This window comes from Strix uralensis, chromosome 1 (genome assembly GCF_047716275.1).
Source record: "Strix uralensis isolate ZFMK-TIS-50842 chromosome 1, bStrUra1, whole genome shotgun sequence".
NCBI classification, from domain to species: Eukaryota; Metazoa; Chordata; class Aves; order Strigiformes; family Strigidae; genus Strix; species Strix uralensis.
In genome coordinates, this window is record NC_133972.1 from 100467997 (window position 1) to 100540085 (window position 72089).

The following is a 72089-nucleotide window of genomic DNA, read 5'->3' on the forward strand; positions in this document are numbered from 1 at the left end:
ACCCTTCCTCCAAAAAATTCAGGCCTCAGTCTCTTCACTCCTTTAGTTACATTTATTACTTTCAGTAAATATCAGTAGTACTTTCAGTACTATCAGTAATATTAGGTTATGCCAAGGCCACTTCTCTCTGCAGCTCTTAGCACTAGAATAGGTTTGGGGTTTTTTGAAATGTGATCTTTGTTAATGAGGAAGCTGTGAAGAAAACCAACTGATTTTACATATCTACTGCATGTGATGCCACACGGAATATAATAAACACAGATGAACTTCTAATGCTTTTGTAAAATGTAAAGTTGTAAGTATTTACGAATAAAACTGATTTTGAATGTGCATGTTTACATAGCATTAAAAAGGAAACATTTTCATAGAAAAATTAACGTCTATTTAGCTATTTGAAAGTCTTTTTCTATATTGTTTATTACCTTCCATGTGTAATGACATATACATATATATAAGGCATTTTATTTACTAATATATAGAGCACTCACAACATTATCTGCATTATAATCAAATAAAGGCTAATATTTGGGCACTTTTGCATCATGCAAGAGATAACAGTGCAGAAACTTCAAAGAAAGCTGAGGCCCTGCCTGCTCCAGAAACAGAAGCACTATAGCTATTTCAGCACAGCTTTACACCTCAGCAGACAACTTACACTGAAACAGAGATCCAGACAGACACACTGCTATAGGGACTAAAATACTACTCTCTGCACTGTTGCATGGACTTGCTAGCTCCAGTGGTTATTTGCTGAGTTATTTCTACATAGTCTTCCATTTTGCAGTATAAGCAGGTCTGAGAATGCCCCTGGTGAGCCACAGAGCAGTGGAGCACCCCAACCTCTTCATCAGTACAAAGTGTAGCCTCTCCGCTATCAACAGGAGGTAGAAGTTTTCACAGGTGCTGTTCTCAGCAAAATGCGGAGCTGAACTACATAGTAAATCACCTTGTACAGAATTGTCTTGATGTATGTTTTGGAGAGCAGTAAAGAAGCCTAAAAATCACACAACCCCATTTCTATCTAGCAGTGAATCAAATGTCTCACTGAAGCATATTTGAGTGCTGAGCTGTAAGGAAATAGCTCAGACTGCATACAGCTCAAATCCAGTGTGATTAATTTACCTGCTTTTTCTTTTTCAATATGGTAAACAGAGTGACATATCTAGATAATATATGCAGCCACAAGCTGGGTTATAGCCAGAAAACATTAAACAAGAATATATTTTGTGTTTTGTTTTCATAAAAAATTGCCCTAGTGTCTTGCTGGAGATATGACATTTTATACAGAACAAATAGCTATGATTAAGGAACAAATGGTTTCTGCTTAATTTAGTTTTAAGGCTGATCACTCTTCTGCTCTTATTACATGAATTTTCCTCAGATGAAATTTGCAAGAATAATCAATGGGCAGTGTACAAAGCAGGTATTTTTATTTCTGTGGTGTTATATTATTATTTAGAATTATGCATATAAAAGAAGAGCAAGATTTTAGCATCAGAAATATCAGAGAAACTCCATATCCCTCCTTTCTTAGAAGGCTGCCTGCTCTCTGCACAGTTCATATATGGTAATATGAAATATAGGCAAAAGTGCCAAAACATCCTTTCATCCCAAAGGAAAATCTGTATATTTATTCAGCATGATTTGAACTAAGAATGGGCCTTGAGTTTAAGCACTGCAACCCAGACCCTGAGCAGAACTTCCCACCATTTCAGTTCCACTTAGACTGAAGTCTTGACTTGGACCTTGAGTTGGATAGACATCAGCTTCAGACACCAAGTCTGTGGTGTCTTCCCAATAGTGAAGATGCTTAGTTGTAACATTTTTTTGAGTGTGTGTTCTCCCCATCTTCTTCACCCCCCTCCTTACCCATTATCACAGTATCTTGCTGTATGTTTTTTTGCACCAGACAGTAGATTGAAGTCAAGTGACATTCCTAGAAATATTATGTCAATTACTATCAGTTCCTAGCTGCTTCAACAGGTTATATTTATTTTTAGTGGCTTCCAGGCTAAGAAGCAAACCATGCTAGTATGACAAAGCTGCTTTTATAGTTAAGATGGAAAGCCTTTTTAATTTCTGATACTACCTGGAAATTTATAGAGATGAACATTCAAGACAGAATCATGTGATACTGATATGTAATTCAGTGACCTTTACTTATGTAAACTACTTAAACTTTTAGTCATGTAGAGTGGAAGAAAACAGAAGCTCATGATTTTCTTCTCTTGTTTCGCAAGTTCTTTTAAAAGGACCAGTAATGAATACAGTTGGAATCCAAAGTTTAGTACAGTTAATAGCTTTGATTAAGTAATTTTTGCTTGTTTATAAGTGATTATTCTAGAAAAATCATTACAATACTATAAACTCTCCTGATGAAGAGCAACAATGTAAATGATTAAGTCTTAAGACTACTACAGCAACCAATTGGAAGGAGCAAGCTACATTAGCCAGGCATAAAACAACTATAGTGAAGTTATGAATTTCATTTGCTCTCCGATTGAGAGAACGAATTGCCAGAAAAGCACGTTGGGAAAAAAAGTTTCTATAAAAAGTAAACTTACATCTAGGAAGTAGGACTCATGTTAAAAAAAAAAAAACAAAAACAAACCAAAATCAAACAAACCACCCTATTTTTTCCTATTTATCAATCTCATTTACTCATTATAATTCACAGTAAATGACTATGAAAAATCATTCTAAGTCCGTTCCACAGAGATTTGCTAATGCTTCAGAACAAAATCTAGCTAAATGCTTACCTCTTTTGTGATATTACTGCTCATTTTCTTTGCATTGTCTGATCAGAAATATCAGGTCTTTATGAGGGTAATTTCCACATAGGAGACTTCAAGTGTGTTGCTGAAACACATACAGTAAGCTCTTTAAGAGAATTATCTGTTATTAGAGATGTAAGAAAACCTTAGTTCAAAATAAATTCAAAGTGATAGGTCCTTCTGCTTTAAAGTGTCCCTGTAACATTCTACAATGCTCTGCTAGTTCTCTCTTCTTCTAGGAAGAAGAGTCTAATCATCAGCCCCGTAAATCAGCATAGTGCTAATGGAGACAATGGAACTCTGCTGATTTATACTGAGGCAGGGTCAGGCCCAAAGCTTCTCTCATATTCTGTTCTGGATCGATAGCCAGAAAAATGTAAAGGAGCAGGAAGGAATTTAAAATACCAAGCTCCCATCTAGCCCATAATTCACAAACCTGAGTCACAGATGTATTTTTTGTTAGTCATAGTACATAAGTCTAAGACATTCGAGTTACTTAAGTTATGTGTTAGTGTTACAGGACTAGGCTGAATTTCTATCCCAGCTATACCCTCTCATCATCGGTTTCCATCACTCACCCATCATCAAAACTGCTGTCAGAACTGACACTGCAGTCTGCAGCAACAGAGGTAAGAGTCTGAGACAGAGCTATCTGTAGTGTAAAGGTCTCCCTATTCACCTTTAAAAATGTCAAAACTGGCATACTCTTAGTATTTAGCTTTGCTTGACAGTTCCTGCAGCATCAGAGAGGGTTTGAACAATTCTGTAAAAGACTGATCATTGACACCCATACTTTGCACTAAAAATTGAGTCATGTTTGATTGTGTATCTACAAATGTCTTAACTGAAATGCATATTCCTTCATTTTCTATAATCTGTTATCATCTGAGTTATCTTCTACTAGGGAAGATGCTCAGAAGACTCCCATTTTGGACTGACAGTTCTGTTTCCAAATTTTGTCACCTGAATTCCTCATATGAGGAAAGAGAAGAAACAAAAGGATAACCTATCTTCTTGAGAACTCATTTTAAGGAACTCTGTTCTCAAATCTTTCTCATTGCATGCTTATAAATCAAAAGCACTCTAAATTCACTAATGTCAGTGGAACTATGCTAGCAAAGAAAGGTGAGGGAAGAACAAGCCTCTCTGGATAACTATTTTTTTACCTGGTTATTAGTACATATGGACAGTCCAGTACAGAAGAACCAGACAGCGTTATGTGCAAACAATTCATCCCTCAACATAAATTGAAAAGCAGTTAGTGATATATAGTACTAATTATGGAAAGAAGGCTAACTGACATTGGGATACATATGCTAAATAACTTCCCAAATGTGTTAAATTTGTTAAATTGTGACCTAGTCAATACATATCCTTTCTGTCTTGTCTGGGATGCTATTGTTCCCATCACAGAAGAGGGAAAACAGCATTTCTTTGATGGACCAAATGCTGATCTCATTTACATCAGCATAAATCCAGATAAATTCATTGACACCAGAACACTTTCAAACTGGAATCTGGCTTGTTTTCCATTCTTTCATAACTCAGGATGGGAACAGCTTGTTCAGAGTCCTCGCTTGTCATCTTCTCTCACTTTTAGAAGATTCTCTTTTTTTCTTTTTCTCACAATGGTTCTTCCTGCTAGGAATAGTTCCTTCTTTCTGTACAAGTGCAATCATCTTTCATTTTCTGATATTGCCTCACTCGCTAGTTTCCCACCACCAGCTTCATGTATTATTTTTGCTAGCAAAATTTTTCATTAGCTGTTGGTGAACTCTTATTTTCGAGGCAGAATGTTCAGGCTGTACTAAAGCTTCTTTATTGGCAACTCTCTCTTTTAAAGAATCACAGTTCAGGGGCTCAATATCCTTAGAAATTTTTTAAAATTTTGACTATTGCTATTTTGAAAGACTACTATTTTGAAAGTCTATTCCTGCCATCTATTTCTATCTCCAGGTCTCTTTGAAAATAACAGAACTGAGGCTTTACCATTATTTATTATCAGAATTTTTTTTTTCATGTAAAGCCAAGATGTTAGTAGTCCATACTATTTAGAAGAGTATCCTTCTGTTCATTAATAATAACTGTTTAATTTTATCTATTAACTTGTAGATAACAGTATGGTATGTGTATATTCATCCTGAGAGGAAAGTAAGTGAAGTATCTGCATTATGTTATTACTGAGTTTTCAGCAAAATGTAGCTATAACACTGTCAGTCTAACATATCACTGTAATGTAATATAGTTTACACTAGTCAGCCTCCTTTTGACGACTCTTTATTCATGTGAACATTTTCAAACACATGAACAAAGCTAGTGCTATAGTGGAACTGCTTATGTTCACAGTGTATTTAAAATGGGAACTTCTGCCTGGTTTTAGCACTAGATAGACTTATATGTTTAAGATATAACTTTTTTCTGAATATATGCATCTCTTATGCTGAATTAATCACTTGAATGGTTATTATTTTAAATGACTAAATAGTAAAAGCCTTATCCTTTAGCGCACCTCAAATTCCCCTTCATGTCTCCCCTACAACTAGACTAAGGATCAGAAGTATATTCTGCATGTTTCCTGTGATTAATTGAAATATTCAATTACTCCAGCTTGGCTGCCTAATTTGTGTCATTTAATTACTTGATATGTTTTCGTCTTTCCTTTTATGTTATTAAATGCTGTGACAGATCTGTCTGTGTGTCAAGGCAAAGATCTTTACCACTCCTGAGGTATTCATATAGTTATAGTGAAAAATATCATTAGATGGTGTCAGCAAAAAGAATTAGATAGGACAAAATATCTCTTTCATCTCTGTATAACTCCATCACACTAAATATTAGCAACTGATAATTATAGGAGTCATTTTTTTCAAAAATTATACTTTCTTAAAATTACACTTCTAATTCCTTGGTAAGGACTGCAATCATGTGTCCTCATTTTCAAGAAATCTCTCCTTTTCATAACAATGAGAGCAGTTTGGAGTTTTAGTTCGGCTGAAAATTCCCATTTCCAGCACCAATTATTGTTTCTTAGCAGCATAAGAAGGAAGAGTTTCTCCCTTTAGGTCCTGCACTGGTTTATTCAAAAATATGTATTACTGGAAGTTTGTTGGCTGTCCTGTAGAGAGAGCAAATCAAGCCTCACTGGTAGGACAAAAGAACTTACTTCCTTCTTTTTTAATTTTGGGGGATCTGAATAGGGCAGGTTTATAAAAAGGAATCCCTTTTTGTGCATATCATGCACTTCAGCTTTTTAGATAATAATGTGGTGTCCTGACCACATTCCTTCCTTTCTCTCTGTCCTCTACCTCACCTTCAAGGAAAAATTGTTGAAGAAAGAACAAAAGGATATTCAAATGTTATTTTTATTTAAATAGGTATCATTATTTAGAATTAAATATATTTCATTAAATGTAATATTTATTTTAATTGTAATCATCATATTAATAATAATATTTCTTTTGCAGACAATTAAAATAATTTCAAATATCATTTTCACCCCAAATAAGATATATTTTCTATTGCTTTTCTTAAGAACAACCTAAGTGACCAGTGATCAGGAGAGTATCTTGTACTCTCCTGCCAGATTTGAGTTCTTTCTGGGTCTGGTATTTGGTTCATATATTTTGGCATAATCTTATTTCAACTGGCATCCAGGGTTTTTATGGTATTCATGTTGCTGAAGTTATTCTAGAAGGCCAGGATCAAATCTGAATTCAGCCCTATATATATCACGCTCTCCTATCTCTTCACACCTCAGAATATGGATGAGAGATTAAGATTATAAACACATGTAGTGGAACAGATCATATTTTTTTTAAAGTAGGATTCTATCTATAATCTTTAGGACAAAAATATATATTGAATAGGTAAGAACTCTTTTTCTATTTGACTAATGCAGAATGTTTCAGCTCATGTATAATTCAGTTTATGTTTTCTTTGTTATTCTTCAATGGAAAATTCAATAAAAACTTAATTAAAAATAAAAGATACAGTACCATAAAGCTGAAACAGAAGTGTAATCTCAGAGACACTCATATTTTGTAAACTTATATCTGCATGATTTATAATTAAGGCAAGTAGTAGAAATATTAAAACTGTGATTTTTTTCTAATGAAAGATTAAATTACCTGAAGAATAGATACTTCATTAGCTCGGAAAGTGACAATGGTGAGTATGAGGAGAAATAAGATAATAAAGATTTTAAAAAAGTAAAAGTAGAGCTATCTGGGAAAGAGGAAAGGAAAGAAAAGAATTATTAGTTAAAAAGAGCAATTGCATAAATTATATTCCAATAACGTTCCTATAAAAGCCATCACAGTAGTATCAGTAATATGCACATTTTATGAAGCAGGTGCTACTGAAATGATACTATAAATTGAACAGAAAGAGTCAAATAATTTGCCAAGTGATTAAAGTATTGCAATTTATTATACTTTTAATGTAATATTTTTGTGGGATATGAATAAGTTTTACAACATGTAATATAGCAATTTCAGTCCTTGCGATCAATACCAACTTAACTGTAATAGCCTGTTCTAAGATTTATTATCATATTTTGCATCTCATACATAGATAAAGGTAGTTATGAGAAGAAAAATGGAATCGACTTGTTTTAAAAAAATTTAAGAGATACTACTGAGGAAAGAATGCTGTTCCAATATGCTTTACATTTCCTCATAAGGTCTACCTTTAGTATTTCCTCTTTTGTTCCACTGTAGTTAATAGCAAAATTAAAACTAACTTTAATGGAATACTTTATGAATTTATACCCTAGGGTCTAATTTGTAACACTTTGTGCCCTTAATACTACAAATATAGATAGATAGCTATAGCTATAGCTTAGATATAGATAGATAGATACAGATTAGATATAGATATAAAAAAAAATTCAAATGGCCCTGTTACATTAACTTTCATTCTAGATCCAAAATTTTCCTGGTATTCCATATTTTGATTTAATGTTATCTCTTACATTCATCATAAACAGTGAAAACACACCACTTGAAACAAAAGTACAGCCTTGAATAGAACTGAACACATCTGTCAAAGGTTTAATATGCTTTATTATCATTAGTGTCAGTATAATTTGAAGATGTTGAATATCTCACACAATCAAGCTATAATGTGGGATTGGATTGCCACCTTTACTTCTTGTGATTAATATCACACCCTACAGAGAGTTGTGTTGATTGATATGAGCCAATTTAATTAGAAAATGAGAGTGACATCTCATAGTAATCAATTACAGAAAAGAAACTTTCAGAATGATGGCTGGTAGAGCAAGATCATAGTGTAACGCTTTGTTCCATCTTTTTTTTTTTAATACCAAGTTTTAAAATCCAGCTGTGATTTTATTAAAGAATCCGGCTGCCATACATGTTATACTAAGGTTCTGTAGTATCTGAGCACCCTTTTTGTTTTACAGAAAAAACAATCCTGAACAATGATGCTGACTCTTACGTGATGACAGTTTTTCAGTGAAGCTCAAAAAACTTTTTTCAACATGATCAACCAGATCATCTTTTACATCTATTTTTAAATAATTTTTCTTTTCCTTGTGTAATGAATACATTGTATCTATGCAAGTGTACAAGCCACAGAACAAATCTTCATAGTCATATCTCTTCAGGTAGACTGCCTGTTCTCCAAGACAACTAGTAAAGCTGCTGCTAGAGTTCTTTTCTTAGGTACCAGCAAATATCTTCAAAAACTAATGAAGTGTCTGAGAGTCCCAGCTTCTAGGAATAGGCTAAGGTGGTGTGACTTTACATGTATATCTTATCCCCTGATACGCAAAAATATACTCAGAAGTAAATTTGTCTTGAGACTATGAAAAGCATTAGCAGCCCCAACACCTCCACATCTAATTTAGGAGGCTAGTCTGTCTCCACTCTCGGTATATACAGTGGGGACAGGTAAATCCTTCAGGGGTCATTCAGAGTGCGCACTCAAGGAAGCATTCACTGTATTCAAACCTGGTATCTGCATTAGACAACTAATTGCCTAAACTCCTTCTGAAGTAATTGAAAAGGAAAAAGTACATCAAGCAGCCCCACATTAAGTTGCTGCTCCCAATCACTCACTCTCTCTTTCTCTGGCATATTATGAAGAATGACGTCCTATAATTGAGGCATAAACTTCTGCAGAAGAATAATCTTTCCCCACTTTGTTAACTTCTTAGTCAATTTTTCTCAGCAGCCTGGAACTAGATGTATTCCACCTATCTATCACAAAGTTGCCATGCTACCATTTCATAATAGATATATATGTATTTTGGAAAAGTTGTTTTGGTTTTGAAAATAAACAGAGCTGTCAGATTCTAGCAGGCTTAAGTACACATTTGAGCATCCTTGAATATGAACTTTGGAACTAAGCAAGAAAAGTCAGTTTTTAGCAATAGGAGACTGAGTAGCAAATAGTAAATTGCTCTTCCAGTATGCTGTCTTCCTGTGTGTGATATTTTAAGGACTTTTAAGGCTTTCTCCCTCAAGAAAAGATAAAGAGTACTAATTAGCTGTACATTACCAAACCTATAAATAGATATCTTTTTTTAAAGAAATCATCATTATTCTAGCACTTGGAACTCAGAAAATGCACTAGGCATAATATACAGAAAATATCACTTAGCTGTTATGGTGAAATTTTCAAAACAGAATTCAATGTGTTTTGTAGGAAAGAGGAGTTGCATACAGAATGCAGAAATTGAGATATACAGACATAAGGTGGCAACTTCCAAGTAAAAGTAAATGTAAATGATGCTGCAAGTGCTATCTCAATTCCCTACACAATGAATTAATGTCTACCTCTTTCCTTGATTTGTACTGCCTTCTTGGTAACAAACATATATACATAAAGCATGCATATAAACCTCAGACTGTGCTTCCCCCTTTGCCAGTGCTTGTCTTCTCTGACTTTGTTACTTCTTTGTTTCTGTTAATAAGACACACTTAATACAGCTGATAGGATAAATCACCAGAACAGCTCAAGACCTCCATGAAGTTTTGTAGAACTTAACTCAAAGTCATAGCATCTGAAAAGAAAGAAAACAAGGAAGAGAGAAAGAGGAAGAGAAGGGGGGAGGCAGAGAGATAGAGAGAGAAAAAAAAAAAAAAAAAAAAAAAAAGAAAGCAAGCCCACAGATCCTGGATTTGATGATATTTTGTTCCATTTCCAATTTCCACACCTTGAACCAACCTCTAGTCAAATATAACCTGACATTCCTGTTTATCGCTACAGGCTATATTTAATGACATCTTTAAATTTTGTAGCTATTTAGGGATTCTGAGTGCCTCAGTCCTTGAGAAAATAATTTGAAAATCCATTAAGGAAAATGGACTTTAAAAAGAGCTACACTGGTTGGATTTCTCCTTTTTTCTGTTTATTGTTTACACTTTTTCTCATTAGAGTTAAGATGAGTTAGACAGTGGTATCTTTTTAGGTTACTAATACAGTGGCATGTCACTAGCATGTCTATATTACTTGTATTTTTATTCTGTATTTAAACTATACTAATCGTTTTACATCACATAGGTGCCTGAGAGGTACACAGACTAAATAACCAGAATAACATATTTATAATATATTCAATGTAAGCACTTGCAATAGGCGATTTCCAATATCATAGTATTTAACCACCTTAGTGGTTTCCTTTCTTTGCCAATCTGAGGGTTATATCAACTAATTAACACAAACATTTACAAATGAGAGACTATTGAACAGATATATATACACAAATACATATCCCAACTAAGTGCCTGTTTTGAATTGTACATTTGCTTGTAAAAACTGCCATTTGACATTTACAAATTGTACAGTGTCTCTATGTTTAAGTCATGTGGTATTGTTCTTGTTTAACTAGATATTAGTTATTCACATTACACTCACTTTTTTTCTCAACGCCTCTTATGAGAGCTAAAGAGTATATACCCTTGACCAAACTATCTCAGCTTCATGGGAGGGGTGAAAAGCATTAAGTGACTTCAAAGCTTATGGGAGTGGGAAAAGGCTCCCCACTCTGTATCCCTGCTCTCTTTCTTAGGAGGAATCACTGTCATGTCAGGAAAAAACAGCATTCTGCAGAGTTTGGAGTTCTAGTCACTCCAGTTAAAAAAGACCAGAGAAACCTCAAGGTTTTTAATGACAGCGTAAGATGCTTTCAGTCAATATTTATACTGAAGAAAGACTTAAAAGTTTAACGACCATATATGTTAAGTTGTCCTTGCAATACTCCTTGAAATGAAACTGGCCTTTGATTTGTGGATTCACAGATCCAGTGAGGCCAGTCATGAAAAGGGAAACTTCTCCCATGGGAATATGTACAAGAAGAAGGCTCATGTGGAACATTCCAATTCTGAATGTTTGATTGGTTCGTTTGGGGTTTCTTCCAGTAACAAAATGTGAAGTACTAGGAAAGACAGGGTGAAGGATAACATTGCTTTTCTTCCATAGTAATTCTTGATATGTATCTTTTTTTTTTACTTGTCTAACTGCAAAACTGCTACAAAAGGTTTATCGGTATTTTATCGCAAGTTTTCATCTACAATCAAACCATTTTTTGTTCTTTTCTTTAACTGCAGGGGGCAACAAATTAAAAACAAAATAAGTAGTTTCCAGAGGACCAATTCCTTATTCCAGAAAACCCATTCCATTATTTTTCTGCAAATTAAAGAATTTTGTCAGTAAAACCCCAATGCTTTCACTGCACCCTTTCCATCTATTTAAAGTTCACTTAAAAAATCCTGAAATCTAGAAAAAGTGATGTACTTTGTGAGAGAAACTATCATTTTACATAGGGATGAAAACACCTAATAGAGTACATCTACATTTTACCAGATGACGCTGATTTCTTGTTGGCATGAGCAGGATGACAGTCATCCATGGGTTTACTTTAGTCAGTACTGTTGTATGACTCTCTGTCTAAACTTTCCATTTAGGAGGATGGGCACATGGATATACACGGCTATGAATTGTGAACACTGTTCTACCAGCCTTATTTTAGTTATTGAAAAAAAGCTTTTTTCTCAAAATGAATACCTTCAATAGCCTGCATTTAAATGGTCACAAAAGCAGCACACTCATGATCTATGGATTTTACTGTCCAGACAGGATTATTACAATTCTGTATTTATAGGTCTCTCCCAGAAAGCTGGCCATAAATTGTAACTCATTTGGAATGCAACAGCTCAGGTACTTACTCAGATAAAAAAGGGACTCATATTTTTTCAACCTAGCTGCATTGCACTGGCTTCCTATTTGACAGCATATTGATTTTTATTTCTTATTAACTGTCTATTATTGTTTATTAGGTAATGCTTCATCATACCCATCTTGGCTGATAAATATTGGCTCTCCTGCCTGTTCATTATGATCCATTTTAGACTATCACCTGTTGGCAATAGAATATTAGCATTTTATGGATTAAAATGCTTAACTTATTGATGGCAATAACAACTCCCAGTTGTACCAGTTTCAGAAAGCAAAGAGAAAAGCCCATGGCCCACTTTGGGATTATGCATTAAGACAGTCTCATCTAGGCACTATTCTAGACCATATGTTTCTTAAGCATTCAGCAGTTTGTGTAGTCCTATTCCAGTAAATACAGAAAACTTGGGGAAATATCCTTCTTGTCAAGTATTGCTATTTCCTTTTAATTTTTACCTACTGAGATTACTGGAGACCTGTATTGTCCCTTTTTTTCCATCACTACAACATACAAGACTAAAAATTACTGTGTGACAACCCAACCATAAGAGTATAGATGATCTTTCTGTTAATAATTATAGTGCTATTCATCTGGCATTCTACTTCTAGATATAATATGAGCTGGTATTAACCTTTGATTTAGTAAACTGCTCAGCCAGTGATGTTTAATTGGATGTCTGATATAGTTTACAACAAAAGTACTTAACTTAGGCACTTTGTTGGAAGGTGAAAGGAAAGCATCTGGTTAGAACTTTAGCCTTAACCTTATACATGAAACAATAACACATTATAAAACACAATTTACTAGAGCATGGGTTCCTACAGATAACTATGCTAAAATTGCTCTCAGTGTCATTAAAGATTTGTGTGACTGTCACACTGAGAAAAAGTTTCTAGTCTCTTGCCACATATTCTGAAACTGCATGCAATATATTTACAGGGAATCAGAATCTGTCAATTAAAATGTTGACCATGCTGCTGAAGTTGGGTCAGTCTCTTACCTTTCAATATTTTTGCAGATAATTATCCTCACTGTTTAAATCTTTGCTGGGTCTTTTAAGAAGTTTATCTTGTAGCAATTAAATACATTATCATTATTCTACCTTCATCTTTTTTCTGGAGAATGAGAGCCTATTTCCAGAACAAAACTAAGGGAGTGCTTCAAGCCTAGATTTTAGAGAGAGTGATATTAGAAAATTTAATTTTATAAGGCTATTTTAATGTCTATCAACATTTTTCATGTAAAATTATCAGAAAGTTTAAGAAAGATATGTATTAATTAACCACCACTATGCACAGAGAACACAAAGGGACTAGTGAGGGGAAAGAACCATGCACTGTGTATAAAGCATCATAGCTTTTCTGAATCACTCAATGGTTCACATTGGCTGAGGAGATAGACTACAGAAATGCAGTGAATTGTTCATTGGATGGTAGAGCACAGAGACAGAAGATGAGTTCTATCGAGCATGTAACCACAAGGTTTCCATTTTCCTGCAACAATTCGTTTTTGCCACAGCTATGCCAATTCCAACTTAAGCACGGCCCAAAGTCGTACTCCACTGGCCAGCTTATAAAGGCTGTATGCTGAAATGGCAGCTGCATCATTTGCCAGCTGCTAGTGTGACTACTGAATATGAGAAACACCAGCTAGTAGCATCCATGTGCTGATAGCCCTCCAAATTCTTCCCTTAATTTTAATCCATGTGCTTAGGAAAGACAAATGCAGATTTTTCCATTACTCACAGAAAAAAAGATTTGTAGACTGGCCTACTTCCACCTAAAGAAGTCCTAATGTCCACACAAAAATTACAGACCTAAGGTGGCCATGGTTGTTGTTCTGCACTCCGGGAATGGCTTCCGGACGTGCCATTCTGGTGCCAGCTGCATTGAGGCAAGAGACTCCCCAGCTACTCTTCAGCACTACAGGAGCCCAGCCCTGCTGATCTTCTGGCAGAGCAGTTCACTCGTGCTAATTTTGTGGGAGAGAAAGCCATTCCAGTTCAATTAAATGAAAACAGCAGAACATGCCACTCTGCATGAGGTGAATTAGGTCACGTTCACGCTGCCTCTCTACCAGATATAAGGACCTTTCAGGAGGAACAGGCCCAAGAAGGACCAGGGAGAAGCAACCACTATCACAGCTCAGAAAGCCGTATGTCTAACATCCCATTTTAAGAGCAGCATCTCCAGTGCAGATAATTGGAAGTGCAGTGGGAAGGCATTTTAGACTTTGATAGGCTCTGGCTTACCTCTGTATCATGAGACCAAGCAACTTCTTTTTTTTTTTTTTTTTTTCCCCTAGAACTATAAATTAATATACCTTCTACATTATTTAGGGATTTAAGCTATATGAACACACTATGCCTTTCTTTCAAAACCTGTTACCATACAGTTGAACTGCAAAAAGCCAGCCCAGACCAGACAACTGATTTGGTTATTTCACTTCCCTTTGCTACATTGACAAGTTCATAACCTCTGTTTCTGATCTCCTAAGTGCTTATTTCCCCCAAATACTTGATATTTAAACATAAAAAGATGCATATATTTTTGGATTATTATTCATTACAGGGTGGGAATGACATTCCATATATCTGAGCTATTTACTTGCTTCATTGTGACTGATCTGAATGAATGTTTATATATGCTATTTTCAAACTAGCATATCGTTTCTGTGAGAACATGGATACTAATAAAATTCCACTGCTGAAAAATTGTCCTAAACAAAATACAACGGAAGATATGTGCATATTCACAATAAATTTATTACAAATGAGACCAAATATATGCAGAAAGTACTTTGTATTATTTATCCTATTTTACATCTGTCTCACTGGTGGAAAAACAGAAAACACTCATTTTCTACATCTAATTTACAGTGGTTTTATACTTACTCTCTTACACCTTGGGAGAGACACAACTGGACTTGAAAAATAAGGAGATTCTTTTAAAATCCAGACAGTTGTGGCATGTAAATGCTTGATGACATTAAGTCTCAGGAAAAAATTTGGGAAATATGGAAATAACAACACTGAAGCTAAGTGATACAACATAGCACACTTGAGACTCAGTAGAAAGACAGGTTTCTCATAAAATGACAGTGGCCTCTCTCTAAAGATTAAATGCTCCCCTTTGTGGAAAATAAGATTAAGAACTATGTAAGAAAAAAAAAAAAAAAAAGAAAATTAAAACATTTCAAAGTAGCATCAGTTATAACAACCTATTTTCTTGGCATCCCTTAAATTGCAGTTATACTGATACCTAATATACTTTACAACTTGCACACAACATGGTACGGCTCGTTACCTCTGTACTGTGGCATTCTCTCATCGACTTGGAAACTGCTGCTTTGTATTTCCATGATTGAGAAACCAATGCCTTTATAATATGCATGCTATCCATTAGATAATCCTGGAAAAATTAAAGATAATTTTAGATTACATAGATATTATTAATATGTTTTCTGTAACAAGCTGATTGCTCTCCTTCTTCCTCTTTCATGAAGAGAGATAAAAACATTTAGAAAGCTTTAAATTAACTGCAGATCTAAGCTAAAATGTGAATACACACACATTTTTGTTCTTATGGGAAAGTCTTCTAGAATTTCTTAGGAAGCTGGTATGCTGGAATTAATTTCTGTAGAAAAGTGACTTCATGACCCACCTTTGCTGTATTCTAAGTACAGTGTACAACAGCTTGGTCAGGAAGATGGATAATATCGCCTCTTAAAATGCTTATCAATAGATGTGTATCTAATTATCCTTAACTTAAACTTGAAAGGGAACAGACTGTAATACTATTTTCCTACTGAGTCTAACTACTCCTGTGTTGCAGAATTACAGTAATTTGACTTCACTGGGATGGTATGTAAATCTAAATATTCATGAAATTGTAATAATAAATTCTCCATAAATGTACGAATACACACACATATGTAAAAAATGTTAAAGGACAGTGCCATCCCGTAAATTATCTTTCTTACTTACTGCCGAAGTACTTACCATTTTTGCAAACTGATTTTAAATACACCTGTATTAGAGGTGATAGCTGAGTCCTCTAAACCCATAAACCCAGGCATAAAGCTGTATCCATTTTACCTTTTTTCATCACAGAGATTTCACCAAATCCAACTACTTGCAATACCTGAAACAAAATGATTCTATCAAATCAGAAGCAGGCTTTTGGGTTTTTTAAATGTAAAACATCACTTTCTCTTTGATATAAGTGACTCTTACTGATGTTTCAAAGACTTACAAGCCAGAAAATACCATGGAGAAATCTGCAGCATCTCTGCCTTTGAAGTACATGTGAGACTTGTTTTAAGCAATGAGAAAGTGTGGTTCAGGGGAAAAAAAGTTTCTGATACTGCACACAGTCTATTAGATTTTTAATACTCTTCTGAACCTTTTGAGGTTTGCCCATCTCTACTAATTATTTTTATTCTTTACTCTTATGTAGCTAATTTTTCAGTTGTAAATTATTTCAATGGAAACATGAATTGTAGTTTCCTTGAAAGTTAAGAACAGATTAATGTTGTGAGCTAAGGATGGATGTGAATGTGAAAGTAGGACAGTAAAAGGATTCAGATCAGGTAAAAGTGCCATACCACCTTAATTGTCTAAGAACTATTTTTAAGCAAATGCCTAGCAGGTAATCAACAAGAAAGCATTTATTTGATTAATTCAGACCCTTCTTCTACCTACAAAAGGTTCATTGGTAGCTCTTGATTTCCAGTAATGTATTGATTCTGTGAGTGCATTCTGGATAACTTTCAGGATGGGTTTGTTCTAGGTTTATTATAAGCATGCGAATTAAAAGTAGATTACTGCATTGTGAGATAAATCACATGATACCGGTTTTGACTTCCCAATGAATGAAATCCAGAAATTCCCCTTGAAATCCTTTTTTCGTCTCACACACACATGTATACAGTTAAAATACATCAGTGTAATAATTCTTGAGAGCAGACATGATAGGTGGAATAAATGTTCTCTGAACTAAAATATTCAAAAATTCAAGCCAGTATTTAGAGATAATATTTTTTATTATTCATCCAGTTCTTGTTTCAAGTTGCTATTTTCCACCCTCCCTTTGAGAAAGTATTTACTGAAGTGTCATTCCCTGATGCTACTAAGTGGGAACCATTAAGCTGTTGTCCTTTTACAAAGGGGCTTTGGTGGGAGTTTGCCTGTGAGATCTTCCTCTCCATTTTTATGACCTGATTAGAGGGAAGCTTATTTTGGCTTTGTGATATCTGTCTATATTTTATTCCTACATTATTGGTTGGCTTTTGGTTCAAGGGCCTTATGTCCTCTGCATATGACTGTTTCTGGCAAACAGCTGCCTTGATGTCTTAAAATTATTGCCTAGAACTTAGGAACTGCTGTAATGGATTAAACCAGTCATTCATCTAAGCAGGACAGATCTGTTGGTCTCATATTAATATTGCTGAAAGAAGTAGGTGTTCAGAATTCAAGCAGTCAGTCATGACTGATGTTTTGCATAACAGGAAGAAAAAAAAAAAGATCAAAATAAAGGGCATAAAACTATTGCCTTTCAGCCTCAAGATTAACCATTAACATTTCTTTCAAAGTACCCTTTCAAAGCACTGTGGCTTTTTGGAACATGTATTCATTTGCTTGAGGGCTACTTCTTTACTATTTCTTCTTGTAATGAAGCTCAAGGCATAAATGCTGTCCAGAGCATCCAGGGAACAGCTAGAAGAGGATAAGCACTTTATTTGTTATATATGACAAAAGAATAGGAGAAATGAGAGGCAAAATGACAGAAAAGTGACCTTGAACATTCAGTTCCCTATAAATTTGAGAAAATAGTTTTGTTCTTATTACCCATGCCTTTTTTTTTTTTTTTTTTTTTTTTACATTCAAAAGAGTGGGATAGTGTCTATCTAAATTAACAGCTGATATGTATGGCATCAAATTAAATAAAAAGCTGAAAAAAAACCCAACACCAAATGTGTTGTCACGTTCTACCGAGACACTCTGCAGTCATGACTCCTGACTTGTGGCCAAGGCCTTATCATTGGAAACCATCCAGTGTAACATGATGAGGTGTATTCAGAACATTACTTTCTTTTTTTTTTTTTAATGGGTGCCAAAATCATTGTTGAATACCAAGAAACTTTTATCAGTAATTAACAGATGATGCTGCTAGTTATATTTGCTACAGTGTTTGCTGCACAGTTTATTCTTGTATTATCAGTGGATGTGTTTGGACTACAGGCCTTCACACCCGGTGCACCTTTGCTCTTTGATGAATGATGCATTTTTTAAGGAAATTCTTTTAAAGTTGTGGTAGTTTATCATCCTTTTTGGAGGTAAAAGGTTCACTAGAAGCAAAAAGATACTTCAAGGTTTATTTCACAGCTGGGAAATGTAAACTACACCCTGCTGCTGTCAGTCTCCCCATATCTCTCTCTCTCACACACACCTGATCCATTTACATTCAGAACATGACAAACAAGCTAGGGATATGATTCCAACAAGGAAAAGATTATATTCTAATAAAGTACTATCATATTCCCACTGAAGCAGTGAAGAGACTTCCACTGACATCAATAGGAATTGAGCTGGATCCCCAGGAACCTCCTCTTCCCTTCATCCAGACCCAGAAAACAGTGGGGGTGTCTGCAATTCAGATGCAGAAGAATTAAAAAATACCGTCTCAGGCTCTACCTGCAGCATGACATAATAGGTTTAGGTCAGTGCAACTGTGTGGAATCAACAGTTATTGCAACCAAGTTCAATATGTATGAGGAAGACTGAAAAAACAACTGGATTAAAGCAGCAGTCAAAATAAGAGGTGTATTTTTGCATGTGCTGGAACTTCCCAAGAAATGCAAATCTTACCAAAATATCTAAATTCTGCTTTAAGTATTCTCATTTTGATCATTTATTGGGAGGCATAATAGGTACCTGATATAGGCTTCACTTCTAAAAGCCTCTGAGCCTCAGCTTTCCTTTTAAAAAAAGTTTATTCCTCCTAAAGTTGTGAATAGAATCTTGAAAAAGTGATGTACATCACTGACGTAATCAATTCAGGCATCTCTGCCTTATATTTATGTTTTTATCAGAGAGAAATGCACCACCAGGTAAGCCGTTTGTAAAGAACAAGATAATTTGTTCATTATTTTTATTCTGAGTTTTCTGAAAATGCTGGGGACTGCTCTGGAGACTTTCTTCAACTGTATTCTATAAGAGCTAGAAGGCCTTCAGGGCATCCTGGTACAAAATAGAGTGTGAGAGAAAACATCACATTTTAAAGTTATTGTCCCTTCCAACAATAATTTGAGCAAAAGGAAGATAAATGTTTGTCTATTCCTTCATGTTGTTCACTCTTTTTCTCCCTCCTTCCCTCCCATTTTCGTAGTTGCTCAAAATTATTTCTGAAGAGATTATTTTATAAACGACTTTCCACCCACTTTTTGCAAATACCTGCAAATGTCTGTAAGTCACTGTTTGTTTCTATGTCCTATTAATTTCAAGAAAACATGTCCTGCAGCTTGACTCTTTGACACAGCTTAAACTTTTTTTAGAAATTTGGAACAACTTCCAGCAATCAAAACTACATACCTCATGAGATATATCAGTCAGTACAGAGAATTGTCTGTGAAATACTCTGAACAATTTGTCAAGCTATTTATCTTGATGAAATCAACCAACACAGAATTTCGTACTGGCTGGTATCATTGCTTGAACTTGAAAGTTAGGATCCACTTTTTTATTTACAAATACATTGTATATAAAATGGGATCTGAACAAAAAAGTAAATAATACAAAAAATAATGGAGGAAACAAGAAAAAAACTGTGGAAAAAAAATGGGAAAAATTGGGACATTAAATAAAATAAGAATTTTACAGGGAAAATTAAATAATCCAGGTTTCCCAGATAAACAGAAGAATAAAAGCATCCTATAAATCAACACAGAATGTACAAAGATTGGGCATTCAAAAGACACAAAGAGGAGAGGCTCAGCAGCTAAGAAAAGCACCAAGAACCAAAATATTAATGCAGTGTCCAATTACATTACATGATGTGGTGGTTTAGGCCCTGCTGGGACCCAAGACCATGCTGCCGCTGCCCCTCCCCCACCCTCGGACCGGACGGGGCAGGGAGTGAAATACAAACCCCGGAGTTGAGATAAGGAAAAATTTAATACAACAGTGTAACAGCAACAAACCAGACAACAACAACAACAATAGCAATAACAGTAATAACAATGAACAGAGCAAGAAATGTACCAATACAGCTGTGAGAGAGGCGACCGCACACAAAAGGGCGACTACCAATCTTCCCGCGCTTGGGCGCCCGGACGTGACGTCAGCATGGTATTGAATAACCCGGCTAGAGCTTCCCCCCACTGCTGGGGAAACTTAACCCTATCCTAGCTGAACCAGGACACATGGAAACACACTCTAAGCAGTGATGCAAACATTGAAAAAGGTGAACAGACAACAAATTGCAATGACAACATGGATGCACAAAAGGAGCATTTTGAAAAATTGCTAAACCTTGCACTCCCACGGAGGTACAAGCATTGCACCCTCATAAGTGAACCAGGCAGCCTGCAAGACGAGTACGAGGACACCTCCACCAGCAAGAGAAGAAACAAGATAAGCTGCCAAGATTTCATACACTGTGACATATTATTTGCCACAGGTGCTTTACAGAACTGATGAAGTGATCAACATACTATGTGTTAAAGATAGCAACTGTTCATACTTCAACCATTAAGTATATTATTCTACAGATCTGAAGAAGTTGCATAAGTGAAGCGGATAAAAAGACTACTGTAACAAAATTTCTTTGACAGGCAGCAGGAGTGGAAGGACTTTTAAGACAAATAAATGCAGAAGGGAAGTAGGATATGAAACCAAGATGATGGGTTTAGTCTCAGGGAACATTTTTACTGAGGACCTGTGGGGCCTCTGTACCCTTTGGCTGTACTTAGGGTTGTGTGAGTTCCAAGGATAAGAGAGCACATCCACCATTTGCTCCATCATCAGTTCTCTAAGACCTGTGACTAACTGATCAAAAAAATTATGATGGCATGAGACTTGTTGCCTCTTTGTCATTCACAGATGTTAGATTATCAAAGACAACCATAGAAACATAGCTATGGTTAATCCAGCCACCAACTGATGCCACATGTAGTAGTACATGAGTGCTCAAGGCTTGATGGTGGCATAGGACACAAAACACCAGCATCACAGATCTTCCTTTTTCAAATACATTTGGTATTGCAAACAAATAGAGCATTTTACTGTTGTTCCCAGACATGTAGTCCATTTTTAGAGGATAGTTGTTAATGACATGCAAATCTTTAACTCCTTAACTCAGTTCTATCAACCATTAATTAAAAAGGGGAGGCTTTCAATATGTGCATAAACACAGAATATGTAAATTATCTCTAGTTTTCTTCATTATAGTTAGAAATTAGGAACACAGCAATTCAGATTCATTTATAGATACAACATCAAAAATGTTTCTTCCTTTGATGGTAGCAATAGTAGGCAACTTCACTCCAGGCCTTGATTAGAGCTCATCTTATTAAATACAGGATCAGAACACATGAAACATCTATTCCAAGGACCTGCTAGTTTATAAACTAAAGAACAGATCCCCAAGGAAGAAAAAATATACTTCAGCTGAAACAGGTGTGACCTGCTGATGCTTCAACAATTTTCTTAAATTACTTTTCATTTATATATCTATGCAGCGACAAAGTATAAGCTGATTCTGTAAGCAATTATTTTAACCATTTTTGCTACTAAAATACAAGGAGACAATTTTCCACCACATTCCATGCATTTCACCTTGTAGACTGATACTGCCTGTGAATATTACAGTAGCAGCATCTGTAGGGTGGGGTTCCTTGCTGATATCTTCCCCAGATTGGCAGATGCTTATTATTTCAATCTTATCACATCAGTTATTAACATTGCAGAAGAGCTGGGATTTAGCAATATGTTAGGCTAAAGGAAAAATAGAGGTATTCTGCCTCTAGAGTTTCACACATCAGTAGTGTTCAAGGGACGTAATCCACTACTGACCTAAGAAAAAGCAACTCTTCTTTGTGATGAACATTTATTTTCTCACAAATAATGGAGAAAGGCAGAGTTCCTCCATCTGTGTATACATGTACCTTCTTAGAGTAATCATTACCTTCTGTCATATTATGTTGGATAAGAGCATTGATTTTTACTTATTTTTTTACTAAACTTTGGATGATAATGCTTGTGCTTGTAATTTTTTGTTTGTTTTAATGTATTTGAAACAAACTGGGATATAACATCCTTGTATATACATTGTACTTTGCAGAATAGGTGAATGATCATTTTTCCCATGCTGACATTCTGTCATATTGAATAAGATTCCACTCAAAGTAACATTGTGTTACCATTAAATAATCAGATTCATTATATTTATGTACATTTAGCAGTGAACATTTTACACTCACGTGCCTGTACTAATGCGTAACTAATTTTGCTATAAATTTGGACTGAAATTTGAAAGGCAGAACGGGCTTAATATCACTGGTTTTCCTCACTATTTTACCAGCTGTAGCAATCTAGCTTCCATGGATGAAGTGAAAAAATGAACAGATATGGAAAAATGTCTACAAAAAAAAGGAATAAAACCAAAGCATAATTTGTAAACTGATCCTTACAATAAAATATCCTCTCAGAATAAACATACCAGAATCAGCAGGAATTTTATTTTCTGTAATTTTCCATATGGCTGACGTTCACTATGAACAGTGAGCTTCAAACCTGCACTACACTTCCACAAAAGCATTCAGTATTTTCTGAAAAAATTTAAGAGGTATATAAAGGAAATTCCAAATTGCACAAAAGAACACTTTATCTAACAAAGTTCTGGAGTATAAAACTTGGGTTTTTTTCTGATTTAAAAAGATTCCAGTATCTTTTGATGGCTGCCTGGTACATGTATGACGATCTTACCTCTTCAGAGGCTTGTGCTCTTAAGTTACCCATCACAACAGTGTTTCTCATGCTGTCTTTTCACAAAAGCCTTCAAATATGGTTGTACTATGGACTACACTGAGCTCATGACAGAAAGCAAGTTTAGAATGAAACTGGAAATTAAGTCATCAAAATTAATCATTCATAAATCAGACTTAAATAAAAGCCAGAATACAGATGGTATTACTTTTTAAGATGCTTACAAATTATTTCAAAAAAGAGAAGAGTTCTTTGAAAGACGAGATTTTTTTCTGACAATAAATAAAAAGTCCAAAATTATTTGTTTTAAAACTCTGGTATATGACTTCTTTGTAAGACCATGAACAAGCTCTTGTGGAGCCACACCCACTTTGGCAATACAGAAAGTTCAAATAGCAACAACACCTTGATGTAAACCATGCCATTCCTATGACAAATTTTCTACTGAATATTCTTTATTTTCATCTGGTCATGGGTTCTATTTACAGTTGCAAAATACCATTGTGCCTGCAGCTACATTAGCTTCAGCACTGGGGGAACAGCCATGAACAGGACAAATTTTCTGCATAATAGTTTAGAATTAGCTATGTGTATCAATTTCACCCTTATTTAACTTAGAGGTGATGCACTTAATTTATCAATACATTTTACTGAAATATGAAAAGCTTAAGTTAAATCTGAAGCTGTATCTGAAGTATCTTTTTTTAAACACAGATTGACAAATGAAAAAGACATAGTTGTTTTTATAACTAAAATATTAAAGTGCAAAGCTTTGATTCAAAAGAAGCCAAATGGCTAGTGCTGACAAAGACCTGGAAATACATCTTTTGAAGGTATTTTGTTTAGTTTGTTCAGACGGTTTGTTCAGGTTGCCTAAGCTTTTCCAGCTCACTGCATATCGATTCTGTCTTAGACTGCAGAATTCATTAATGGCACTTGTAATCCTCTGACTCCCTTCCTGGAAATGCTGTATATACAAGGAACTTCACTACTGACTACCTACCTATGGGTGTTTTTACCCTACGTTTCAGTTCAGATCAGAAGTACACTTTTGATGTGAATCTCCCAAATGTCCCCACTTGCAACACTTTGGTTGACATTTCAGTACACATACTGGATTTATTTCAGGTGAAACTAAACCTGAAGATTCTCTCCAGGAGCACAACTAATGGTCTCCAGACAGTAACAGGCATCAGTCTACAGGATCAGACTAAATCAAGTTCAAAATACATCATCTACAGGTGTCTTATTGTTGGTATTTCACTTTACATGTCTGCCTCTACAGGGCTGCAGCGCTACCTATATGGCCTTGAAGAACTCATTTAGGGCCTGCTGTGTCATTTTGAATTTTGGGAGAGCAAAAACCTAAGTATGGCCAGTTTTTTCTCCTCTTGATCACCAGATTGCATCCTCAATAACTAAAATGAGATTTGAAACAGACAGGTGTAAAGTCCCACTAAATACAGCAACCGTGGGGATATTTAGGTACAATGAGAACATCTGCACTGTCCCCACTGTACTGAAAGATCTACTGCCTGTCTTTCAGTCACCTTCCACTACTTCATATAAGACTGATGTTCTGGAGAGAGACAAATGACAAGTGCCACAGAAACATGTTTACACAAATAATGAACAGATGTAATATATTAGGCACCAGCAAAGGATAGGTTTACGATCTTGATTGCTGCGATGTTTTGATAATTTATTAGAACTGCAATTTTAAATAATTACAATTACTGTTTTCTATATCAATTGTAATTAAAATTATTTATTTAATGACTTGCCAAATCCAGAATATATTTTTTCCACTTGTATTTCTTACCTACCCTTTAACTTGCTTGCTTACCAACTGCAGTGATAACCTGTTTCCCTAAATGGCCATTCAGCTGCATGACCTGCATGATTGACTGACTGATGGTGTGTTCAGTTCAAACACAGATTATCACAGTTTGAAAAAATAATTAATTGATAGAGGCAAAGAGACTGTGACAATCAGATGAATGGATTATCATCCCTCTAAGGAAAGATTTTCTGTTTTTACAACAGGTACAAATAACTCAATATCAAAATTACCAAGCTTATTCTTAAAATCAAAACAAAAAAATTAGTTTCTCTGTTCGTCCCTCCTATTTTTTTACCCACCAAGTTATGTTAAACTATTTCAATTCACAAGTTATTGCTGAGTCAATTCATTAGATGCCTTCACTCACAGAGAAGTTCTGAAGTCTTTATTCAGCATTTACTCACTTCTTAAGATTGAGGTCTCAGTAATACTGTCAAGACTTGGCTCAGTTATGGTGAAGAGAGTGACAATCCCATCTAAACAATATTTGGATCAACTGGAATAAGCCAAATACTGACACAGTTTCCCTTAAATTTGTAGCAAATTCCCTCGACATCAGTTTAGGTCTCAAAACTTCCTTTTTTAAAATATAGTTGTAAGCAAGAGGAAAAAGACTAAAGGTTACCAAAACTAGTTGCATATTAGTTTGTAACATTCAGTACTAGCTGCAACTAACCTTTTTGTTTGTTTTTATACAGGCAAAATTTCATGGCATGTTAAAATGACAGTGGCCTTTGGCAGAAGTTTCTACTTACAGAAAGGGAAATGTGCATAAAATCCTAAAACAATTGCATGGAGGCACAGAAGGCTGTGTGTTAGGCTTGAATACCATTCTGACTGCATGTACCCTGGCAAGGCCAGTGACCCACTTAGTCACCTCTAAATCCCCAGGTGAAGGGATAGAGAGAGAGGCACCTCCAAGACTGAGGCCACTAGAGTAAACTGTCCACACTGCCTGGTGTCCTCCCAGCTGTATGTGGTACTTTTATGTTGCTTAAATATAATTATTACTTTTGTGGGTTTTTTCTTCCAGCTCCAAGAGACAAAATAATATGAAGGCTTTGTTTCAGTCCTCCAGAGTGGTATTTATAGTATGATGCACATGTTTCATGGCACATACATGGTATGGGCACTGTGTGCAGGCATTAGAGGGTATGGAAGACTTGGTGGGATAGAGGGGACCAAATGTGGTGCAGTCATATGCCTGTTTTTCCTTCAGGGATGAATAAAAATTATAATGGAAATAATTACTTTTTTCTTTAACAAATTAATTTCTAGAGTAATTTTCTGATACAAAAGATGGGGACAAGAAACTAAATAGACTTTAAAATCAAATTTTAAAATGTGTATAAAAAGAATTAAAAGAGTTGTTTGCATGCAGTGGAAAGAAATTTTAATCTGTGGCCTGGATTGTCCCTTCCAGCCCTGTTTTTCTCTGCTTCTGACAGTATTTTTTCTTCTTCCCTGGTACCATATTCTTTCATTGTTCATCTGTGCCCTGAGCCTGTCTTCAAAGAGCATTATTTACTGAGATGTGTGCAACTAAAAGTTTGAATAGCATTTCAAAGGGATTCAAAGCAGTTGCTCTTGAATGGCTCCAGGTGAATAGTTTCACCTAGTGAATAGTTTCAATAGTTTGTTTTTTTTCTCTAACCTTTCTATTTCTTCTCTCTCTCTGACTGACTTTCACTCACTGCAGAAGTATAAACTGACGACCAAGCTGAAGTGAGCACAGGAGGAAAAAGGCAAGTGTGAGGAAACAGGTGGAAAAGCAGGGATTTTTAAGAACTGGAAAAGTAGTAATTACAATAAAATGTGGCAACAAGGTCCTTATAGATATCTCTAAACAGAAAATACAATAATCCAATAAACGCTAACTTTTATGTTACTGTAAAGGTCTTAATTTTTAGCCTTGCAGTGAAAAAAAAAAAACATTCTTGCATGGCTATAGTTTGTCTTGGAAAATTTCTCTTTACCTCTAGCTTCACAGCTTTGCAACTAAATCTAAAAGAGCATTAGGTCACAGTAAATGATCAAAAGTAGCCAGAGTAATTTTGTACAGCTAAAATCAATGCACGATCTATGAAGATGATCATGATAAGTGTCTGAACTTTCACTGACATTTCAAATTTGTAATGTACTGACTTAATAGTTGCTTGCACATGTGATGAGTCAGCATTAGCAGACACAATAGGTTTCTTACATCTGTTACTATGCATCATTGAACCATTTATGATCAGCATTTGTGTTTGGGATATAGCTGGCTAAATAACAGATGCCAATGTCCTTAGTAGGATATTCAAAGCAGTTTGGAATTCAGTTGTTCATTTCCTTTTGAAAGTATGTCTTGACCCACCTGTCGTAATTAATATGTCAGAGTCAACTACTTTTTTAGAAAAGAACTTTCAGAGTTTCAAGTTTCCCAAGTATTATTTCACAAAATATTCAGCATATTCAGACCACTGGTTTTGACTGTGTATGTGCTGAGGACAGGAGATACAGGACAGGAGACATGAGACACTAAAACATCTGACAAGTGGAATATAGGAAATTTTTAACATGTCCAGAAAATCCATGGAGAACGTTTATGGCTATAAAATGTGGGGTTTTTTTTCCCAAATCACTAAGCTGAAAACCACTATAACAGCAGTACTACATAAATATGTTACTATTGTGTTGCCATTCAGTCAGGAAGAATAGCAAAAGCATATATTAAGGACATAGTATTATTGCTTCTCAATAGTTAATACTTTGTTTTATGCATGAAAAGCAATATACACCATTTCTCCTAAAATGTTACAATACCTTAGTATATTCTTAAAATAGACTATTGACATACAATCCTTTCTGAGATGCCTTAGCTGTAGATAATGAAGAAAACTTGATGTTTTCACAGAAAACTGCTAAACCTGCCAGGCTGAAGCATCTAAACTTCTCATGCTTCATTCAAAGCCTTTTTGAAGAGTCCAAGCAATCTATGCATCCAAAATCAATAGGCTTTTTTGATAGGCCTGATCATAATTTTTGTTTGTATTTTATTCTTTGAGCTCATTTCACAGTGGTCCAGATGCAGCCTTCAGGAACTAATGCTGGCTGGTGTAAAAGGGGTCTGGCAGCGAGCAAGTCATTCATCTTCCTGCATGGGATGACTGCATAACACTTCACAAGATTTAGATGGTGAACTGAGTGGAAGGTGAGGGGCAAGGAGGATTAGGGGTTAAAAGGCTTATGATATGAAGAATATAGGTTGAAACATCATAACATGAAAACAGATTAACAGCACCACCAGTATATGGCATATGCTGCTACAGATAAATTCAGAGAAGTCTTTATTTTTATATCAGGATATAAGAGCAGTACCTTGGCCTGTGACACTACATACCATTATGTTCTTCTACAGAGCTCCTAATAAATTTCACTGAAGAAGAACCCTGCATAAAAAAAATAATGTGTTCACTGCAATATTTGAAGTTGTCTGTTTCTACCACCTTGTTTTCAAATGCCTGGATTAGCAGAGGAGAGCTCAATAAGAAAATGTGTTTTGTAACTTTGGAATTAACTGAAAGTTTAATGAAAAAATGAACAGAATATTTTTTAATCATGACAGATAAAGTAATTTGTTAAGTGAAATTTGTACACCAAACATTTATAAAAATGCAGCACTTAAACTAATGCAGTGTTATTTAGGGATATTCACTGTTCCTTTACATCTTGGGAAGGATACAGTGAGAATTAAAAAATGCTTTGTTAAACAGTTTTCTTAAAGATTTGTCCTCCTCATCAACTGCTGAATTGTTCCACATCTTCTATATATTTATTTTTTTCTGTCCTGGTTTAGCCAGGACAGGGTTAAGTTTCCCCAGCAGTGGGGGGAAGCTCTAGCCGGGTTATTCATATATCATGCTGACATCACATCCTGGCGAGCGCATGGGTTTGTACAACCAGTCCTCTCACTGCTGTATCAATATATACCTTGCTCTGTTCATTGTTATTACTGTTATTGTTATTGTTGTTGTTTGTTGTGTTGCTGTTGCACTGTTGTACTAAACCTCTCCTTATCTCAGCCCAGGGGCTTTGTATTTCACTCCCTTTGTGGGGGAGGGGCAGCGGCCGTGTGGTCTCAGACCCCGGCAGGGACTAAACCACCACATTTTCTCATTGTTCTTCTGAACAGCCTTTGGACAATGTTTCAGGGCTGTTGTTTTAATGACATAAATTCTTGAAACACAATAGTTTTTCAATGCACTGCTAAAAGATGTTCATTTAAGTTGATCGACAGATTGGATAGCTTGCCCTGCTGACTGATTGACAATAATGCTGAAGAAAGGATTTGCTTTTGAGCTTACTGTTTCACAGTCAAAAAGCTTGCCAGATCCAATAAATCTGCATTTACGCATAACTGTTCCTTGAATCTTTGCTATCTGGGCTACAGAACAAATTTAGGAAAGTAAACTTGATCTAAAAGCTCCATCAAACTAGTACACAGACCATTATTTCTAAAGTCTCCTTGTTAGACTTTAGATTTAAAATAATTTACCCACCATCAGCAATGATACTTGTTCTGATTTCTGAGGTTGTGTCTCTCCACTCCACACGACCTGCATGTTTGTGTCTGATTTATGAACAAATGGTGTGAATCACAAATGCCATACTAGTGAGAGAGGGGAGGAGACAATGTCACTTATGCCTTTCTCAGAGTAAAACTCTCTTGTACAGCTGTGCTGGTGAGATAAAAGTCCAGGTCTTTCCTTTCCACTGAACTGTCAAAATGTGAACTGAGCGAAGGAAATTTAGAGAATAGTTCAAAGTCCATTACGTTAATAAGAATGTAACTAACCATTGTCTTCAATGTGCCTTGGAGGAGATCTGGAAGTGCTAGGTCAGATGTCCAGCGTCCCCCCATAGCCTAAGGTAGAGTGCTCGTCTGGGTTGAGGATGTGATTTAGTTCCTGGGGTTCCTGTCAAACCCACCACACTCTAACTGGGAAAAGCCACTGTGGAAATATTCTCCTGTAACTTCCAGTGAGCCCCTGTGGAATTCATGCCTATGTCTGAAGTGCAGAAACATTTTAAAGCTGATGTTTCACCTTAGATCAGTCCACAACATTAACTTCATTTGGGCAAGAAGTCAGACATTTCCCCCCATTGGGAGATGTAAGATGCCAGCCACACAGCAGAATTGTGTAAGCGCACTCCTCTCATGAGAAAACCAGCATTCAGTATAGAAGAGGAGCAAAACAACAAAAGTTTGAGATTAGATTCACAGACAGAAGGGGTAGAGAAACTAGTCTACTCCTCTCAGACTTCTTTCACCCCAGCTCTACCCTATTTTTTATCATAGAAAATGAGGGAGCCCTATAGTCCTATGTATTGCACAAATTCTTTAAACAGGATCAATTGGCTGTCCTTACAGACCTCACAGTCAAGCTTGCAAAGGTTAAGATGGTAAAGAAGGCCACAGCAATGCATACAACATTCTCCAAACTACCACTGAGTATAAGTGAGGTCAAGAGCCATCCACCTTGTACTCTCCTCTCTCTCTGCCTTCTACCTCTCCATTCCCTTCCCTAGTTCACTGGTATCAATCTTTACAAGGTCATTTTGGACACTGAAGGGCAGTGGCAGGTGGAAGTCATTTTATCAGGTTTTGTGGCCTGTAGATAGGCAGGTGTCAATGTTGTTCTGGTAATCAAATCCAGAAAATAACATTAAATTCCAGTTTGAGAGACCTAGAAAATGCCTGTGTCTCAGTATATTTTTTTTAATTATTATTATTAAATAATTCCTGGCCCTTGGGCCTGGGTTCAGCAAATTTTTCAAACTGGGGTTTTCAGAGGTATTTTGAGCAGTGAGACCCGTAAATTGTACAACTTTCATTATTCAGGAGATGCTTCAGGTTTTTTCCCCATCTCTACTCTATGTGGCTTAAAAAAAATTTCAATTTTCAATGAATCCATTAAGCATTTGCTGTACATTCAGCAGTGTGGTCATGTTGTATAAATGCCTTCTTTCCTCACTTTGCTCTATGTCAGTTTGATTATACTTCAGACAATATAATTTTCTTGAGGGACAGAAAGACTGCAGTTGATTTTAAGGAACTCTAGCATATCTGTACACTACCTAGACTAAAAATTGAAGGCATAAGACTGGAATCTGATAAAAATCAATATCGCTAGCAAGAGGGTCTGCTTTGGCAGACAATTTGACTTTAATTTAAACAATTTGCCCTCTTTTTTTTTTTTTTTACTTTTTTCCCCCTCAAGCAAATAAAGGGTTGAGAAAACAACAGAAAAAAAGTGTATTTGATGGATGCACATAGACCAGATTGTACTCTATTTTTACATTTTGATGCATAACACACTGTGATGGTTATCTTTTGATTTTCAAATACAGTCCTGTTGTTCCTCAAACTGCATTTTAAACCTGTTTTCCCACCTCTACTTCACCAATATATCTCCTGTCATATCTACAAAAAAGTTAGAAATCTATGGCCACCACTCGCCTGTGGTGCTCTGCTATAGATTGATAGCAGGGGAAGAAAAAGTCTGTCTAACCCGGGAAATATTAGAGTCAGAAAATTTTTCATGGATCAGATTCTAACAAGAAGGCAAAATATAATAGTATGCCATTTAAATAAATCTAGCATTGCTTGTTTAATTTTGACCTTGTTTAATTTCTTTTATGTTTAGCATTCCTTGTTTAATTTATTTTATGTTTACACAATACAGCTGAAATTTTCTGCTGGGCTTATGTAATATTATCCTACACATTCATTGTTAGAACTGAACAACTGAACTTTCCATTCTAAAAGGATCAAATAAGACATGTTAGTGGCTTTAAAAAATCATATAAACAATGATTAAAATCCACACTTTCCTACAAGATGTTTTAGTTTCAGATTTGCTGTTGTTTCTGTTAAAAAACAAGGAATCCTTTAAATATTCCCTTCCTAGTATTTCTAGGCTGTTTATTTTTATCTGCTTACCTTCTTAAAAGGAATAATGCATAGTTGTCTTTGTTAACCTGAAGCCAGAACAATCTTCCTGTGCTTGGGTCTCTGCCATAGTGGAATGCCATTTACATGGAACCTGGAATGGACAAGTCCATATACTGATTATAAAAGATTGGCTTATACTACCTGGATAATACAACCACAATTTAAACTTTTTTGTAATATTCATGTTTGCTTTGCACTTTTTGTTTCCCCTCTTTTTTTTTTCAAATGACAGAGATTTGAATTTGGAGTTTTGGCCATATGAATGTCTGTTTGCTTCACTGAGATTTTAATAGCTCTTGTGAAAACTGGAAAATGAAGAACTGCTGGAAAATGTCTGGAACAGTGCTTTACTGAATTGAGTCCTGGGGAAAAAAATATTTACAGTGCTCAAGAACCATTATTTGCTAGTACCTCTAATCATAGGTTAACTTTTACAAATGCAAGTTTAACATTATGATTACACTATCTATAAGTGAACTACAAAAATATAATAATGTAATATCATCATATATGTTCATTAAGAGGTTACATTTTACAGTTAACAATTGCTAGTAATGTTGTAGATAGATAGAAGATTATCCTTGACGTTATTTCTAGCAATACAGGCAAATGACACAAAGCAGACATGGCATTTTAAATAAAATTTTAGGCTCTTTTTATCTGCAATGAGATTTAATATTTTAAGAAACTTCCAGAGATGCATATTACATCTTTCATATAATCGAATTTCCCAAATAAATTTTACTGACAACTTAGTAGTTAGACAATTAAATTTCTTCTTGGTTCTAAAACAGTCCTCTCCCATAAATACTCTAGATGCTGGAGAGAAAATTTCATAAGCAGAGGTATACGTGCTAACAGGCAAGTAAGAAGTGGTGATGGGAAAGCAATATAGAATCTTTGGCTTTTAAAATAACTATTGAAAACCAGTACATGAACCTTATCCCATAATTACGTCAGAGAAAGAAGGTAATACTTGGTAAACTACTTTACTGTTGATTCATTCACTGAACATCCTTCTTCTTTCCTGAAAAATGAGCTGAGAATTGCACAACATTCAGTTTGCACTGTCTGAAATGCAAACATAAACAGGAATTTCATAAGGAGCTGTGTATTAACTACAACTAAGAAGTAATTTCAAAATACCCTATAGATAGCACATTTATTCCCCTCTAAGGGTTACAGTGGGCCTTTTCAGAGGATAGAAATAAGATATATGTGATGTACTACTAAAGATAAGATACATAAATTGATCTGTGTCAAATTTAAGCTTTCAATTTTATTATTTTTTCCAGATATATACTCTAAAAACCGCAATTTCTTCAGAAAAGTAAAAGTATCTTATTTAAAAAGTATCATGGCATTTTATGGAGTTTTTCAGTACTGAAATCAAAGTGAATAACAAGCTTCTGGGTTCTTTTCCTTCTATGGACCCGTCTGGACAATCTGATCATTAGACTTTCAATCATCTCATGCTGTTCAGCTCCCTTATATTTCCATTCCCATGATATTTAAACAGTAAATGCTAGATGAACTACATGAATCATGCACCTATATGACATTTTGACTGAAATAATTAAAAGGAATTTGGAGTGAGCTCTTGTCTGTAGTAACAAATGCAGGAATCATTCAGAGCATTGAAAAAAATGACAGTTTGCTCTTCCTGCTGGACATTCACATGCACTTTGCCAATCTTGAATGCAGTACGTAATTCAAATGGGAATTTGGATGTTAGCATTTTTATTATGTATGTTCAGACAACAAACACAGCAGGATAAATGTTGATAAAAGAAGTCTAAATTATTTTAAAATATTAAAGGTCTATGGCACAAACAGGACAACCAGGTGATCAGGCCCAGTCAGCATGGGTTCATGGAAGGCAGATTCTGCTTAACTAACCTGATCTCCTTCTATGACAAGGTGACCCACTTAGTTGATGAGGGAAAGGCTGTGGATGTTGTCGACCTGGACTTTAGTAAGGCCTTTGACACTATTTCCCACAGCATTCTCCTGGAGAAACTGGCTGCTCATGGCTTGAATGGATGTAGCCTTCACTGGGTAAAAAACTGGCTGGATGGCCGGGCCCAAAGAGTGGTGGTGAATGGATTTAAATCCAGTTGGTGCCCGGTCACCAGTGTTGTTCCCCAGGGCTCAGTATTGGGGCCAGTTCTGTTTAATATCTTCATCAGTGATCTAGATGAGACGATCGAGCGCACACTTAAGTTTGCAGATGACATCAAGTTGGGTGGGAGTGTTGATCTGCTTGAGGGTAGGAAGGCTCTACAGAGGGATCTGGACAGGCTGGATCAATGGGCTAAGGCCAATTGTACGGGATTCAACAAGGCTGAGTGCTGGATCCTGCACCTGGGTCACAACAAGCCCATGCAATGTTACAGGCTTGGGGAAGAGTGGCTGGAAAGCTGCCTGATGGAAAAGGACCTGAAGGTGTTGGTCAAGAGCCAGCTGAATATGAATCGGCAGTGTGCTTAGATGGCCAATAAGGCCAACAGCATCCTGGCTTGTATCAGAAATAGTGTGGCCAGCAGGACTAGGGAAGTGATTGTTGCCCTGTACTAAGCACTGGTGAGGCTGCACCTCAAATACTGTGTTCAGTTTTGGCCCCCCACTACAAGAAAGACACTGACACATGCTGGAGCGTGTCCAAAGAAAAGCAGCTAAGGGACCTGGGGTTATTTAGCCTGGAGAAGAGGAGGCTGAGTGGAGACCTTATCGCTCTCTACAACTACCTGAAATGAGGTTGTAGCGAGCTGGGTGTTGTTCTCTTCTCCCAAGTAACAAGCTATAACACAAGAGGAAATGGCCTCAAGTTGCACCAGGGGAGGTTTAGATTGGCTATTAGGAAAAAAATTTTCATGTAAAGGGTTGTCAAACATTGGAACAGGCTGCCCAGGGAAGTGGTTGAGTCACCATCCCTGGAAGTATTTAAAAGACGTGTATATGTGGTACTTAGAAACATGGTTTAGTGGTGGGCTTGGTGGTGTTAGGTTAACCATTGGACTCGATCTTAAAGGTCTTTTCTGACCAGTGATTCTGTGATTCTATGAATACATTGTGTTTTCTTAAAAAGGCTACTGAGGTTGGCATAAGCTATGACTTAATTTTCCCCGGCATACTGTGCTCTCAAGCCATAGATGTTAAAGTCAGAACTACTTCCTGTTTGAAAGAATTAGGGTTGAAGCTTTCCGCATCCTTTATACTCAATACTTGGTAAAACAGAAGTTCAAGACAAGGAGGAAAGCAGTGAGAGTAAATAAACAGAATGAGTTTTGGATTAAGGGTTATCTCATTTTTGCAGGTTTTCCAGAGAATGAAAAAAAAGAAGAAAATTGGAAGCTCATTTTGCCAGAAGCAAGTTTGATAATTAAATGTCCCCTTGCTATATTTTTTTTAAAATTTTGAAATTTGGAATTTACATTTGTTTCACTTCAGTAACAAGCTGTTCTTCCAGGTCAAGTAGGGATTCAGAACATACAGCTTTAATAGAGAGCCCCTGGCTCTTAATGTGGTAAAAATTTATGTAGGATTAGCCTGTCTTCCTCTCCTGCTGGACTATAAACAAACAGAAAAGAGTATTATCATATTTAAGTTACAGTACTAGAAAGAAAGAGAAAATACCATGATTAAAATGGAGACACTTTACTTCATATATATATATATTAATTAGAGTGAAAAAATGGAAATAAAATAATCTATTCTTGAGACACCTATTTAATGTCCTGCTCTGAATCACCCACTGTTGCAGCCTTTCTCTCTCTGATGGTTGATTATGTAGGTACCGATAGAGATTAGTCTCTTAATTTAGGCATCTTGAATTACATCACTAAGTTTGGGAAGTACAAGTTTACCCTTATCTTCCCAAAGTTTTCACACACTATAAATTTCTTTCTTCTTTTTCAGTCATAGATAAAGAACTACTCACCTGACACTGAGAGTCACAACAATGTAACTGGAGTATAAAAGAATAATTGGATGCTGTGCATCCCTTTTTTCTTTAGTAATGTGCTGAATACTTACTTTTAATGACTCCTCGGTCTGTGTCAGTTGTGCTGGTTATTGATACTTTGCTAATGTCAATGTAATGGCAAAATATGTGTTCCTGTAAGAAGTTGATATTTTACACAGTGTCCAATATAAAACTCCAGCTGAATAATATTAATCTATCATGGAAACATGGTCAGTAACAAAAAAATAAATTTTGTGTAAACCAGAAGACATTGTCTGTCTGTTTTAACAATTTATCTTATTTCATCTGCAGCTTTATCTGGAAAGCGGAATTGTGAAGCTATTTCTCAAGCCTGAATGACTTATCAACAACATATCAACAGTTCTTATCTCATATAGAGTAGCAGAGGGGAAAAGAGAACAAAAAAAGAGAATCTATCATTTAAAGAAACTTAGTAAACTAGACTCTAGATGACTTTTCAGCAATTACATAAAATCATGAGTCCTGTAGTAGAAACAAATAGCCCATGAAGTTACAACAGAAGTAGGACTAGCAGGAGAAAAATAAAAACAAAAGAATGCAGTAAAAGATTTGTCAAAACATGAGACAAAATCATTCTCCAATGCCCAAACAGACTAGAGCTCTTTTCAATGCTACACTAAGTATTTAAAGAGAGCAGTGTAATTGTTGGACAAGAGCAATAATACACATTCGTAAAAGTCATAGCATGAGCACACTTGAGGAGCACGACTCCAAGACATAATGCGTGAACAGGAAAAGTATGTTGCAAGGAATATTTTGACACCTTTGTTTTAAATAAGCAAGTTAGAAGAGTAAATCTGTATGTCTCCACAGCATGTTGGCTTGCTTTCTGTATGAATGGAAATTTCATTGCAACAACTTTTCCTGAGCTGTAAACTCGGTATATTATACATAACCTCCTCTTTGAAGATATCTTCACTCAAATTCTAGCAGAGCTCTTATTTCTACTTCAACTAGAGCCATTATCTTGGAATACGAGGGGCAAAATAACATACATTAGACACTTGTCTGGAGATGGCTTTCTCATATTTTTTTTCCCATATTTCTTGTCCACATGTTTTTTGCTAGGAAGTCTGAAATGTGGATTTCAAAGCTACCATGCTCTGGATGCCCAGAATGGACCTAATACCTTCAGAGGGAAAAGAAACTTTGCTAGCTAACAGTGTGCTTTTCTAGCACACTAATAATTCCTATTATAGTTCCTGAACATACCCTTATTTAAAAATATGATCATTTTAATACTTCGTTGGAGTGCAATTTTCTGTGGCCTGGCTTTTGACATAATTATTTGAGCTAGTTTTACTGGTCTCTTCATACACTTTCTCTCCTTCATGTTTCCATTGTGCTTTACAGCAGAGATAACCTGTCCCTTTCAGACCAATGACAAAGTCCCTATATCAGCACAAACTACTTTTGTCATAAATTATTCTTCTCCAGAGCTGTGGGGGTGTATAATTTTGTCTTCCTGTTTCTTTGCTATATTTTTCGCATTTAACCTCTTTATGTGCAAACTTTTGGACTCTGAGACTATCGTTGTTATGTTTATTTGCAATTCTTAATGCAACAGAAGCATAAACTTGGAATATCATAGCCTGGCCATAATATACGGGCAGTACAAAAGTAACAGGAAACACTTCTGAAGAAGAGTTTAATAAATGTACAGTCGATTTAAGGCAAGGTTGGTTGTTGGTTTTTTTTTAAAATTTGATTAATGAATAATGTTTGATGAGTTGTTGGACTAGCTGTATTTTGTTTTGGTGGGATGGGACATTAAGTCTTTCTAGCTGAATATAAAAATAGAGACATTTGCAATATGAATGGCAAAGTCACGTCAAAGATGAGAGAAAAGGAATTAAAAAGTGAGAGAAAGTGAAAGCTTTATATGTAGTACGTTTCAGCACACAATACTTCCGTAATGAAGCTCTCATTGGTGTCAAGATGCCCTTGGTTACTTTCTTTGAGCTGTTTTATTCAAATGAAAGGTCATGCAGTTTACAAAATAATGCCCTTAAGACCAGTGCTCAGGGCATCTTTTCATTACCTGCTTAGAACTGTTTGGGTCAGGCACTACCTAGCCAGTGAGAAAAGATCATGTTGTACTTAATGGGGGTCACAGCTTTTATTTTTTGGCAACTGCAGTAATTTGGGCAGGCAGATGACTGAAGCCTCCTTTTATTCTTTAAATGTTTTGCTTCATCTTTTAAAGACAAAGGAGAAGTACTTCTCTCTTCCACATCACTTACCTCAATGATCACTTAAGCATAAAATTAGAGAAAAGAGAAGAAAATCAAGGATGCTGTCAACTCCTAAGCACTATGCTAATGAAATCACTACCTTCTGCATATGCTTTTTGCATAAAATTGTCTCCAAGTCTTAAAATAGCTTTTCCAACAGAGTTCTTCTGACATTATTCTTTCATTAAATCATTGCCTGGTTAATTGTATCCTATTGATGATAGCAATCCATTGATGTTCTATTTTCTTTTTATCAAGTAAAAGGTCACATCAACTGAAACCTGCTATTAAGCAAATAGCAAAGAAATTGAAAGCAGTAATAATAGTCTCTTCCTGCATACACAAGGTTGATGATGAAACAAAGGTGGAAATATACATTTAAAATTAACCCATGTAAAAATATTGCAATATCTGAAGAAAATATTATATGAGAAAATGCCCTATTTATATATAAAAAGAAGTAGAAGTGAATTTATAACAATAATGAAAGCTATATACAATGCCATTGGAGAAAAAATTATAGTATTGCTATCTACCATATCTGTATCTTGATAACTATTGATAAACTACCTTAAGAATTCAGTTACACTTATAAATAATACAGTTTATAATTGTCTTAAATTGAGTGCTCCTTAGGGAACTTGGTTTGGAACAGGAATATAATATTACTCTCATGAGAAGGGAAGATATTTTACTCTTCACTTCTTAATTGTCTGTCCTTAGCAGTTATCTGCTATTGTCATAAATACACATGCCTGAAAACAGAGACAATAATAGACCTTAAGAAAAACAGCAAGTTACACAGCACAACTGTCAGATGATGTCAGTCACAGAGTGGGATTCACTATATATTATATATTTTGCTTTCCTAGCAATTCCAAAAAAATCAAATTGAAAAATTTTTTGCAGATAAATGAAACAATTACCTTTCTTAGAAAATATGGGAAATTGACAAGCTGGAGAAAAAAAAAATATTTCAGATGAAGAAGATAGTATGTTTGCTACCCTTGTTTTGGTTCAAACATCACTGAAACTTTTGGAAAATAAAAGACTACTTCTCAACTTAAAAGTAAATTAGACATTCCAATTGGAAATGTCAAAATGAAAAGCCTGACTTTTCCTACTTTGCATTTTTTCACAATACAAACACTTCAATGACTTGAAATTAATTCAGAAAATATTTCAGCATCACCAAAGATGTGTTAATTTATTTTTATTACATGAAAAAATGACAGCGAAATTATTTCATCCAGTTCTCCCCTAGATACCCATTCTATTGTGCATCTCCTATTATTATCTGAGCAATTCACAATCTTGAATGTATTTATAGACATAATAACTCTCTAAGGTAGGAAATAAGGTAGGTACATACAGAGGGACAGCTCTAAAAAGGGGTCATAGCCCAGGGCTATTCATTACTGAGTGGAATTCATGTGCCTGACTCAAGCATCTAACACCCCTGTATGTTAAAAGGCAAGAATTACATGCCAGGAAAAAATATCTGCGGTCTCCAGCATGATAGAGAGGTCAACAGAGGTAGACAACAATTAACACTGGATATTTGAACAAAACTATCTCTAACACAGTTAAATATCTATCTGTAATTCTGTCTGAAACCTATTCATGTTCACAAAAAAAACCCCAAACCAAAAACCCTTCATAACTCCAGGGGTTAAGCTCCTATTTACCCAGAAAATCACCTCACCACGGGTCTCACTGAAAATATGATCCCTCCAGCTAACAGAAGTTATGAAGCAGAAAGTCACTCAAGTTTCAATGTGAAAAGAGATGATTTGGGATAGAACACCTAGATTCCTTTGTCCCTAAATCTCTCGCTGCTCTTACTTACAGATGATGTAAAATGGATAAATAGTTCAGGGAGCTGGAACTGACTCTAGAAATTCCCTTCCTCCCCTGTGTGTTCTTATACAGGTTTACCTATTGAGGTACAGTTTGGTCTAAATGAAGTTATGGGGCTCCCAAACCTGAGCTGGCCAATTCACTCAGGGCTGCTGGGCACCTATGCAGAATTCCCAGCCCCACTCAGCCAGTTCATGCTTCTCTGCTCTGCCAGCATTTTAAAAAATCAAATTTAAGAAATATTTGTGACTGATATTTATGATACATGATGATTAAGTGGCACCTTACCCTGAGCTCCAGATGTTGACCTGATAGGTCATTAGACGCAGGCTTATACTCTGATATACACATTGAAAAGGAAGAATGCTCCTTTCCCTAAAGCTTCTAAAGAATTGTCATTCTTCAGTAAGTCAAATAATCTGTGAGAGCTATATCTTGAAATAAATTAAGAAACTAATGGGCTAACCTCAATACCAATCATTAAATGTATGGAAAACTGTGCTCTGAAGACCAGAGCATGAGGCAGGACTCGTAAGAACAGTGACAGTGGGTCAGTTCAACGATGGCATATTCTTCATCTCCAGAAACACAGCAGCAAATTCTTAAGGGAAAGTACATTTCGATCTCATTTTATTCTTCATGTAAGGGAGTATTTTCCTGGCCTGAGTCCTAAGAATAGATTTTCCCATGCAATACACAGAACTAACATCTTCTCCTTGAAACACTCAGGATGTTTTCAGTCTCTTCCTCCACTCTTCAGCTGGATGCAGTACAGTGACTGAAATGTTCCTTTCCCAGTACTGGCACTGCCTGCCACTGCTCACTGGGTGTAGTATCTGGGCAGCAATTTAATGACTGGTAAAGCTATAATCCAACCACAATCTTGACCATGCTAGTTTTAACAATCCTTAGCTTGTTGCTTTTCTTTCAAAATACATTTTGGCGGATCTTTAAGGGGCAGAAGCAATCAAGCAGATAAAAAAGAGTTATAAGCTGTTTTTTCCATTTTCATTGACATATTCACTCCTGTGACTTTAAAATCTGATAGGGAAGCATGATTACTGTTTCAAATATGTATGGCAGAGGGCATTGCTTGCATTAACAATAATGGTTAACTAGTACATGAAACTTATAACACAGAATTATTTTGCAGCCTATTTATCACAAGAACAAGACTGATGAAACATATGTGATTATAAAGGATGAGTTCACATTTGCAATAGGTCCAAATTATTAGTTTAGCAGTGCATCCACTTGTACTGCTTTTAGGCATGTTGACAAACTGAAATTAGAGAATTAAATGAGCAAAGACATGATCACAGTGATTGGGGCACAGAGAATGAAAAGAAGGTGAAATATGAGGGTAGTGAAAAAAAACCACCACAATGACAGATTCATGCCAGAACTTGAGAATTACTGGGCATGAGCCTCCTAAGTTGAGTGGCATATAAACATAAAACCAGACTGTAACATAAGATTACTGAATACTAAAGCAAGCAGATTTTTAAGTAGGAAAAGTTATGTATGGCTGGCCCATACTGGCCTTCAGGATCTGTAAAACAATTAACTACAGGATTTTCAGTTTTGAGGAGAGTGACACACAATTCTATATGACTGCCAAAAAAATCTGAGAATGGCTCTGAATATGTTAATAGCAACCACCAACAGGCCTGCTATTAGTCTGGCCATTATAACAGGTGGCTGCAGTTAGCAAGGGATATTAACACAGGGTATTTCCAGACTTTACCATATGGTTCCCATTAATTTAATACACACAAAAAAAGGAAGAATATTTGTCAGCAAGAAAATCTTCCTCTTTAAGCACCTTGTCCAAACCCCAGGTACCTGTGAGATAATCTTGATGAATAAAACATTATGGCCCACATGCTTTTCCATGTAATAAGCTGTAATGGGTATTTTAACAACTCTATGGCAGCCTCCTCAAGTTGACACAGTGATGTATGACCTTAACGAGAAAGAACTTCACAGGGCAGTAGATGGCAATAATAGTTATACAATGTCAAATCCAATAGTACATTACAGGGCCACAGCTTCTCTTTGATGACTCATAGAATGAAAAACTAGGGTCCAGCATTAAGAAATTCTCTGCTGTATTGCTAACCTGCACATACTGATATGTTTCCACACTGTTGTCTTGCATCCAAACAAAACCATTCAAGCAAAGGGAGATGTTACCTGATTTTGCAACAGCAAATATGCCTGTGAAGGTCTGCCTGGAAAAGAAAGATTGAGGGAAAAGAATATTAAAGGACTATAAAATTACAAATAGCATAAAGATGAAGAGAAGTTGATCACTGATCACTATGCACACAATGCAGGAAGAAGAGGGCATCACATGAAGTGATGAGGCAGCAGGTTACAAATTAAGAAAAGGAATATTTCTCCCTACTGTATTTAATTATTTCATGGAAACTCGTTGCCAAAAGATATTGTGGATTTCAAACATTTAGATGAGTTTAAATGACAGTAAGACAAATTCAAGAAAGAACAAACCACTGAGGTCTCTTATAATCAAGTATGTTCTTCAAGTGTATATTACTGACATCAGAGAATCAGAGGAATTATTGCTGGTTTTCCTCTCTTCTGCTGTCAGACTTTTTTGACTAGACTGTCTCATCTTGAGTGGTGTTTCCTATGCTTTTAAGAGCTGTACTACATATAAGTTGGTTCTTTGCAGTATACATCAGTCTAGACTCTTGCACATTTTAAGATTTTGTAAAGATCTCCTTGTAGGGAGGATGTGGTTTTGTTGGCAATATTGTTAAGGAAATATGTAAATTAAACTCCTTTTGGATTAGTTCCATTGGGATCAATGAAGAATGAGCTTCAGATATCACATTAGAAAGAGGCTCTTTTAGGATTCAAGGAGGGTATGTACAGTGTGAATACACTGGAATTTGGATAGGACTTAGACTGTTCATAACCATAAATAGTGCTATAGAAATCATTGCCATCATCAGTTTTCAAGTTTGAGAGACTTGCTGCAATAGTATTAACTGCACTCTGACATTGGCTCACTTGCATTTCTCGAGTAAAGACATAACTCTAAACTTATTCATTAAAAAGTTTTATGATATATATACACGCAATATGAATAAAAATCACTACCATGTCAATAGCTTGCGTAAGAGCCTTTGAACCATTATATCTGTAATGAGGTGTCTGTCTAGCCTTAATCTAGTGCCTTAGCACTTCATCTAGTATTACAGGCTATAGACATAGACCTGGATGAAAACAAGTGCTCAACTGGTTTGCAAGTATTTGTTCTAAGTCCAAATTCCAGTACTTTGTTTCAAAGACTTTACAAAGAGGTGAGCCACCATCTTTACTAAAAGCTTATTTCAACAGTAGCAATAGACCATGGAATCTACCTATCTGTCACAAAACAAACCACACTAAGATTATATAATCAAACAAAATTTTGATGTTGCAGACATGATTAAAGAAGGCATGAGAATGAAAGGAAGGACAGAAGAGAAATTAAAATTCAGGAGAGAATGACTCAATAAAGTCAATAGAATATGGATAGAAATTATCTATTTTTAGTGCGGAAACTAATCTCATTGCCTCCCAAATTTAAATTATTTCATGTATCATATGAACATGCTGAATATTAGAAAAATGACATTTCTAACATCTCCATTTTGCATTTCAGTATCATTCCTATACTTAGAGCAACATGAGTTAGAACAATCCTTTGGATGTAGGTCAGAGTGCCTGTCACAGTTTACTATAGTTTGAATGCTGTGGTGGATTGTTCACAGGCTAGAAGGGTCTTCAGTCAAAGACAGATTTTGGCAACAATTGGCATTAGGCCTGTTTTGCTATTCTGTCAAAGATTTAGTGTGCCAGTCAATTTGAGATGATAAATGGTCACTTAAAATTGATCATCATTCGTTAAACGTTGATCAGGATGCTGAACTCCAGTAATGAGTTGCAGCTGATGCCAAGTATTTTTGGCTATGCTTTCACATGCCGTTATTTTGAATGCTCTCAGGACGTTCATCAGAATGACAGCTGTTTCTCTGCTAATATATAGGATAATAAATGAGATACAGCAAAATAATTCTGTTGAAGGGTTCTGATGACATCACACTCTGAAAAAAACCCATAGCTCATATGATTTATTATACTGAGTATCCAGATGTTATTGTCATGTTTTATTGTATCCCATTCTTTCATTTAAATAATATATAGATCTCTGACTAAGACTTTCACAGAGGCATGGCAGAACTCTCTGACTTGTCTTAGCATGAAACTAATTGTTGATGTGAGGAAGATCCAGGAAGGTACAGGGAAGACTTTTGTAAAGACTCTAGCATTATTTGTTGGCATTTTCAGTAGCAGTGCATTATGTGACTGGATGAGAAGTACGATAGCTTTTTTCCACAGTATTGCCTGATAATGTACAACTAGAACCACTTCCCTCCCTGTAATGCATTTGTCTAATGTGATTTTTTGGGGGTTTTTAAAATATTTACCACACAGCATGCTGGTAATTTTCTCCTGACCTCAATGAGCAAGACAAAGAATCACGTGCTGAAGGCCTGTTTCTATCATGGATCAATTCTCATAACTCTCATGGTATTTAGAGAGAAAGTCCTTATGAAATATATACAAATGTTTCCTTCATCCTCTCACCCCTTCTCTTGCCCCCTGCACTTTCCAGTGGCAGAAAAAACCTTGTATTTACATTATTAATTTCATCTCTCATTTTTTCCACGGCGCCTTTCCCCCTTCTTGACTCACACAAGTTCATTTCCTTTATAAAAATAAACTCAAAGAGAAAGTGAAAGTTGTTAACCTTTACGGTCTCAAAGAACAGACAGACTTTCTCTTATCTCATAACAGTGAGGCTAAATTCTACCATTACTAATTTGAAAAAGTAAAGCTGATTAATTTTGCACAGAAGATTCAAGATAATGTTAGAATACCATGTGAAGATCACAGGGTTGTATAGAGCATACAATCATAGACTGGTTTGTTTCGGAAGGGACCTTAAAGATCATCTAGTTCCAACCCTCCTGTCATGGGCAGGGACACTTTCCATAAGGTCAGGTTGCTCAAAGCCCCGTCCAACCTGGCCTTGAACACTTCCAGGGAGGGGGCAGCCACAACTTCTCTGGCCAACCTGTTCCAGTGTCTCACTACCCTCACAGAAAATAATTTCTTCCTTATATCTAACCCAAATCTACCCACTTTCAGTTTAAAGCTGTTACCCCTTGTCCTATCACTACAGTCCCTGATAAAGAGTCCCCCCTCAACTTACCTGTAGGCTCTCTTTAAGTACTGGAAGGCCTCTATAAGGTCTCCCTGGAGCCTTCTCTTCTCTAGGCTGAACAACCCCAACTCCCTCAGCCTGTCCTCATAAGGAAGGTACTCAAGCCCCTGATCATTTTCATGGCCCACCTCTGGATTCACTCGAGGAGGTCTATATCCTTCTTATTGTAGGGGCCCCAGAGATGAACACAGTACTCTGGGTGGGGTCTCACAGGAGTGGAGTAGAGTGGAAGAATCACCTCCTTCGCCCTGCTAGCCACAATTCTCTTGATGCCACCCAGGACAGAGTTGGCCTTCTGGACTGTGAGCGCACATTGCTGGATCATATCCAGCTTTTCATCCACTAATACACCCAAGTCCTTCTCCTCAGGACTACTCTGAGTCCACCCATTGATCAGCCTGTATTTGGGCTTGGGACTGCCTTGACTCATGTGCAGGATCTTGTACTTGGCCTTGTTGAACTTCAACAGGTTTGCACAGGCCCACATCTCAAGTCTGTCAAGGTCCCTCTGGATGGCATCCCTTCCCTCCAGTGTGTTGACTGCACCACACAGCTTGGTGTCATTGGCAAATTTGCTGAGGGTGCACTCAATCCCACTGTCCAGGTCGCCAACAAAACACTGATCCCAATACCGACCCCTGAGGAACACCACTTGTCACTGCTCTCCACTTGGACATTGAGCCATTGACTGCAACGCTTTTGAGTGTGACTACCCAGCCAATTCTTTATCCACTGAGTGGTCCATCCATCAGACCTATGTCTCTCCAAGTAAGATACAAGGATGTTGTGCAGGACAGTCTCAAAAGCTTTGCACAAGTCCAGGTAGATGGCATCAGTTGTTCTTCCCTTATCCATCAACACTGTAACCCTGTCGTAGAAGGCCACCAGATTTGTCAGGCATGATTTGTACTTAATAATCCAGGTTGGAAAGGACCTTGAAGATCATCTAGTCCAACCGTTAACGTAGCACTGCAGTTCCCAACCACATCATACCCCCAAGCGCCCTGTCGACCCCACTCCCAAACACCTCCAGGAATGGGAACTCCACCACTTCCCTGGGCAGCCCATTCCAATGCCTAACAACCCGTTCTGTAAAGAAATACTTCCTAATATCTAGTCTAAACCTTCCCTGGTGCAACTTGAGGCCACTACCTCTTGTCCTATCGCTTGTTACTTGGTTAAAGAGGCTCATCCCCAGCTCTCTGCAACCTCCTTTCAGGTAGTTGTAGAGGGCAATGAGGTCTCCCCTCAGCCTCCTCTTCTCCAGACTAAACAACCCCAGTTCCCTCAACCACTCCTCGTACGACATGTGCTCCAGACCCTTCACCAGCTTCGTTGCCCTTCTCTGGACACGCTCGAGTCATTCAATGTCCTTTTTGGAGTGAGGGGCCCAAAACTGAACACAGTAATCGAGGTGCAGCCTCACCAGTGCCGAGTACAGGGGTAAGATCACTTCCCTGTCCCTGCTGGCCACGCTATTGCTGATGCAAGCCAGGATGCCATTGGCCTTCTTGGCCACCTGGGCACACTGCTGGGTCCTGTTCAGCCAGCTGTCAATCAACACCCCCAGGTCCCTCTGACTGGCAGCTCTCCAGCCACTCCTCCCCAAGCCTGTAGCGCTGCTGGGGGTTGTTGTGGCCCAAGTGCAGCACCTGGCATTTGGCCTTATTGAAACTCCTACAGTTGGCCTTAGCCCATCGCTCCAGCCTGTCCAGATCTCTCTGCAGAGCCTCCTTACCCTCGAGCCGATCAACACTCCCACCCAACTTGGTGTCATCTGCAAATTTACTGAGGGTGCACTCCATCCCCTCATCTAGATCATCAATAAAGATGTTAAAGAGGAGTGGCCCCAAAACCAAGCCCTGGGGGACACCACTTGTGACCAGCCGCCAACTGGATTTAACTCTGTTCACCACAACTCTTTGGGCCCAGCCATCCAGCCAGTTTTTTCCCAGCAAAGCATGTGCTCATACAAGCCTCGAACAGCCAGGAGTTTTGCCAGGAGAATGCTGTGGTCACTGACTATCTCCTCCTGGAATGCGGGGGGTTCGTTCTCCCAGTCTCTATCATCTGGCTGAGGGGGCTGGATTCCCTCAATACAACTAGTCTTGTTATTAAAGACTGAGGCAAAGAAGGCATTAAGGACCTCAGCCTTCTCCTCATCACTTGTTACCATGTTTCCTCCTGCATCTAGCAGGGGATGGAGGCTCTCCCTGGTCTTTCTTTTGCTGCTCACATACTTATAGAAACATTTCTTGTTGTCCTTGATTGCTGAAGCCAGATTAATTTCCAGCTGGGCTTTAGACCTCCTGATTTCCACCCTGCATAGCCTCACAGCCTCTTTGTAATCACTGTGAGTGGCTAGCCCCTTCTTCCAAAGGCTGTAAACTCTCCTTTTCTCCTTGAGTTGCAGCCAAAGCTCCCTGTTTAGCCACGGGGGTCTTCTCTGTCGCCAGCTTCTCTTACAGCAGCTGGGGACCGCCTGTTCCTGAGCCATTAACACTTCCTTGTTAAAGAGTGCCCAGCCTTCCTGGACCCCTATACCCTTCAGGATCATCTCCCAAGGGATCCTTTCAAGCAGGTGCCTAAACAAGACAAAGTCAGTCTTTTGAAGTCCAGGATGCCAGTTCTGCTTAGCCCTCTCCTGGCCTCTCTAAGTAGACAACTCTATTATTTCATGATCGCTGTGCCCTAGTCATCCTCCAACCACCACATCATCCACTAGTCCTTCTCTGTTCACAAAGAGGAGATCCAGCAGAGCACCTTCTCTGGTTGGTTCTCTCACCAGCTGCGTCAGGAAGTTGTCTCCCACACATTCCAGGAATCTCCGGGACTGGTCCCACCCTGCTGTGTTGTATTTCCAGCAGATGTCTGGGAAGTTAAAGTCTCCCATAAGAACAAGGGCAAGCGATCGTGAGATTTCACCCAAGTGCCTATAGAATATTTCATCCACCTCTCTGTCCTGGGTGGGTGGCCTATAGTAGACTCCTACTACAACATCTGCCCTGTTGGCCTTCCCCCTGATTCTAATGCAAAGACACTCTACCCTGTCTTCACTACACTTCTACTCAAAGCAATCATAACAGTCCCTAACATACAGTGCCACCCCACCTCCTATCCTTCTTTGTCTATCCCTCCTAAAGAGCTTGTAGCCATCAGTTGGCACACTCCAGTTATGGGAGACATCCCACCATGTTTCTGTGATAGCCACGGCATCATAATTTTCCTGTTTCATCATGGCTTCAAGCTCCTCCTGTTTGTTACCCATGCTGTGTGCATTGGTATACATGCACTTCAGATGGGCTGATGTTTTGCCCCCTTCCCCCTTCCAATCTAGTTTAAAGCTCTGTCAATGAGCCCAGCAACTCCTGCCCCAAGATCCTCTTCCCCCTCTGGGACAGGTGCATTCCATCTAATGCCAAAAGGTCTGGCGTCCTGTATACCAACCCATGATTGAAAAATCCAAAGCCCTGATGGTAACACCAGTCTTGGAGCCACAAGTTCATCTGTTGAGTTCTCCTGTATTCTTCTTCATCCATCCCCCCAACTGAAGGGATGGAGAAGAACACAATTTGTGCCCCTGATCCCTTAACCAGGTTTCCCCAAGGCCCTGAAATCTCTCTTGATTGCTTTAGTACTTCTCCTGGTAATGTTGTCACTACCTACCTGAAAAACCAGGAGAGGGTAGTAATCCTTGGGTCTCACTAGAGCAGGGAGTTTAGCCGTGAGGTCCTTGATGTAGGCCCCAGGGAGGCAGCAGACTTCCCTATGAAGTGGTTCCGGTCTGCATATGGGGCCTTCGGTACCCCTCAGAATGGAGTCACCCACTACAATGACTCTTCTGGGGTTCTTTTTAGAACTGGTTTTAACACCTGTTCTAGAGTGACCCTGCCTTGGAGGACCTTGGTCTTCCTCTTTGTTTGTCTCATTCTCTTCCTCCTTCTCTTCTTCATTCAAAGGTTCCAGGGAAGACTTAGTGAAGCCATGTTGGCTGTCACCAATCACCTCTTTATCTTCCATGTGTCCTAGCATAGTTTCCAGGAGGATCTGCTCCATGATCTTGCCAGGCACAGAGGTGAGACTGACTGGCCTGTAGACCCCTTTTTAAAAGATGTCTTCATCCTATTTCATGAAAGCTAATGTACCTAAATGGGACTGGAAAAAATGCAGAACCTGCATGTTTGTGCCCCCACTGTTAGAATAATTTAAAAATGTACCCCGAACAAGTCTTGCATAAAGTCTGTAAGGACCAGCCCCACAGACATATTGAGATACTTCAATGCCAAAAGTTCCATCAAGTTCTCCTAGCAAACCAACACACCTTGACTAACATTTACCACATATGTTACCTGTGGGTTTTTTTCCACTGAGGTCAGGAGAAAATGCCTTTGTGGATCTGGGCCTAGTCTCAGTTTCAGAGAGGTTTGGGGATGTGAGAATTTGCTGGCTTAGTGTGCAGGCTAGATTTTCAAATGTTTTCAGATAGCTATACATATAGCTATACAGAGTTTCCCTCTGTAATTCCTAAAACTGTTATGGAGAGTGTACATCTATCTCTCATTACCGTATTTTTGGAAATCTTTGTTTATCTTTAACTAGCTAGACTTTTTATTTAATCTCACCCTTGATCAGCACTTGAAAATGTTACGAAAAATTGAGTAATTTCTGAAAAATCTGTGTCATATAACGTTTACTGAAACAGGCACAGGCTGCAAGACCTGCAGCAATAACTTGCCTTGGTAATCATCTTTACTTATTTTAAATATGATGAAACAAGCAAAGAATGCCACAATTAGACACAGGGATTAATCTTAGATTTACAAAGAAATAAAATTACATTTAAGAATCATGGGACTGGAAAAACAATAAAATTCTGAATCCATTTACAGAAAATGAGTTAGAAATACATGTAAGAGCCTATGTCATACACCATGTATCTGGATAATCTTAAACAATATGATGATAAAGTTCTTTTAAAGCCAAATATATTTGTCTTCAATGGAATAATAATCCTTTTCTAATGAATTAATTAATGTTTTGTTATTAAAAAAAAGTTCATACATAATGAAGGAGAGAAATCTGCAACAAAGCATTAAGATGCCATTACAAATCTGAAAGTACATTTACCTTCATTTCCATTAATGGACATAAAAATTAGGGTTTACTTTATTATTATACAAATAAAGAGAATTAACCCATCAATATATTCAATTAAGGTATCGTTCTTTGGTTATCTAATGAATAAAAACTAGACTAGTGCTTCTTTAGAAGGCATAAATATATGAACTAGGTTTTCTCCCTGTCATCTTGCTAAAGCAAAAACTTAGTTCTCCCTGACAATCAGTATTTTTCCTCACAACAATAGTGTCACACAAATCAAGTGGAAAGTAAATGTTTCACAACAAAACCAAAAAAAAGGTTAATAAAACTGCTACTTCAATCTGATAAAAAAGGCTCTACTCTACAAGTTAAATAGTGCCAGCCCATCTAATTAAATCAAGGTACAACCTGTCTCTTTTGAAGTTTTGTCACCAGCTTCAGTAAAACCAGAATTTCATGTGCTCGCTATAAACAGAAAAGTATGCCCTCTTTTTGGAGACATCAAAAAGAAAAATCTCTGTAGATTTGAAAAAAGTTTCTTTTGGCTGCCAATCTAAAATAGTTAAATTTAACAACTGACCCGAAGGACCTGTCATCCCATTTCAACCCACCTCATTTTAACTAATCTTGTTCTGTTTCTATGATAAGCTCTAAAAAAAAAAAAAAAAAAAAAAATTAATTAGATAAAGTTACATGATAAAATTGAGATACCAAAAAATGCTACAATCTAACGAGTTTTTAAGTAGCAATTGAAATGCAACACAATACATTGGGTAAAATATTATTCTATTTCAAAGGATAAGAGTAGTTAGGACAAAACATTGGCTGAACTATCAAAAGCTATGGGTTTTGGTGGCACCTTAGAGAGACACCTCACTACAGGGAATTCAAATTAAAAAAAAAAAAAGAAAAAAAAAGAAGAGTATGATACTACCCTTCAGTGGGATAAGTTGGGACCATCCATAGAGTTTTCCTGGCAGCTATGTCTTCACTCTACATGAAAACAGCTCTGTTTCTTGTCAGCAGACGGAGAAGGAGGTTGCTCTGGTCCCTCTGCCTCTGGGATGACAAAACCCTGTGTTGAGCATCTGCCAAGAGGTGAGCAGTGCCACATCCTGCAAGCAAGGGAGAATTTTAGCTGTTTGGATCACTAGTAATAACTCTGATCTGTCTTGTTCTTCTCTGCTACAGCTCCTTCCCACAATTTTATCAGGTAGGCTATTTCATCTGCTGTCACTTGCCCTTGTTAATACCCCAAGGACTCCTACTCAGACACTAACTTGGGCTGGGTTTTCCTCTCTGGAATGAAGGCACTTGCTGCAAGGGTCATCCCTCCCTTCTCCCCATGCTTGCGGGTCCTACCACTCCTCTCCCTCCCGCATACCAAGCCAGTCTGTGCACAGTTACATAGTCAGGGGCTTCTCTGCTATTTACATCCATAAAGGAGGGGAGGAATGGTTTCATATCTGCTGTTGGATTTGGTACTTTTAGACATTTGATTGCTTAACTGCAAAAATTTAATCCTCTTGATCCTGTCCTTTGTAACAGGCCCAAGAGGAGGCACATTTTTCTGATTACAGAGGGCAGTCACCGGAGGTGAAATCCTGGCCTTGTTGAAATCAATGGCAAACTTCCATCAACTGACTTGTTCATCCTCTTAATCCTCCTTTAATCTTCTGTAGGGCTAGATCAAATGCAATCCTTTGAATTGTACCCAGAAAAGAAGGGGAAGCCAGTGCTAATATTGGAGTGCTGTGTAATGCATTCCCTCTCACTCATCCCACCTGGCAGATGAACAGCCACCATCTGAATATTTTGTAGATGTGGTTTTTGACTTCTTTTTAAGTGCTGCCCTCTTCAAAGTGCTTTGCAATATTCTAAATCCCAAGTCAAAAAGGTCTGGTTCATGGTCAAACTATCCTGAAAAGAGAAAAACATGCATTTTTACCTTTCTTTACATACTTCCCTCGTGTCACCAGCTTCACTTCTGTCTTGTTTGTGAATTAATCACTTTCCATTTAATCACAGTCTGAACTTCAGTTGATCACTGAGAAAAACACTTAAGGTGAATTGACTCAGACTCAGGAAATATTAATTTAAAACTTGGTGACACCTGGCCATCTATGATGCTACAACCCAAGCTATACATCTGCACCTCCTGCAACTGGTCACAAAAATTAACAGCAAGAGATGAACAAGGTTTACAGGAATCTTGCTACTAATTGAAACATAACACAAACCTACTATTAATTGTACTAGACGCTACTAGCCTGCAACACTCTCTCTGTAGTTTGGCTAAATACACACCATATCAGGCTGATAAGGCTATTAAAAATTAAATACAACTCTCTCATCTACCCTGCAATATCTGATACATGTAGTAGCTACAGCTGATGGTTTTACATTTAAATCACAGTACAAAAGGTATCTTTGTGGCATTACCTCACCATAAGTGACACCACAGTTTAATGCTATGGGCTGATTCTCAAAATACCATAGCTCCCTTGATTTTAGGGCTTCCTCTTTTGTATTTTTTTTTTATATTTTGAGATAGATCATATTTGAATAATAAATATCAGTAGTACCTTCCCACAGCCTTGAAACCATAAGCTATACTTCCTAGACACTGGTGCTTTTCTAAAAGGAAAGAGTACAGCTAGCAAAGGTGTTGTTTTCAAAAGGTTTTTTTCCCCCCAGAGCAGAAAGTCATTAAAAAATCTACTTGTTCCTTTACTTCATATTTATTCTGGCTGTATTATAAATATTTAAGAAGTTAGTGTTTTCTTGTGCCAAAATTTTGGGTTAGAGCAATATTTAGAAAATCACCTCTCATTATATCTGGACTGTGGTTGCGTGTACAGTTTTTGACAACTGGAGATCAGAAGCAAAATTCACCAAGAGGTAAGGTGAAAAGTCAGGCAGCATCCTCCTGCACTTCAAACTTTAATCAACTCTCAGAGAAATAAATAATAAAGCAGGAGTTGGCTGACTATCAGGGAGATTTGAATGACAAGGTGCTGCAACTTGAATGCCACAAGGCTGGGAAAATGTCAGATTCCACCCTGCTATAACTCTGTCAAACAGCCATCTGTCCTTTCCAGTTCAAGCCTTTCAAGTTAAAGCAGATCTGAACTGAAATCTCACAAAGGTTAAGGCTAACCAAAGCAGAGTTCCTTTATTCCAGACAGAGATATTAAATGGTTGGTTTCCTATTGTATGGTTGTGTTGACTCTGGCAATAAAGACAAGTGCATTTATTTCAGAAGAGTTTGATCCACCTGACTTTTGTTAGCACTCTTTCTGAATCACATTGGTAGACTTCACTTCCCATTTTCATTTTTAGCTTTTTTTAAACTTTGCAATGACCCCTTTAGACACTTCGAAACAACCAGGGATATATATGTAAATCAATTCTACTTTTTGTAGAAGAATTCATTTCTGGACATATGACATCACCAATTTTTCACCAGAAAGGGAACAAAGAATAAACTTGTTAATATTAAATGAATATCTAGATTTTTGTTTCTTCTGTTCAATTTCAAAATCTGCTCAGAGTAAAGTAGGAGTTATAGGTAAAGAGTTTTAAGGAAAAGAAAAATAAAGGACCATTTTACATTTCAAAAAAGGGAACAAAATAAAACACTGAGTGAAGCTTTATCCCTTCAAAGGAGTGGCTTCCAAAGAGCCACCTCTGCCTTTCACCTCAGCTCACTGTGATTAGCTTTCAGGCTGTGTGGAAAAGTGAATGTTTTGCTGTTTTTATACTGACTTCAGACTGTTTCTGTTTGAGCAGTGTGCATGCAATGTAGAGGAGAGCCAAGACCTTACCTTACAAAATACTCTACAGAGCTACATCTCATTCCTTTCATGTGCGACTAACCAATAAAGATCAGTGGAGTTATGTTGCTATAAAACTGATATAAGGATGAAGAAATCCAACCCTGTGAGTTGTGATCCCAGTATAATAGGAACAGACAGCTCGATTCTTATTCAGGCCTTCTCTTCACTGAATGCTAACTGCATGGCAAGTAAACATGTGCTTCACAAAACTTTTCAGATTTCTGAAATGAGACTTTATTGTGTATATCAGCAAATATCAATCACACGATTTTAAAACTTTTGTGACCTTTATCAGCAAAATCAACACAGCCTATAAATCTGCAGTGCACTGTGATTAGCAAAGTTCAGAGATGCTGATTTAAAATGGAGCTCACAATTTTTTCATGTTGCTCATACTCTGTCTCTTACCAGCAGACATCAGTGGGGAGTTGGAAACTCATTTCTGGGGCCACAGGAGACGAGATAGTAAAGAGAAGGTGAATAGGACATGCCCGCTCAGTTTGAAATAATGTGGTTCTATGATGAAAGTACTGACTTTGGCCTCTGGATGTACATAAAGATGTTGCCTTGCGTTCAAGTGCAAAATTTGAGCTTGACTGCAAAATATTAAAGTTACACCCAAAAGGTTGGGCCTGGAAACTCTTTTCAATGTTCAAGTTCAGATGCTTACATTGCCTACATGCTGGAGGTAGACTAAGGCATGTACTGCCCCATCTCCTCTGTGCCCTGGTATCTGTAGGAAGGAAGCCTGGATGCAAAAGGGAGCTGCACTATGCTCTCATGTGAAACCAGATCTGGACTAAAGGTGACCAGGGTCTTGAGGTGTGCCCAAAAGTGCCCCTCCTGTGCTGGACTAAATATTATTGGGCAGAACTAGCTATTCCCTTTCTAATTACAAAAAATTACTAGCCAAAGATGTATTTTAACCACATTAATCTGCAAAAAACTTGAGTAGTCATGGAATAAAATGTTATAGAAGTATAGCACAGCTTATTATGGACTGTTTTCTTGGGGGATGTTTTGGATTTTCTGTTACTGTTCCTGTCTAGCACTCAACACAAGTAGATAAGAGAGATACTGCTGGAGGTATAGTGCTCCTGGCTCATTGACTGCCTCTCTTGACAAGTGCTCATCATTTTTTATGGTTCAAAACATGAAGTAAGGCTGTAGAAGGTGGCTTCAAGAATAGTTTCATAGAAGTTTTACCTTTTGTTATGAAGTGGCTACAAATCTGTTAAGCTTTCTATTAATGACTTTACATTTGGAAATTATCAGCTTCTACAAATTGCAGTTTACATGTGTTTTCTCTATGATATTTAACTGTGCGACTGGAAAATAAATCGAAAGGCAAAAGGGCTTAGTAAAGAAAATTATTTTGTGCTTGTATTTAAATAATACCATAGAATACAATAATCTTATTTAATAAAGAAATTATCATATACTAGAATAATAGTATTATGACGTAGAAACTATTCAAACGCCTTACAGTGCTGAAAATAATAGAATATGGAGCAGCTTCCAACTACCAGTCTTTGCGAAGTCTCTCTCTCTTCCTTTTCTACAGAAAAATTCTGTGGCTCACCTGAAACATGCAATGGGAAAGTTGCTGTCAGGCAGAAAGATCAGCCCCTCCCCTCCCCTCTACATGGACAGGCACATGTGGCAACTTTGACTTTTTCATAAACATCTGGCACTGTAATCACCCCAGCCTAGCTCCACAGCCTCTCTTAGGAGGCCAGTGAATCACACCCTTACTTCAAACCTCTAAGAAGCCCAACATGAGCTCCTTCATCTTCATTCAGAGCTGCTCCCCAGGGTGATTAATGTTCTTCAGGACCACTGACACCTGAGATGTATGCATTAAACTTTTCTACATTCATTCTTATAATACTGAAGTCATGCAACTAGTTCAGCCCACACCAATATACTTACATACTTGTATAGTCAAATGACTTCCTCTGATTTCTGTTTTTCCAAAGAAAAGTGTTCATTCTTTCAAACATAACAGGTGGTTAAAAATAAATAATTAAAACAAGCAGATTAGCTTTTTGGATACTAAATCCATGTAACAAGAAGGTAACCACTCCAAGCACATTTCAGATAATGTCAGGCCAGTTCTTACTGGTGATATAGGAAGGGACTGGAGGCATTAGATTTCTTACTTGGGGGTTTCCTGTCTACGTTTTGTCACTGGATTAACAATGCTGTAGCCACACACATTAGAAAAATGAGTATTTGCATTGGTTTTGATGCCAGTGTAGGTATATGTAAACAAAACAAATGTGTTTTTTTTGTTTAAATGTTTAAGGAAAACATCTCCAGGAAGGTAAGGTCTTACACTAAAGCCATTTTACATAGTTTAGGAAATTTAAATGCTGCACATTGCTTTAGTGTTACAGAAGACTGATTGCATGTAAACATAAAGTACCTCATCAAAGTAATAGTCTATTGTACTTCACTGTCTATGGTATCCTGTGGAACGCATTATTAAATTATCCACCTTTCATTCCTTCACTGAGATGCAGTCTCACAGAAGCCATAGAAGCTGACATTTGGCAATTTATATGTTACAGGCAGCAATAATGATCAGATTAATTAAAAACATTTTAACCTGTGACACACCAGTGTATTTCTGGTGGAGTTACTCTGTGCATATGGTAGTACAAATGAGATTAGAGGCTTTCTATAAAGCATGAAAGAATTAATTTGGCTTTTGGCATGCTTGAGCCAGTTTCAAGCAGAAGAAATGTCAACCTCTAATCAGACACAGAGGCAGAGGGTATGGAATTCTCCAATTCTCATCTCTGACTCAGTGTTACCCTTTTTGCAGAAAGGGCACAAGAACCAAGTCTTTTAATCAGAAAAAGGTTGCCTTACTGTCTTGCACCACCCAGAGATCCCAGGAGACAAACATCTCAGCAGATCTTTCCATTTCCCCAGAGACAGAGGAGGTAGACTTGGGAATGACATCCTCCTGTATTATGAAGAACAAGGCTCTTCATTCCATCACAAAGACACGTACAAGGAACCTATCGTTTATCCTTTGAAGATAGGATAGTGGCAGATCTATTAGCCACATCAGAAAATAGCTGGAGAGCTACAACCACCTGTCCTAGGACATAATGGAGTATAGGGGGCTTGCCTTTGTGGTCAGCTGTAACTATTGTGTCCCTTTCAATCAACACCACCATAAAACATGAACAGGCAACTTGTTATGTGACCTAAAGGTCCAGGAAAAATGAAGGAGAGAGACTTGTGTTTTTTCCTCAACAGAGAAGACTTCAGATTTGTATTCTGGCATATTTTATCCTTCTTTCTCCACCTTGCCCTTGTCTGCTCATTTCTGAGATCAGCAGGTTATGTCAAGGAACAAGCAGTCATTCCCATAGGTTGCTACCTTGCATTCAGCATCAAGAATTTTTCCAGACAGTGCAAGGATAGAAATGACCAGACAGGAAGGGGAGGATGCCTGCTGAAGGAGTGCTCAGCTATTCTTTCAGGGCATCCCATTCCAGTTTGAAGAACTTTGGAACTTTACTTTCTGAGCTGCATTCATCTACTTCGTCTTTGACCTTTTAATTGGTCACCTCTCCACCTCTGGAGATGGACTGTAATCTTCACTGGTCACATCTATTTTATTCATTCACTGATCAGATGCTCAAACAAAGCTCTGTGACTTCATTTTTTTGTGGCTTTCCTGCCCTTTGCTTCTTAAAAACCCATCAAACAGTAACTATAGCAAAGGTCATGCAGAGTCAACCAATTTCATTCTAGGCTAGGTTAAAGGATTACCTTCCATTTACTGTTGCTGTTCCTGATGATTTGTTCTTTTTTTAACAAATGGTTTGATATGTTACATATCTACATAATATCTTTCTCTCCTGACAAGTGCTGTCTTAGTTTCTGAGTACTTAGGAACAATATCAGTGTCTGAAAGTCACTAGAACAGGAGCTGTTCCTTTTGAAAGGGACCTCATGGCACAATGAGTGGCCTTAAGCTTAATTTTCTCATTTCCAAATAAATCCTCAGCCTTCTAGCTACCTCCGCTACCAGCCCTAATCTTTGTCTTCCCACCCCTTCAGCTCATTATGATTAGTTATTCTCATCACCTCTTTCTGGGCAAGATGGCAGATACATTTTTTCATCTCATTTCATGTTCTCCCCTCATTTGCTTCTTCTTTTGACAACTGGCTTTATTGTCTTTGTGGCACAGACCATAAACCTTCTGTCCCCTCTCCTATCACATAAAGAAAAGAGGTATGTGCCATCTCATCAACAGAACTAAACAAAGAACTTTGACACATAGATAGGCCCTCAGCCAGTGATATCATCCAAATCAAACATTCACATTGCTCTCTTGAAGACTGTCTTCAAGCTCACTGACAGTGAGCTTTCAAGCCCTTATTCTATTGTACTTTTGTGTACACGTTACACTTCCTTCCATCACCATGGTATGCAAGGTAGACCAACTAGACTCCTTTTAAGAGCAGTGATTTATATATATGATCTAGCAAAGTCTAAATGAGACCTCAAATTCATGGTATAAAAGAGGTCTAAGGATTCCATAGTGGGCTATCACTTGTGTTTTGGTCCTTTGATTTCACTGCTATTTAATGCTACCAAAAACCAAATCTCGCAGAATGTGAAATGCAATCAAGTCTCTGAATACAGCACAGCAACAATGTCAAAGCACATACAACAGCCAGAATACCCTTTTTTGCCCTAATATAATGCAAAAAAAAAGAAAAAAAAAATCAGTGTCTCTTCCACCCCTTTCCTTTGAAATGAATTGGTATTGTTATCAGCCTCTTTGTTAGACTTCTCTTTCAGAAAAGGATTTTCTCATATTTTCTCTGAAAAGAGCTGAACAAATGATTGCAGAGAAGACCTTTCCCATAGACAATGAAGTTTAAACCTATTGTTTAACAAGAGAGTATACGAAGAAGACAGTTCATTCTGAGTGGACAGTAACAATTGAATTTATTCTTATAATTCACTTATAACTCATACTACAAGATGAATCTGTAGTAGTAACATGGAACTAGGAATGAGGACACTTGGTTTCCCTTTGTGCTCTGACACAAACCCCCATTTTAACCATTCATAAATAACAAGAATAGTTTCTCAAAAAATCAAATATTTGATCTAAAAGTTGGGCATCCAGATTGGGTTAAAGTACAATGTACTTAAACTGAATTTTTTTTTGATTTTCATGTTTTTGTGTGAACAAAGTTCTCTCTCAGCCCATGGGAAGAGATACACACGCTATAGAGAACTTCAATATCACTTGCATGATCAGGTTTCTATTTACTGTGCATCTCAGTTTCCTCTCGTACAAGACAGGAGAAATATGACTGCTTAAAAGTAGTATAATGAGATTCTTCAGGGGAAAGTTTTTTGTAATTTGCAGAATATTCTATGTACTTCTTCTATGAACAGAAGCTCACCAAAAAAACTAAGCCAAATCAAGTAAAAGCATCTTATATTTAAGCAAGCTTTTCCAATTATTTTATGCTCCACAGGGACCTAAACCTCATTTTGACCTTTGTCACAACAGTAATTTTCAGTCTTAGATATTTACTACATACTCACACAACATACACACACACAAACCCCAAAAATCCCTCAGAAAGAGAATTTCTTTGTTTCTGAGGTCAAGACAGATTCTATAAATTTCATTTGACTCTGCGGTGTGTTGGTACTAGGGCACACTTCACTGTAGAAACAAACACTATGTTGTCACAGGATCTATGTCTGGAATATAGGACCAAGTTTATAGGCCCTGTTCTCACTCCGGGCTTTATCCAATTAGTTCCAGTCTGCTCCTCAGATCTTGCTTCCATCTTCCTTACCCTCACTAAAGTCTTCTCTTCCTGCTACCATCTCAAATTCTTCCACACTTATTAGCTTTTAGGGTGTTTTTCCTACAAGTTAACTTGTGTGACATTGAGAAACAGTATAATTTTTGCTGCTACTTGAGAAATTGGTGAACCATTTTGACTGTCATGTTTTCAAAGACAGCCTCATGCAAATATCTTGCAATGAACATTTCAATCAAAATGGCTAACTTCTGATAAATTTATCAGTAATTAAAAATTGAGCCTTTCAATGGGGATTGAGAGACAGCCTCAGATAGATGCTCTTTTTATTAGCTGTGCCTTAAAACTTGCTAGTTTAAATAAATAGCAATTTCTTTCTTCAGTTTCTTCTTTCCTTTTTTTTTTTTTTTTCCCTAAATGCAAAATATATTTGCAGAAAGACACAAATAATATTAACAAAAAAATTACTACTTTTCTGATGTTTTTTGGTCAACCTTATGTAATTTGAGATAAAACTCTCAATTTTTTCTCTATAGAATACTAAGCATACAGTTAAAACCTGCAACAGACAAGACAGTGCTTTGTATTGAGTCCTACAGGTTATCAAGAGTAATTTTTGTAGAACATTATTGGTTTAAGTTATGTTGAATCCTTTAGGGCTTTTCCCTAAGAGCTATTTGAGTTGTTTTATCAAGCAATTTGGCTTTAGAAAGGTTTCCTCTTAGTGGGTAATTGTTCCTGTATTTTCCTGTTAGCCAGCTGTCTACATCTAATGTTGAGATTAATGTAAATTTTAACAGCTCATAAGACATTGATGGAGTGGTTCCAAATTCAGTAAAGTTTGATTATCAGATGTCTCAGCAGATTAAGTGACACTCCTCTTGTCTTCTATCAAGCTGAATAATAAATTAATCCAAAGTAACCACTTTGATGAGCCACAAACTGTTAAAATTAAGCTTCAGGATCACACAAACAAATTATTCCATTTTCACCAAAACCAGGTAAAATTCTTTAAGTATTTTAAACCTACAGGATATAGTCAAAGTTTACCCTTCTCACTTCCTTGTGGCTTTGATATAAAAAATAACAAACTTAACCTGCTCCTAGGTCTTTTTATCGTAGGACCCCATTAACCAAACTCAGGTATCTCTGCTTCTTGAACATATCATTCATCTCTTCATTTAACTCTGTTGGTCCTAGCAGAGATCCAATGGCAAGTCAACCACTCAATAGCTACCTGCTGTTACATGGCTGATAGCAATCCATCAGCTCAGGGGGCTGCAGGGTCTGATAACTCATTGTACAAAACCACACTGGCCTACACAAAAGTATAACTTGGAAGCAGTTTAGTTAAAACATTTCACTAGGTGGTGTGAGAACTTCCATCAATAATAACCTCACTTATATTAATTCTTGTTATATTCGTTAAGGAAAAGTTATAAGCTAAAAGACCTTGTCTTTAAGCTATACTTCATAAACTTTTAAAGAACTTTTATGACTAGTTTAGGTTAAGCTGAATAACTGTTAAAGGTTAAGACACAAAGTAGAAACTATACAGGGGACACTTTGATTTCATAAGTGCTTAACATGACCTTATTTACTTTCTTAAAAGGGCTTTTACTGAGGAAGAGAAACTGATTACAAGGCAAGCATAAATTTGCTTGTTTTGTAGACAGAAACTAGTATAAAAATATATGTGAAGGAACTCGGGAGTAAAAATTAAGAGAGATATATAAATCATCCACATTACTCTTATAAACCAAAGATATTTTATGTCTTCAGGTCTCATTAACATGTTTGAAAAAACTCTGCTGAAATTATGTAATGATCAACTGAAAAACTGCATTGCCACACATTTATAGAAATGCAGAAAGATCTAGTATTTCTGGCTTGACAAACAGCCTAGTTACTTCTGAACATTTGAATGGGGCTGCTTTAGAGCTGAAGCTTATGAAACTAGGACTACTTTATAGTCCAAACTATCAAAGAACAGAGGCAGAGTGTCATCTTTATTTAAAGGGTGATAGGAGCAGCTCTTTCAGAGGCCAGTTTCTTAAGTTTCATTGGAGAATCTCCTTTGTAGAATAAGTTATGTTCAGCAATTAGAGATTTCTCTTGCAAATAGGACAGCATTTTGAACTGTCTACAACAGAACAGAAGAAAAAACTCACACTGTTAAGTCATCACACTGGAAAGTTATTGCAATGATACAATACAGGAATGGCCAATAGAAAGCTAGGCTCTGTCACGAGGGGATAAACAGCACTCAGAATCTAATTATCCAGTATTTAAAAGAATTTATCATTTCATAACACAAGTTCAGCAATGCACAGGCTCAGAAACCCAAGATCTATTTGTGAGGAAAACAATTCGCTTTTCCTAGTTATTTGCTAATCAAATAAATGTAAAGCAGGACCTTAATCTTATGAGTAATCCCTTCGAGTCTAGCCAGGTATGTGAAAGATAAGCCTTGAGACAGAGTTTTAGAAGTAGGCCCTTATCTCCCTTCCAGATGCTTAAATGAACAGTTTCTAAAAATAAAAACACTACAGTATTCCCTAAAGCACTAGTTATTTCTGACAATGCCCTCTAGCGTTCCTTCACCATTCATATGTAAAGTCACCATATCAGACACATGCCAATGAATCTTAACTCCACAGCACACAACATGTCTTAACAAACATATGCCTTATTAGCCAAAACAGGCTCATGCATACTTGCTAGATAGACTGTTGTAAAACGGGCATGTAAAAAAATAACTTTTAAATTCCAATCTTTTTTTCCCCAAACAAGGTCATTTAGTAACTTGGGGGAAGAATAAATTTTTCATGGCCATTAGAGGTAAACAGACGTGACAATGGGAAGATCCTGTGCGCTTCAAGGAGACATAGTGCCCTTTAGTTGACACTCACAGTTCATATCAATGATGAAATGACCAAAGCAACACTAAGTGAAGTGAAGTGAAAAAGATGTGTGTTGGCAACAGCAAAACTGAAAATTATGAAGGTGAAACATTTATCTTAGGTTTTCAGGTATGAGGAGAAATAATTTCAATTGGTCAATGAACATTTATTTCACATAAGGCACTATGGGAAAGAGTATACCCCAAGAGAAGTTGCTTGGTTTTCCCTCCATGAAGCTGGGAGCAGTACAGCTAGGTTTCTAGCTGTACAGAAAAAATTAATTGTGTCGTCCCCACTGACAGTTCTTTCCTAGACATTATAGCCAAATCAAAAGGGAAAACACAGGTACAGGCAAAAGTGACCTTCTTCCTTGAAATAGGGAGCCACAAAACTGTTTGAAACACTCCTCACAATCTAGTTGCTTGGTGATTCCTAGCAGGAAAAATCCTTGTTTCAGCCCAGACCTGCAATGGTAAGCAGTCAGCACTTGCAGCAGGAGAAGGAGGGCTTCAATGCTTGCCCACAGAGGAAACAGGACATGCTGCTCTCAGGAAATATTGTTTGCAGCAGCAGAAGCTGGAGGAAATGGCTACCAACTGCTACATGACTGCCCTCACTGAGGAGCTAAATTTCAACCTGAGAGAAAAGAGCATGCCTGAAGGATGGCTTCTCCTCTGCACACAAGGCTGGACTAAATCATCTTATTCCTAAAGTGGGATGTGAATGTCCAGCAGTTTACCCCCACATTGCTGGGTCTATGCCTCCTGAAACTCCCATCCACCTTATTACAGGATTAAATAGGTCACCCTCCTTACAGAGCAGGACTTAGGGGCCACTAAGCTCTGTATAAATAATGTTCATTCTCTTTAACCAGTAGTGGTATACTTATGATCTCCATGGTGCCAACAGTTGTTCTAAATTAACAGTTCTCATTCATCTTTGATCGTATCTCTTCCCTTACCCAACTACAAATCAAGTACTTAACCTGGATGAATGGAAATTTCTTTTAAATTATAGAAGAGTTGCAGATAATTATGTTTTCCACTGCTTGTAACATAAGGTAGTGGAGAGAGAAAAGGAGAGCAAGAAAAAAAATCCCGTATCATTTTTACAGTAATTGATTCTTACAGGTATAATTCTTTATGAAAAACAGAAGCATATTTGTGGTTTAAACGGTCCATGCCATTTACAAGATATAAGCTGAAACAAAATGTATAGGTAGCATTTAGCTTTTTAGAAAAAGAAAGATGGTAAGTATTTTACAACATGAAAAATAAATTTTATTTATTAATAACTATTTGTATTTTGCTAAGTGTTCCACAGCCGGAAATCTCACCACAGTTTTGAGGCAAGTGTCCTTTTTTTTAAAGTCTCTTTTCAGTCCCTTTGAACCACAGATTATTTTAACCATTTATCTAGAAAATACTAAGAATCTATCTGTAATCTTGAGTGGCTGAAATAAACTGCTGGTAAAATGGAGGTTGAATGAGCCCTTCTGAACCTTCATTCTGCATGTGTGATGTTTCTTTATTGCAGCCATTTATCATTTTTTACCTTTCAGACAGTATTATAGAAGATAATTACATGGTAGTTAAATTGGTAGAAATTAATACATTTCTCCTTCCAGGAAAGGTTCTTTTCTATTTTGAATCTACCATACACTGTAAAACATAAGCTTCTATGTGAAAAATTGGATACTGTGAAGTAGTATATGCAATAAAAGTGATTAACACCATGAAAATAGGCTGACTTCATTTTCAGACAGATGTAGAAACATTTCATATGTTAGATGTTAAATACTGTAGGATTCTCATATTGAATAATTCGAATGCCTAAGGAGTTTTACTTTGTATTCCAAATTATAGTCATTAAAATTCTCTTGGAATAGTCTCCTTAATATTAACTGAGCATTCCTCATTACACAACAACCAAAATGATTATTTGTGCTGAGTTTCTCTTTCATTCTTCAGTTCCAGCAGTCTTTAACATACAGTAAAGATCTCTCTGAAGCAGACAAAATGCACAATAGTTTCTACACCACAGAGTTCTGCTAGTGTACCAGAAAGCAAAACAAGACCATACCTTATATAAATATAGGGGAATGAGTTTTGATCTCACTTCCACTAGTTAAAATCAAAGAAATTTGCAAATTCAGTATCTAACATTGAAATGGCTACTAATTCTGGTTTTTAAATACTTCCTCTTACACAGTACTCCAATGTTAGCATAATACAACACACACAATGTTCTTTAGCTTGGAGGCAAATCATCCCATTTGTAATTCTAATAGCAGTGGTGAGGAGTTTTGATTCACCATCTTGAAGATAAAATTAGTTTTCACTTTATTCAGGAAAAAATCTATGCATTTTATAAGAGCAAGTTCTAAGAGAACTTTTATGTAAAGACACCATATTTTCAAGGCCATGGGATCTTTTGGTGTTATATGTAAAGAATGCAATCTCAATGAGATTATATACAAATTATTAATAGGATCCTTTGATACTGCAAAATAATGACCAGTTAAAAAAAGTAATTCAAAGGAAGCTAGGTCTGAGTGTATCATAGTTACTCTCTGTAACAGCAGCTAAACATTGCAGCGTCCACAACATACATGGATTGAACTGGAAGAGTTAGAAGATCTTTTCACTCTTATGCAAACGAAAAAGAGTGAAATTGCTTCCACTCAAACAGAAAAGATCTAAATGCAATCTTATTAATATATTAGTAGGTTGTATATAAATGTAGGAAAGCGTAATGCATATCAGTACTACTCTTGGTTCTGTCCTTTAGATTTTATAGGCCTAGGCATGAATAGTTATAGCTTTTATTACTAATTTATCTAATACATCCACCAAAATATTTTAACAATTCTATTAATTACAAAAATCACAAAAGCCCTATATAAAATAATTAGAGGAAAATCCAAGGGCATCCCCTTCTGCCTTTCATATTAAACCTGTTGAAAAAAGTCAATCACTGGTCATATAAAAGATTTGGATTCTTTAATGTTCTAGAAAGCCTTATGAAGTTTTTTCGCATTGTTACAAATCAATACCAGCTAACAAAGTAGTAGATAGGGTAGAGGGGCAGGTTGTGAAAATGCCTAGCAATTTAGAAGACTTATCTATAAAGTGAATCAATAAACTAGACTGTGACGTAAAGCCTTAGAGAACAATGGAAATCAATAATGGAATACTGTGCAAATGTGACCAAAATAACAAATAAAAGGAGGATCATACACAGTACCAACAGCTGTAGGGGCTCAACTCAGGGAAATCAAGGTTTGTGTCAATGATCATCAAAGGCCTGACATTTGAAGTTCCAAAGGGACCTGTAAGTTTCCCCCATTGTAGTCTACACTCACTGAACTAAATTTTACTGGTCTTATTGAACACCTTATTCTGCAAAAATTACTAAGGTTATTAGCAGGACTTATCACTTCTTCAAATACCATTTTGGAGGAGAATTCCACATGCTTCTGCAAAGAAAAACTCCAGAGAATTACAAAACAATTTATCAGAAAAATTGGCATTATTAAATCCCACTCTCCACAGCTATGTACAAAAAGGAGATGTGAAATATTAACGAATGGATAGACTTGAATTTCCATCTCAAAATGGGCACCTATTAAAAAAATATTCGAGACTGATAGAATTAACTGGGGAAACAGAAGGCTGACAAAGCCATATAATTTTTTGTTTATTCTCAGGTAATATAATGAAATGTTTTATTAAAGAAGTATATTAATCTTTGTATACTTGCTAAAGGTTTTTAGAATATTTAGTGGGATGAAGAATATCAGACTAAAGAACTGCTGATTTCTAAGAAACTTCATGAGTAAGTGCTAACAAATATCTATTTGTAAACTCTTTTTAAAAATACTGTTATTTCAAAGTGGAAGACTTCATTATGCAGAGAGTTATGATTGTATATACAGGACCATACTTAGCTAGTTTGTAAACTGCTCTTGATTTGCATCCTGTTTCCTTGCATTTTTCAGTTATAAATAGACCACTGAGGAAGAGTCAAAGGTAACCTCTAGTAAGACTTCAGATTTAACTTTTTGTTCTGCTACATTTCTACATTTTATTTCTTGTGATGGGGAAAAAAACACTTTATGGGATCTTGCTTACTTTATTAGGAGCAGTTTGCTAACCTTGCAGCAAAAGTTCATTTTATTCTCTTTTCTGTGTAGTTGAAGGTAGTAGCTATTACTTTGTTGTTCAAGTTAATAGAATGTCCTACGGTCAATTCATGTTTTGTGATTTGTAGATATTTTTGTGTACTCCAGTTCATGATGGATTTTTTTTATATCATACACTTCCTTTCCCAGCTTAATCCACAATGGCTATCAGAATTTATATTTCCATAAAGATAATTGTTTTGCATACTGTATTTTTTTCTCTGAGAAGTCTGTCCATGTCTTACAATCATAGAATGGTTTGGGGTTGGAAGGGATCTTAAAGATCATGTAGTTCCAATCCCTCTGCTGTGGGCAGGGACACTTTCCACTAGATCAGGTTGCTCAAAGCCCCGTCCAACCTGGCCTTGAACACTTCCAGGGAGGGGGCATCCACAACTTCTCTGGACAACTTGTTCCAGTGTCTCACCACCCTCACAGGAAAGAATTTCTTCCTTATATCTAATCTAAATCTACCCTCTTTCAGTTTAAAACCATTAGTCCTCATCCTATCACTACCCTCATTGATAAAGAGTTCCTCCCCATCTTTCTTGTAATCCCCCTTTAAGTATTGGAAGGCCATTATAAAATGATGCTATAAAAGGCCGCTATAAAATGGACTGTGCAATGAACTTCTATTTGTGAATGCATATTTTACTTTCATTTTTCTTCTTCCACAGAAATGTTATGCATGTAAATATGTGAAGCCAATGGAGACAGTCTGCAAATACATAATTCTAGTCTGGACCATCTATTCTCTAAATTTATATCTCTGATGGACATACTTAAGACTAGCTAATTAGGGTCAGGTACTAATTTCTTAGTAGCTTTTGCCTGCATTAGAAAATGCAATGAAAAGGGGGGTGGGGGCAGGTGGGGTGTGTCAAAGACAAAGAGTTGTTAATTTAATTACCACAGTATTTAACAAGGCATGTTCTACAGTGACCTTTCACATATCAAATAACTGTTGCTGCCTCCTCAGATGACTGATATCCTAACTCCACTGCTAAATGTCAATAGATAAATAGAAGCATGAGGTTACCATAGAGGGAAATCATTCATGTCAGCCTCAGTAGCTACATCTGAAACTGATATTTAACTTCATCTTTGCTTCCCATTCTAATATGCTACATAGTTTAAGATTTTTGGAAACAGACACTGCTCAAACTGTATGAAAGTATGCAATATAAAGGGAAGAGCTTCCAGAATATATAGATTACTGTTTGAAAACTGGATCAAATAGGAATAACAAGTATTACAAGTTTTATCTATCTTTTTAACACAGGATTGAGGGGATGCCATCAGACATTGCTCAATATTAAGACTATGCAAGTCTTAAGTGTACCTGTGCTCCAGTGGCTCCCTAAGCATTCAGAACTCAAACAAAATTTACACAGAGCAATTATAGACCTGATTTCATTCTTATTGAGGAGGACAAGATAATTCCCATGGACTCAGGTGACACCATTCTAAAAGGGACTTCTCTGAGGTTCTGTTTGTAAGTCATAAGATTTATTTTGGTGGAATAAAATCATGAACATATCCTCAAAAGGACTACAGTAGTAAAAGAAAAGTAGCTATCAACAGTGCAGGAGCAGGCCGTCCCCATATGCCAAAAGATGATCCAGTAGGGAAGAAGAAATGTAAGCCAAAACACCTTGCTAACATTTTTTTTTCCTCTTCATCTTGCTTTTCATCTTGCTAAATAATTCTACTAGAATAAAGTACATCAATGTATCTTCTGGAATGTTCAGACACAGCTGAAGGTTGGTGCTTTTGTGAAGAAGAAAGGGTTTTGAAGATAACTCAGTAATAAGACAGTTGGGGCCTATTCTTGAAGATAACAGGAACAAGGATGGGACAAATTAAAAAAAAAAAAACCAGCTCAAGATACAACACAGACCAGCCTGGCTGAACAGAGAGCTTTGGCTGGAACTCAGGAAAAAATGAGAGTTTATGACCTTTGGAAGAAGGGGCAGAAAACTCAGGAGGACTAGAAGATGTCGTGAGGTTATGCAGGGAGAAAATCAGAAGGCCAGCGCTCCACTAGAACTTAATCTGGCTACTGCCATAAAAGACAATAAAAAAATGTTTCTATAAACCCATTAGCAACAAAAGGAGGCCTAAGGAGAATCTCCATCCCTTATTGGATGAAGGGGGAAGCATAGTGACAAAGGATGAGGAAAAGACCTTCTTTGCCTCAGTCTTTAATAGCAAGACAAGTTTTCTCCAGGTACCCAGCCCCCTGACCTGGAAGACAGGGATGGGAGCAGAATGAAGCCCCCATAATCCAAGGGGAAAAGGATAGTGACCTGCTAACCTGTCACTTAGACACACACAGGTCTGTAGGGCCAGATGGGATCCACCCAAGGGTACTGAGGGAGCTGGTGGAAGTGCTCGCCAAGCCACTTTCAATCATTTATCAGCAGTCCTGGCTAACAGGGAAGGTCCCAGTTGACTGGAAGTTAGCAAATGTGACACCCATCCACAAGAAGGGCCAGAAGGAGGACCTGGGGAACTACAGGCCTGTCAGCCTGACCTCGGTGTCAAGGAAGGTTATGGAGCAGTTCATCATGAGTGCCATCACATGTCACATACAGGACAACCAGGTGATCAGGCCCAGTCAGCATGGGTTTATGAAAGGCAGGTCCTGCTTGATGAACCTGATCTCCTTCTATGACAGGGTGACCCCCTTAGTGGATGAAGGAAAGGCTGTGGATGTTGTCAACCTGGACTCTAATAAGGCATTTGACACCATTTCCCACAGCATTCTCCTGTAGAAACTGGCTGCTCAAGGCTTGGATGGGCATACTCTTCGTTGGGTAAAAAACTGGCTGGATGGCCGGGCCCAAAGGGTGGTGGTGAATGGATTTAAATCCAGTTGGCAGTTGGTCACAAGTGATGTTCCCCAAGGCTCGGTACTGGGGCCAGTTCTGTTTAATATCTTCATCAGTGATCTGGACGAGGGCATTGAGTGCACACTTAAGTTTGCAGATGACACCAAGCTGGGTGGGAGTGTTGATCTGCTTGAGGGTAGAAAGGCTCTACAGAGGTATCTGGACATTCTGGATCGATGGGCTGAGGCCAGTTGTATGATATTCAACATGGATAAGTGCCAGATCCTGCACGTTGTTCACAACAAGCCCATACAGTGTTACAGGCTTGGGGAAGAGTGGCTGGAAAGCTGCCTGGTGCAAAAGGACCTGGGGAAGTTTGTTGATAGTGGGTTGAATATGAGTCAGCAGTGTGCCCTGGTGGCCAAGAAGGCCAAAGGCATCCTGGATTATATCAAAAATAGTGTGGCCAGCAGTACTAGAGAAGTGATTGTTCCTCTGTATTGGGCACTGGTGAGGCTGCACCTTGAATACTGTGTTTAGGTTTTGGCCCCTCACTACAAGAAAGACACCAACATGCTGGAGCATGTCCAAAGAGCAACAAAGCTGGTGAAGGGTCTAGAGAACAAGTCTTATGAAGAGCAGCTGAGGGACCTGGGGTTGTTTAGCCTGGAGAAAAGGAGGCTCAGGGGAGACCTTATTGCTCTCCACAACTACCTGAAAGGAGGCTGTAGTGAGATGGGCAACAGTCTTTTTTCCCAAGTAACAAGTGATAGGCTGAGAGGAAATGGCCTCAAGCTGTGCCAGAGGAGGTTTAGGTTGGATATTAAGGAAAATTTCTTCATGTAAAGGGTTATTAAGCATTGGAACAGGCTGCCCAGTGTTGAATCACCATCCCTGGAGGTATTTAAAAGATATGTAGTATCAGTGGCGGACTTGGGAGTGTTAGGTTTATGGTTGGACTTGATAATTTTAAGGATATTTTTCCAACCTAAATGATTCTATGATTCTATACTAGACAGAATTAATGTATGCATATATGTATTTATGTAAATATTAATCAACTAACATATTTTTCCCAAAGTAAGATAATGAGAATAACATATTTTGTAGCAGCAAAAAAATGAAATGAATGAAATAATCTTGTTTTCTTTCTCTGTTACTCTTTAAAAAAAACACCAAAAAAATAAACACACAACAACTCCTGTACTGTACCTTTAGAAATAAAGTCTAGACAGGAAGTATTTCTCAAGCAAAGTGCTGTACTTTCCTTCTGTTTCCAAAGTTTGTTTCTTTTATCTCAGCAAAACTATAAACATACAGGACATTTCAACTCAATAGGCTTTGGAAAGATAAGCTTTTTCAATTGCTAGCAATGCCCCCTTTTGACATAGATCAATTCTGCCTTCCACTTCTAAAGGTGAAGGCACTGCAGCATTTCTCCCTAAAGCCAGCTTTTTATGGCTTCACATGGCAGGCCACTTTCATTTTCACTGAGCAAAACAAAGTAATCGCAAGATTCCCCTTGCCCAACATGCCTCATCTCTAACCCTTCACATGGGAGCAGCATAAGGTCTGGCACAGCCCCAAGTAGATGCAGGCAGCTTTAGTAGCAGACTGTGAACAAGTATGTCTAAGCAGCAAGACTTGAGAATTATTTGTACAAAATTATAACTAAATTACTGTATGACCCAAACCTGCTAGCATCTTTCTGTGGATAAAGCAGACAAAAAAAGTACTCACTACTGGCCAGGTAGGCTTTTTAAAGTGTATATGTACCTTGCTAAATGAAAATGTAAAGGCAACAACTGATAATGTAGCCAAAGAAAAATGACTAGCCATAAGGATACAGAGGTCAGAACTTGCAGAGAGCCTACCAGCTTGAGCAAATAATTCAAAGTTCCCCAGGGCTTTATTTTAGTTGTGCCTAATAGTCATCTCTGGCAGAATTAAGCTACCCCAGAAATGCTACTATATATTATAGGAACAGAGTTATTTACCAATACAACAGTCAATTTAAATTGCAGTGGAGCTGGACATTTCATCATGCTATTCACTTCTGTTAACTCCCACTGACTTTTTTTCTTTTTTTTTTTTTAAATTCATAATAGCTATCTGGCAGCTTTTTTCCCCCATGATTTGCACATAAAGAACATTCAACAGGAAACTTTGTTCAAAAAAATTGAAAAAATAGTTTGGATATTTATGTAA